The 72,089-nt window shown below is 41.0% G+C and overlaps 2 protein-coding genes across 3 annotated transcripts in view; both read right to left on the bottom strand.

Annotated features, from left to right (window-relative positions):
• The window catches only part of RALA (RAS like proto-oncogene A), a 74,247-nt gene extending 53,417 nt beyond the window's left edge, over positions 1-20,830 (bottom strand). The window contains exon 1 of the mRNA XM_044245653.1: positions 20,586-20,830. The gene's annotated coding sequence lies outside the window, so the exon portion shown is untranslated. The remainder of the gene's footprint in view (positions 1-20,585) is intronic.
• A 41,475-nt stretch (positions 20,831-62,305) lies between these two features.
• YAE1 (YAE1 maturation factor of ABCE1) lies at positions 62,306-67,313 on the bottom strand. Of its 2 annotated transcripts, none has more exons than XM_044245650.1 (3): positions 67,122-67,313; positions 65,487-65,608; positions 62,306-63,277 (listed from the first exon to the last, which is right to left on the bottom strand). In XM_044245650.1, the coding sequence occupies exons 1-3, from the start codon at positions 67,248-67,250 to the stop codon at positions 62,848-62,850; spliced, it is 681 nt and encodes a 226-aa protein (XP_044101585.1). In that variant the 5' UTR covers positions 67,251-67,313; the 3' UTR covers positions 62,306-62,847. The 2 variants fall into 2 exon arrangements, with proteins under 2 accessions (XP_044101585.1, XP_044101586.1); XM_044245651.1 differs by having other exon boundaries at positions 67,105-67,185.
• Positions 67,314-72,089: the final 4,776 nt, after the last annotated feature.

Genomic DNA, 72,089 nt, shown 5'->3' with positions numbered 1-72,089 from the left:
TGGGAATGTAAAATGGAGCAGCTGCTGTAGAAAACAGTATGGCAGTTCCCCCCGCAAAATAAAAAACACACTTACACAGGATCCAGCAATTCCATGTCTTGCTTTGTATCCAAAAGAATTGAAAGCAGGGTCTTGCAGAAATATTTGTATACCCATGTTCAGAGCAGCATTATTCACAATAGCAACCCAAGTGTCTATGGGTAGATGAGTACACATACACACACACACACACGTACTGAAGTATTATTCGGCCTTAAAAAGCAAGTAAGTTCTGACACATTCTACAACATGGATGAACCTTGAGGACATTATGCTAAAGCAAAGTAAGCTAACACAGAAAGGCAAATACTGTAAGATTCCACATATATGAAGTACTTCAAGCAATCAACATCATAAGGGCAGCAAGAATAGTGGTGGTTCAGGAACTTAAAGGAAGGGAGAATGTGAAGTTATTATTTACTGAGTATAGAGTTTCATTTTTATTTTATTTTTTTTATTTTTTAAAGATTTTATTTATTTATTTGAGAGAGAGACAGTGAGAGAGAGCATGAGCGAGGAGAAGGTCAGAGGGAGAAGCAGACTCCCCATGGAGCTGGGAACCTGATGCGGGACTCGATCCTGGGACTCCGGGATCATGACCTGAGCTGAAGGCTGTCGTCCAAACAACGGAGCCACCCAGGCGTCCCAAGAGTTTCATTTTTAGAAGATGAAAAGAGTTATGGGGATGGATGACAGCAGTGATGGTTGCTGAACAATGCGGATGTGAATGTATTTAATACTGCAAAACTGTACACTTAAAATGGTTAAGATGGTAAAGGGCATATGTATTTTACCACAAAAAAGGGAAACAAAACTAGTAATTACATAGAATTTGAGGATGAAAACCTAGAAGTATGTATTAAGACTATTATCTTTCAGTGCACAACAAATTACCCTAAAACTTAGTGACTTAAAATAACATTTATTATCCTACGGTTCAAGCAGCCTAGCCAGGTGCTTCTTCCTCAAAGACTCTCATAAGGCTTCAGTTAGATGCTGTCAAACTGCAGTCATCTAGAGGCTTAAACACTGGAGAATCTGCCTCCAAGATGGCTCACTCACATCACTGTTGTGGCAGAAAGTCTCTGAGCTCTTCACCATGTGGGCCTCTCCACTGGGCTGTTAAATGTTTTCTTAACATGACAGTTGCTTTCTCCAGTTGAGTGATCCAAAACAGCAAGGCAGAAGCCAAAATGTCTTTTATGACTTTGAAGTCACACAGTGTCATTTGGTCAATGTGAAAGGTAACGAAGAGGCAACAATCTTTGGGGGCAATTTGGAGGATGGCGACCACAGAGAACTTCAAACAGACAATTATAAAACACTGATGAGAAAATTTAAGGAAGACCTAAGTAATGCTTTAGTCTATGTTTATGGACTGGAAGACTCATCACTGTAAAAAAATGTCAATTTTCCTCAAATTTATTTATAGATTTAATGCAATCCCAATCAAAATCCCAGCAGGCTTTTTGGTGGAACCTGGCAGTTGGTTTTAAAATTTGTATGCGAACATGAGGCACTGTGGTAGTTAAGTTGGTTGAATAATCTGCCTTCAGCTCAGATCATGGTACTGTGGTCCCGGGATCGAGTCCTGAGTCAGGCTCTATGCTCAGCAATGATTCTAATCCCCACCCCCCAACTCATACCTTCTCTCTCTCCAATAAAGAAATAAAATCTTAAAAAAATTTTTTTTGTATAGAAACAGTTACACCAACAATATCCAAGACCAATTTTTTTTTTTTAAAAGATTTTATTTATTTATTTGAGAGAGAGAGACAGTGAGAGAGAGCATGAGCGAGGAGAAGGTCAGAGCGAAGCAGACTCCCCATGGAGCTGGGAGCCCGATGCGGGACTCGATCCCGGGACTCCAGGATCACGCCCTGAGCCGAAGGCAGTTGTCCAACCAACTGAGCCACCCAGGCGTCCCTCCAAGACCAATTTTGAAGAACACTCATCAAAGTACCCAGTGGTTGGCAAATTAGGCTGCTTGGGGTTTTTTTCTATAATAAACTTATTTTACTTAATTTTAATGATATGTATTTATTAAACGTTGGAACAATCTCAAATTTACAGAAAAGTTACAAGTACAATACAGAAAGTTTGTTTCTGAGCCATTTAAGAGTAAGTTGCTAAGATGCCTGGTGGCTCAGTTGAGTAAGGATCTGACTCCTGATTTCAGCTTAGGTTATGCATGATCTCAGGGTTGTGAGACTGAGGTGTACGTCTGGCTCTGTGCGGGCACTGAACCTGCTTAATGCTCCTTCTCTCTTCTTCTCCCTCTGCCCCTCCCTTGCTCTCTCTCAAGGGGGAAAAAAAAAAAAAAAGAAGAGTAAGTTGCTAATATGATGCTTCATCTCACCTGAACACTTCTGAGTTTATTTCCAACAAACATGGACAATCCCCTACAAACCAAAACACAGTCATCACCCCTGGGTTATGAATGTCAACAAAGTCCTATCACAGAATCCTCAGACCCTATCCAAGGTTCTGCACTGGCTTAGAATCTGATGTTGCGTTGAGTTATTCCATCTCTTTGGCCTCCTTCGGTCTGGAACAATTCTTCATACTTTGACTTTCGTGAACTCAACGATTTTTGAAGATTACTAACCAATTATTTTATATATTGTCTCTTAATTGAGTTTTGTCTGATGATTAGATTCCGGTTATGCATGTTCCATAGGAACACCACAAAAGTGATGATGCTGTTTCTTCTGTCTGCACTTTTTTAAAAAAAAATTTTTTAAAAAGATTATTTATTTATTTGACAGAGAGAGAGAGAGAGAGAGAGATATGACAAGCAGGCAGAGAGGCAGGCAGAGAGAGGGAAGGAAGCAGGCTCCCTGCCGAGCAGAGCCCAATGCGGGGCTCGATCCCACGACCCTGGGATCATGACCGGAGCTGAAGGCAGAGGCTTTAACCCACTGAGCCACCCAGGAACCCCCAACAGGTGCTTATTAATTCAAGAAACATTTTATTAAACAAAATCTACGCTCAGGTCACCACACATGCTGTTTCCCCCAAAGTGTTCTATACTTCTCTTAAAAACATTTCATACTATTGACAAATAAATGCATATCTATCAGCTTCAAATATTAAAGAATAAACAAAACAAATGATAATTTCTAAAGGGAAAAAAAGCCCTCAACTACTATCAATCTTCCCTTTCTTGTTTCCATTTACGAAACATTATTGGCAACATGTCCAAGTTTTGGAATGAAGAAAACACACATTATTAACAACTTTCATCTCAAAATTACTTTCATATGACTGCTTTAAAAGGGAATCCTTCCTGGGATGCCTGAATGGCTTAAATGGTTAAGTGTCCAACTCTTGATTTAAGTTCAGGTCGCGATCTCAGGGTCCTGAGATCCAGCCCTATGTAGGGCTCTGCCCAGGCATGGAGCCTGCTTAAGATTCTCTCTCTCCAGGGGCGCCTGGGTGGCTCAGTGGGTTAAACCTCTGCCTTCGGCTCAGGTCATGATCTCAGGGTTCTGGGATCGAGCCCCACATCGGGCTTTCTGCTCAGCAGGGAGCCTGCTTCCTCCTCTCTCTCTGCCTGCCTCTCTGCCTGCTTGTGATCTCTGTCTGTCAAATAAATAAATAAAATCTTAAAAAAAAAAAAAAAAGATTCTCTCTCTCCATAAACGAAAAAGGTTGGGATCAGGAGGGAGACAAACCTTAAGAGACTCTTAATCTCACAAAACTCTGAGGGTTGCCAGGGGGAGGGGGGGAGGGAGAGGGTGGTGGGGTTATGGACATTGGGGAAGGTATGTGCTACAAAGTATGTAAACCTGGCAATTCACAGACCTGTACACCTGGGGCTAATAATACATTATATGGTAATAGAAAAATAAAAAATTCTCTCTCTCCTGTCCCTACCAACCCCCCACCCACTCCCACGAGTGCATGCACTCTTGAGCTCTCTCCCCAAGAAAACAAAAACAATAAACGGAATGCTTCTTTCTAAACCCTTCTGCCCTAAAACAGAGGTTTACCGACTAACCTAGCAAAAATAAACTACAAAAAGTAAACCTGCTGCTATTTACCCTTGGCCCAAATACTTCAATGTCAGTGAAAATATTTTACACTGACAGTAAGTGAAAAAAATGAGTCCCGAGTTCTGAACCCAAATGATGTTATAATTACAGTCTCGGTACTTTAAGCCAAAGAGCACTTCACACTTTTAAGGAAAATCACTGAAAAGTCTGAATGTATCCTACTTCTTCATCTATCAACATAAAGAAACAGCTCAAAGTAATTTATAAGCAGAGGTTGGGTTTCCCACATTTTTCACAAGTCAGTCAGGTAATTATATACATTCTATAATTCTATATTGCATTACAAGTTGTTCTTACTATGAAATTACTAAAACTTCACAAAGCACAGATAAGATTACTACTTTATAATCGTCAATGGTAGCAATGCTCTGACAAGATTACTGCTAGGTTTTGAGCAACCAAAAAAAAAAAAACCCCAAAAAACAAAAAACCCAACAACAACAATACCAACAACAACCCCAAAAAACAAGACCCATCAATATTCTGGCACTATACACTTTTATCTTTTTTGATTGAAAAAGAAGGTGTCAATATGTACATCAAAGACTTAAAGAGGGGCGCCTGGGTGGCTCAGTGGGTTAAGCCACTGCCTTTGGCTCAGGTCATGATCTCAGGGTCCTGGGATCGAGTCCAGCATTGGGCTCTCTGCTCAGCAGGGAGCCTGCTTCCCTTCCTTTCTCTCTGCCTGCCTCTCTGCCTACTTGTGATCTCTCTCTGTCAAATAAATAAATAAAATCTTAAAAAAAAAAAAGACTTAAAGATGTAATAATATTAGAGACAGTTGAAACTTATAAGAATAAAGGGCGGGACGCCTGGGTGGCTCAGTTGGTTGGACGACTGCCTTCGGCTCCGGTCATGATTCCAGAGTCCTGGGATCGAGTCCCACATCGGGCTCCCAGCTCCATGGGGAGTCTGCTTCTCCCTCTGACCTTCTCCTCGCTCATGCTCTCTCTCAAATAAAAAAAAAAAAAAAAAAAAAAAAAAATCTTAAAAAAAAAAAAAGAATAAAGGGCAACTGACTACTTCTATTGGAAGTTTGGAAGAAAAGGAGAGGAAGGGTAAAATCTAAAGTATTTCTGGAGTAATACAATCTTATTTTACTTTCCAATCCAAAAGAAAGCAACTGCTAATTAGGTAATTTTAAAAGTACTCACATACATTTTTCTATGGAAATTTAAATTGTTTTGCTTAACAGCATTCTCTAAATATTTATCAACTGATGGCAGGGAAAGTGGACCAGAATGTGCCAGCACACAAAGGGAAGACAAGTTGTAACAAACTGTTAACACATCAAAGACGGGAGAACCTTGGTAATTCAGCCAATGTTACAGGAAATGACAAATTCTAACTGTATAGGTCACCGCCCACATCAATCAACAAGTAAACAGCTTATTTTACTTAGTGCTTAACATACATTAAAAACAAAATCATTGTGCTCGCTTCGGCAGCACATATACTAAAAAACAAAATCATTATGGGACTTTAGTAAAGATCTGATAATCAATGAGAAACAAGCGATTTAGCCACCAGCAGTATCCAGGAAGGATAGTATCTAATTTTTGAGGTGCACTCAACAAAGATTTTGAGTTCCGAATCGTTATGTCTCACAAATTCCTCAACTTAACTGAATAGTTTTTTAAAAATTCCTTAATAACCCGGAATCATAACGAGCCACTATTCTTCTGTTCTCAGAAGCTCTTCTGAATCTGGGGCAGGTTTCCCTGGATGCAGTAGCCCTAGACTATGGAACTCTGAATTCTCCTAAAGTTGTGTTTTAGCTTTCTGCCTCCTGCCCTCCCTTCATAGTTGTCCCTCACTGATCACTACTGCCTACGTGCTTGCCTTCAGCAGCATCCCTTCACCCCTAAAAATTGGATGCACACTACCAGGCTTACTGCAACTAGATATAAAGTAAAACTTCGGAAGATGGCGTAATTATTCTCTTGAGCATCAGATGCATAACAACCTGTAGTGCTAGGACCTTGCTTTTCTACTGTGGATGTTCAAAGGTATGTTGTTTTTTTCTGTGTTTTTATACCTGAATTCCTGATTCTTTTTTTTTTTTTTTAAAGATTTTATTTATTTATTTGACAGAGAGAGATCAGAAGTAGGCAGAGAGGCAGGCAGAGAGAGAGGAAGGGAAGCAGGCCCCCTACTGAGCAGAGAGCCAGATGTGGGAATCGATCCCAGGACCCTGAGATCATGACCTGAGCCGAAGGCAGCGGCTTAACCCACTGAGCCACCCAGGCGCCCCTGAATTCCTGATTCTTACAGCCTTTAACGTTTCCTTATCTTCTGCCCCATCTGGCTGAATCTGGACAATTAAATGGAAATAATGAATGTGATATTGTTTAGGATCAGGGCCTGGCCATAGAAGGAAATCTACAAATTCTAGTCTCCTCCTTCCTCTTTGAGTGTGTTTAATATTTTAAGTTGTAAAATTTGACCTCAAAATAAATGAATGTTACTGCATTATTATTGGAAGCCTGTGATCAGGAGAGTCAGGAACTAACTAAAGAAATGAAGGACATCTGGCCTGAATAGGCAGACACTTGGGAAGCTGGCAAAGGAGTTTTATCACTGCCATCTTCAATTATTTGAAGAAAGATATCTGCAAAATGCCTGTTCTCAATTCCTACTGTTTAACAAGGGCTCAGAAATGTTTGTGTACCAAGTGCTTCTTCAGAGAGCAAACCAGGCACAAAGAGAAGTCACAGGATAACACATTTCAGTACAAAACAAGAATGAATTTTAAATGCAAACATCCAAAAATGACCCAGATTCCCACAAGATCACTGCAAGAGCTTAAGCAATGGCTAGTGGCTGGGTAGTTTTGAAGGGATTTTTGTTAACTGTGGAAGAACACACTAGAAAACCTTTCCTCATTCTTCTAACTCAATGAGACATGACACATTTTATACAGACAACCTCAAACCGTAAGTTCTCATTTCTGCCTTTCACTTTCATACTGAAAACAAATCCTAAAGAGTACTGGAAAAGTATGGAAACAACGTAAGAGCCACACAGTATCCAGAGTTATTTGTTCAACTTCAGGGACAGTATTTATACAGCAATTTTATCTATCAATTAAAGGTTTTAGATAAGAAACATTTTAAGTGATAAAAATTATTTCCTTTTCAGAGCCAGAAACTCACAATTACATCAACAGCACCGTCACTATCACCATACACATCATAAACCCAATGTCACGAAAAGGAATTGGGAACTATCCTTACTTTAAAAAAATATCACTTTGAAGATGAATCATGCAACATATGGACACTGACAGAGCTTGAGAATCCAAGTAAATGAAAGAGGAGAGGAAGGAAACTAATCATAAAAAATTGATTTCAGCAATCTGTAGGAATGTAGGAACTCCAAGACAGTTGGATACAACCCCCACTCAGCTAAAGAAAACTACATGAAAGAACAATCAAGACAAGTAGAGAAAAATCAGCTACAATTACCAAGTTGTTACCTTGTTAATGTCAGTTGCTCCTCACCTCCATGGGAGGAGGAAAGAGGTGAGTGGGATGTTTTAGTTTAAATCAAATACTGCATCAGTTTATTTAAGAAAAAGTACTACTGGTAAAGGCTCATTCAGGGTTAAAATTAATCAGATAACAAACGTGATTTTTTCCCCCAAACTCCAGATGTCAACTTTCTATGTATTACTTTCGGTTTAATTTCATAAAAGTGGGCAAAAAAATGACCCAACACCCCTAAAGAAGCAGACATATGGCTTGTCTGCTGAGTATTCCTTCTTCTGGTGGGAACCACCCTCTCCTTACTCACCGCATTACAACAGGCCTGCAAATCTGGATGCTCTGCCTCCCTCCAAAGCAGACTAGAGACCCACCAGACTGGCCGGAGTGCTCCTTTCCCCGAGCTAGTAAAGACTGGCTCTTTCTGCTGAGCTGGGAAGAACTGAATCTGGAGATGAAAGTGGGAACCATGTGAAGAGTTGACCAACAGAATGAGAAAGAATCAGAGCTGAAGAAGGGAGAGAAAAACACCAACATTCTGTCTTGCCCAACACAGTCAAGAGTTGTGGGTGTGGCTCATTTTGCTGAGAGACTGTCTTCAGCTCAAAGTCATGATACGGGGTCCAGGGATGGAGCCCCACGTTGGGCTCCCTGCTCATCAGGGATCATGCTTCTTCCTCTCCCACTCCCCCTGCTTGTGCTCTCTCTTTGTCAAATAAATAAAATCTTAAAACAAAAACAAAAACAAAAAAAACCCACCTCAGTCTAAACAGGATTTCTAGCTGTTATGGTTCAGAAGGGAAGTTTCTCACTGCTTAATTGCAGAATGAAGATGAAGGTAACTATCACTGTCTTTAACTCTGCTTCTGTAGTAGACATGTGGAAGAATTAAGAAAAGATTTAGCTTTTATTCCAATTGTCCAAAAAAGCCCCATGGCAAATGAGAAAAATTAAGCAAAACTCATGGTTAACATCATTACAAAAACAAAACAGTATTCTCTAGGAGAAAATCTTTGCAAATCACATATCTGATGAAGGACTGTATGCAGAACACACAAAGAACTCACAATTCAATAATAAGATAGATAACACATTAAAAAAACAAACAAACAAACAAACAGGAAAAAGATCTAAGTAGACATTCCACCAAAGAAAATTTGTGAATGGTTAGTAAGCACATGAAAAGATGCTCAACACCATTAGTCATTAAAGAAATGCAATTAAATCAAAACGAGATACCAATTTATACCCACCAGAATGGCCATAACAATTACTGAAAAGACTATAACCACTGTTAAAGATGCAGAGATAGGGGAACTCTCAAACACGGCTGGTAGAAATGCAAAATAACACGTAGCCACTTTGGAAAACAGTTTAGCACCTCCTTAAAAGGTTAAACATAAATGTACCATACCACTAAGCATTTCTACTCCTAGGTATATGCCCAGGGGAAATAAAAACATATGTCCACACAAAGCAGAATTATTCATAATAACCAAAAAGGGGAATGTCCATCAACTGGTAAATGGATAAGCAAAATGTGGCATTTCCATAAAATGGAATACATACCTACTGTTCACCAATAAAAAGAATTATGGACGCCTGCCACAACATGAGGAACCAGAAAGCAAACAAACAAACCCAAAGTCGACTTATGGAATGATTCCATTTATAGTAATGCCCAGAAAAGGCAAATCTGTGGAGACAGAATGTACGTTAATGGTTGCCTGGGGCTGGAGGTGCGAATGGGGATTATTGACTACAAATGGGCAAAGGGATTTTATTGAAGTGATAAAAACACTTTAAAACTGCATTTATGGTGATATTTACATAATCAGTTACTAAAAATGACTGTAAATTTAAGCGGGTGAATTTTATGATACGTAAATTGTATCTCAAAAGGGTTAATTAGAAAAAATGAAATAGGAGACTAAAGAAGACGTAATAGGCAAACAGAAATCATGAACCTTGATCAGACCCTGCATCAGAAGAAAAACAGCTACTAAAGACACTGGGTGGCAGCTAGGGAAGGAAATCTGAATTTGGGCTACATATTAAATGATGGTATGGAATTAATACTAATTTCCTTATGCGTTACAATAGCATTAAGGTTATACAGAAGAATGCCTTTATCCTCAGAAGATGCAAGATGAAGTATATAGAGGTCAAGTTTCATGAGGTCTTCAGCTTTCTTCCATAAATAGTACAGAAAAATAAAAACATCTAACTTAGATGAAGCAAATGGGGCTAAATAATAACTGGGAATTGGGAAATACAGGTTTACAATATAATACTCTATTAATTTTTTTTATAAGTTTGGAATATTTCAAAATACAAGGCTGGTGAGGTGGGAAAAGAGTACTCTCATTTTAAAATGTAACCACATGTAAAAGATCACCAATGCAGTTCTCTATGCATTTCAGAAAAAGGCCTATAGTTGAGCTATAGAGATCAGCCTCTCTTTATGAACATACAGATAATAATAGGGAACAATGGGAACTAAAGTATAAGATAATTATGCAGAGACTTAGCAAGTTGGAGCTTTATATGCTAATACTAATCAATACTTTTTGAAATAATCATTGAAGACAAAGCAACATAGTTATTTGTTGGTGGAAATATTTAAGTTATAGGTATATCCAAGAAAATATTGTTGAATGAAGGTCAATTTTCCCACCCCAAAGAGCACCCATCCCACCTATAACTCTTGGCTGACATAAAGATCAAATGAGATCTTGTACACCAAGAGTGCTAAGTTTCAATTTTTAAAAACTTAGGCACTTATACTTGGTACCTTCCAGGTAAGAAGAGGAATACAAACATAGGATCAAACCTAACATCTTTTTTGGTTATTCTTGTGTATAATTGGTGTTTCTCAATTTTGTAGTCAACACTGCACCAGCAAATCTTCAAAACATTGTCAGTGTCCACTATGAATGACTCCCCTTCACTCTCTAACTTAGGCATTTTGTCTTTCTACTTGTTATGCCACAATTTTTAACAGTATGCTTTTAACAATTTAAAGTTATAACAGCTTGAACCTCATCAGACACACTAATATAAAACAGAAATCTTGTTATGAATCAAAAGCAAATTTCACCTGGAAGCTTGAACAAAAAGCCACCTTTATTATAGCTTTTACAATAAAGAAAACATTCTTGGAATTGGGCCTCAAAGTAAAATATCTAAGAAGAAAAAGACATGACATGCTAAGATGTCATTACTTCACATACACAGGGCAGCTTAGACAAAGTATTCTAGCAAATGAAAGAAGACAATCACACCCACTGGGATGGCTGTAATTAAAAAGAAGGATTATACCAAATGTTGGGGAGAAGAAACTGTGAAGGAGGAGGAGAAACTGGGAAGCCTCAGAGACCCATACTGGGCCAGTAAAATGGTACAGGTGTTTTAGAAAACAGTTTGGCAGCTTCTCAAAATGTTAAGCACGGACTTACCACATGAGTGACTAATTCCGTTCCTATCTATGTGCCCAGGAAAAATGAAAACACATGTCCACACAAAAACATGTACATCAATGTTCATGGCAGCATTTTCCACTGTAAGCCAAAAAGTGGAAACACCCAAATCTGTCCCTCAACTGATAAACAAACAAAATGTGGTACATCTATTCAAGGGAACATTATTCAGCCATAAAAAGGCATGTACCAGTGATACATGCTATAACCTGGATGAACACTGAAAACATACTGAGTGAAAGAAGCCATACACAAAAGACCACACATTGTATGATTCCATTTATGGAATCAAGGAATGTCTGGAATGGGAAAATCTGTACAGATGGTAAGTGGATCAGAGCTAGAGGGAATCAGGAGTGACAGCTAACAAGCATGGGGTTTCTTTTTGGGGTCATGAAAATGTTCTTAAATCAGACAGCAGTGATGGCTGCACAACTCTGTGACTGTACTAAAAAACACTGAATTATACTTTAAAAAAGTAAATTTTATGGTATGTGAATTATATCTCAATAAATCTGTTATTTTTTAAGTCTAGCCCCTCCATTCCCCCAAAATAAGCAAATGACATAAAGACAATTCCCAGAATAAAAAACATAAATGACCAGTTGCTGTACAAAGAGTTTAAACAGTAGTATCCAAATAAACTTAAAAATAAATAAATAAATAAAGACAAGAATGAGCTTTATGATCTGAGCCAAGGCAAAGAATAAGAAATAAGCAGAGCAACTGATCAAGTTTTATTTATTCTGAGGGATCAAGAAAGCTACTAAAACCCACAAGCAGCAAACAAGAATAAATGAAGTAATAGACACAGAGAACCATCTCAGTTGTAGCATGCAGACACAGAAACAGGAAGACCCTGGTGACCAACAGGGTAGTGGGAAAGTTACCAATAATCCAAGCATTAAGACTAGGATAACTGAAGACCTCGGGGAATGGGGATTTTCTGTCACAGACAATATGTCTTACGCAGAAGGTTAGGGGAAACAGGGATACGGTCCTCAGCCTTAAAAGGTGGGGGTAGGTGAAGTAAGGGGGAAAAAATATGAAGAGAAAAAAAATCAGCCTCCTCCCCAAACTTTGCCATCAAGGTGCCATCCATGTACCAGAGGGCCGAATGTGAGGGTCTTCAAGGCAGGCAGTCCCCATACCCTGTTAAGGCCGAACTGCAAGCCAAAGAGGCCACATGACCCAAAGAAAAAAAGGCAACGCAGGTCCTTGTGCGAAGGAAAAGTGGAGATGGCCAAATGACCATGACCACTCACCTAGTGAGTGAGAGCTCTTCAACCTAGGGACAAGAAGAGATTATTGGATACCCTACCTATCCGTGTTCCCAGGCCAGTGAAGATGGACAATAGGTCAAGGACTAAGACTTGTAGGGATTTCTGGGGAGGAGCTCCTCAGTACAAGGGGCAAGAAATTAATAAATATCCTGCCACCCAGCACTCTTGTGGAAGGAAATACTTAGAATGACAAAGACAACAGGATGTGGATTGGGAGTTCACAGATGGACCTAGATAATTGTGAAATTATAAGAATCTATAGAAAGTATGTTATTTAAACTTCCTGGGTGACTTAGATGGCAGTGAAATGAAAGTACCCTCTAGAACTTGGGAGACAGCACTGGTGTGTGTCCACAACTGGCATGTGGATGGAGTGCGTGCTGGATGCCCAACACTTGATTCCACACAAACACATCGCTTCCAGCTAGAGGACTAAATCTTTGAAAATGCATTGTGGAGAAAGAACAGATCCAGGCTCTACAAACTTGTCAGGAACCACCCCACATTCTGTGTACTTTAGGTCACCTCCATGGATAAACTCATCTAATTACAAACCTGCCTTGCCATATAACCTAAAGCCCCAAGAACCCAAGCCATAACCACATCAATACAAGGTAAGCCTAATTTATCTGTTTACAATGGAAAGAAACTACTTGAGACTGCGAAAGCCAGGAAAGACATCCTTAGATCATCACAGACCCACGGCAGCTTTAGCCTAGAGGAGAAAAGGAGGTCACCCTGGGGCATCCAAGACTGACTGAGAGAAGATTACAATGAAGTTTGACAAAACTGCGTGGCAACATAAGAAAGAACAAAACTTGGGACCGGATGCGTGAACTGGGAAACTACAGATCAGTCCTTACCTTGCTTATCTTTATACTTTGCCCACTAGGAAAGTCCATTTTTCCTGCCTCTCACCACATGCATCTCCATTTATAATTACAGAGACAGTGAAGGACTGCAATCTTTGAAAGTCACTTCCATATCTACATTAGTATCTAGTACAATGTGTATCTTTGTATATCCACAGGAAAAAAATAATAAAGCAACCAGCATCTCTTATTAAAGACACTGTTAAACTGCAGTTTAATTGTCCTGGAGATATTAACTGATGCGGTTAGATAGGATAAACAACTGGAGGCATAACCATTGAAAAAGAAAAGACTGAAATCTCTGCAGGTGAAAGAATAGTATCTGAGCCTAAAAGAAGCAATGATGAAAGTAACTCAAACACTGAGTTTAGCAAGGTAGCAGGAAAACATGCAAAAACCTGCAATATTCATATACATGAGTAATAACCAGAAGATACAATGTATAAGAAAATTTTATTTATAATAGCAGCAACAACAACACAGCAACAAAGATAAAATGCCTAGGAATAAACCTAACAAGAAACGTTCAAAACTGGTATGAAAAAAACTATAACCATTCTGCAAAGACATAAAAGTAGTTTTAAGAAAATGAAAAGACATTGTTCGTTCTAGGCTAAGATGTCTCCACACCATCAAGAAATTAGTTCTAAGTTAAATCATAGGTTTAGTGCAATCTCAATAAAAATAGCAATAAGGTTTTTAATGAATGGACTTAGATAAACTGATGCTAAAGTTCATATGGAAAAGTAAAACATGCATGAATAGTATGGAAAACAATGAAGAGGACGAACTATAATGGGGACTAGTCCTACATGGTATGAAATCATATACAACACCTCTATGACTAAACAGTTTGATACTGGTACATGAATAGTCAGATAGTCCAATGGAATAAAATACACCCAACTACATAGAGAAATCTAGTATATGATAAAGGAAACAAAGATTTTCTAAAAATAAATAGCACTGGGACAACTGGATAGCCATGTAGAAAATGGTAACATTACATCCATTCCGCACACCATATACAGAAATATCCTCCAAATGGATCAGAAAACTAAATGTGGAAAATGAAACCATACTGAGTATTAGAAGGCATAGGTAAATTTCTCTATAACTGGGGGATAAAGAAAGGCTCTCTGATGATAACTAAAAATCCAGGTGTAATACATTTAAGATTAATATATTTGATGGGACACCTGGGTGGCTAAGTTGGTTGGGCATCTGCCTTCGGCTCAGGTCACTATCCTAGGGTCCTGGGATTGAGCCCCACATCGGGCTCCCTTCTCAGTTCTCCCTCTCCCTCTGCTGCCCTCCTGCCTGTGTGCTTTCTCTCTCTCAGTGAAATAAATAAAATCTTAAGAAAAAAAATTGGGGCACCTGGGTGGCTCAGTGGGTTAAACCTTCTGCCTTCGGCTCCGGTCATGATCTCAGGGTCCTGGGATTGAGCCCCACATTGGGCTCTCTGCTCAGCGGGGAGCCTGCTTCCTCCTCTCTCTCTCTCTCTGCCTGCCTCTCTACCTACTTGTGATCTCTGTCTGTCAAATAAATAAATAAAATCTTTTTTAAAAAATAAAATTGGGCAAATAACATGAACAATTCTTTTTTAAAATGTAAAAAATAGCACTTTAATATACAAAAAAAGTTCAATTCACAAATTAAAACTACACTGAGATACCATTTCTCACCTATTAGATTGGCAGAAATTCAAAAGCTTGGCCATACACTCCATTGGTGAGGCCATGGCACTCTTAAACACTGCTGGTAGGTATTCAAAATAGTATAGCTCCATTAAGGAGCAGAATCTGGCAAAATCTAACAAATCTTATATATGCATTTATCCTGAATATTTACTTCCAACAATACAAAGACACATGTACGTAAAGATTTTCATTATAACGTCATTTGTAATTGAAAAATACTGGAAATTACTTAAATGTCCAAGGACTTCGGTGGCTCAGTTGGTTAAACATCTGCTTTTGGCTCAGGTCATGATCCCAGGGTCCTGGAATTGAGCCCCATGTCAGGCTCCCTTTGTAGCAGAGTGTCTGCTTCTTCTCTCTCTCTGTCTACCACTCTGCCTGCTTGTGCCTCTCCCTCTCTCTCCAAATAAGCAAAATTAAAGAAAAAAAAATGTCCAAGTACAGGAGACTGGTTGAATAAACCATGGAGTACTATGCAGTTAAGAAAGAAATTATTGGGGGGACGCCTGGGTGGCTCAGTTGGTTGGACGACTGCCTTCGGCTCAGGGCGTGATCCTGGAGTCCCGGGATCGAGTCCCGCATCAGGCTCCCAGCTCCATGGGGAGTCTGCTTCGCTCTCTGACCTTCTCCTCGCTCATTCTCTCTCTCACTGTCTCTCTCTCTCAAATAAATAAATAAAATCTTTAAAAAAAAAAAAAAAAAGAAAGAAATTATTGGGGCACCTGGGTGGCAAAGTGGGTTAAAGCCTCTGCCTTCGGCTCGGATCATGATCCCCGGGTCCTCGGATCGAGCCCCACATCAGGCTCTCTGCTTGGCAGGGAGCCTGCTCCCCACCCCCGCCCCTCTGCCTACTTGTGATCTATCAGATAAATAAATTTTAAAAAATCATAAAAAAAAAAAAAAAAGAAAGAAAGAAGATTATTTATTTTAATTCACGTGTATATTTTTTTGATGTAGCTACTGAATTTTTAGGACTTAAATACTTACTAAGTTGCTTAGGCCTATTTAATAAATTAAACCGTTAGGTGTTTTTTTGACCTAGGGATGCTGCGAAACTATTATTGGTATGATAAGGACATCATGAACTAAGAAAGTTTGGGAACTTCTGGTAAAGGCCTGTGAAGACTTTTAAGAGTGTTATTTATGTGTGTAGTTATGAGCTCTGCGTGTAGTTACTATGGATTGTGGTCAACAAAATTTAATGAAGGCACTGCCCATAGTGGTAAAAGTGCTATGCTGGATTTTATGGCAGCCCATAAAAAGAGCAACCAGTCCAGTCTCGAAAGTTGTTGAAGTTTTTATTTGTTGGTTTTTCAGTTTCTTGTTTTTAGATATGGATCAAGAGAAAGAATCTAATCCAGACACAGTTTCTGGAGAGGCATAACCCACAATGAGTGCTGGAAGACAAGCAGGCATACACCTGGTTGGGGTAAAGAGGAATGGCTACAACTACAAGAAGAGGAAATGGGGCACCAAGAAAACGCTAGCATTCTAGAAGTTTGGTCCTGCTGGAACAGAATATCCTAGAAGAGAAGAGATGAGGCTAGAGAGTTAGGGAAAGAGCAGGTCTTCAAAGTTTTGTATGTGAGATTAAGGATTATAGGAGTTTGGGTTTTATTAATAGGCAAGAAGGAGCTACGAAAGGGCTTTAAGCAGGGGAGTGTCACAGGACTGCTCTAACGAAGAGTGGAGAACAGATCCGGGTGGGGTAGGCAACAAAAGGCTAACGAGCTGCTGCAGCAATCCAGAACAGACCTAGACACTAGACAGAGCAGCTGAACTACAGCACTTGCAATCAGTAGTGGGCAGTCTCCATTTTCAACGAGGAATGATGCTAGCTACTCAACTGCATGAGGAAGCAGAGGTCCTATCCTTAGATGACTACAATCATGATCTTTGTGGAAACTGAGGGATCTCTGCCCACCCTTCATGATGCATCTGTGAGTAGAAGTCACTTCATAATCTTGCTATGTTTTATTCTCCAACCTGACATTGTCAAACCTGATACCTAGTTCCAGTAAGTGAATTCAGCAACCCAACTGGATCCCAGACATCAAAGGGATTATGTGTGTCAAGCGTTAGGTCTATTCCATCTAACAGGGAACTCTAACTGTGAAGGACCTGGAGAATAGTATCCTAATAGTTTATGTAAGCTTGCTGGTTTTGGCTTGTACAGACTACCCTCTTGATGCTGAGGAATTGTACCTTAGGTATAATTATATTAAAGATTCAAATTCTCTTCCAAAATTTACTCACATGACTCTTAAAACTCACAGAGCTTTACTTTCACTTTTTCTATATTGTTAACCAAATCCTCTGGAGTGTAATAAGGTAGTAAGAAAGGTGTCTTAGAAAAACAAAGAATAACTGTTCCTAATGGGAGCTGGGGAATGAGCCATTTTTTACTCAGAGCTACATACTTTAAAAAAACAAACAGACAAACAACAACAACAACAAAAAAAAAACCAAGAGATGAACACATCCTTCAAATTAAGCCCATTAAAAGTGCATTTTCCCCCCAAAAAACAAAAAAGCAAAAACAAAAAAACCCCAAAACCACAAAGGCTTGGGAAGAGTAAAGAGAGTTGACCAGCACTGAATAGCAATCAGACCCTTACAAGAACTCTGCCACTTTTAAGCCTCTATATTAAACCCAAAGTGAAAATGATACCTGGTTTGAAATGGTAAAAACAGATCCAGGATACCTTTGCCTCTTCTACATTCTTCCCAATTCCGCCTCCCGCCTCCCAACATTCCCCCACCACCTCCTTTAGTGATAGAACTAAAAAACAAGGTTTCAGGAGAGGTCATCACAAAATGGATTTTCCATGGTCCTCTCCAGTGGGGATTATTCAGGTATTTCAGAGCAAAAAGCAGTAATCGACTGCTTGAGTTCCTGACATTCTACTCCTCCAGGACCCCTATTCCAACAACACCCAACCACTTCTTCACGGCACACCCAGGCAGATGAACACGGCATCTGTAGGCACTCACAACAGAAACAGCCGTAACCCTAGGGCCCACTGGATGGCCAAGAGTGCTGAGATCATTGGATTCATGTTCCTGAAGCTCAGCTCAATCAGAAACTTGTTTTTCCTCAGCCTTTTAGGATTAACTGCAATATGCAATGCTCTCAGAAATCGGTACTTTCAAATCCCAACTCTCCTAAATATTAGCTACCGGCCTCCAGCCAACAGCTTCTCTTAGCCTTAGTAAAGTACAGAAAAGCTACCTATCTTACAGAGGTACTGTGGAGATGAAGAATAATATAACTAAAGGTCTTATCATAGTGTTTGGCGGGCAATCAATGTTATATGGACTGTTAGTACCAAGAGGGTTGCTGAATTAAAAAAGAGATCTCACCTCTGTACAGTGATGTTGCTAAGAAACTGCAGGCCTCCCTCTCCTTAGTGTCTAAGAGTTAAAACATTTTACAAAACAATAAAAATCACAAACTTTCTCCCTACTACTTCCAAATCATAATATTTTTCCTCATCAAGAATTCATACTATTTTAAAAATGCCTGTTCTTGCCACCCATTTATATGGATTTCAAGTGTGTATAACAGTGATACACATATCCAAAAAGTGATTCCGGTCCATTCATGTATATCCTGCAGACACTGAGCTTTGGAAACAAGTGCAGGACCACCACCAGGCATGTGGAGAGGAAAGAAGATAACAGCACTTTTTTGGGGAGACCTCTCGGAAGTGAAAACAACCCAACCATCTATAGACAAAAATTATTCCCCCACACAAATGGAAGAAAAGATCCTTCCCTATAATTAGCCCTTCTTTTCCCCTGAAAGCTCTGCAAAGAAAGGGTTGTATGAAACTACTTTAAAATAAGTGATAAGATGGCTGCACATTCAGCAGACACACTAGAGAACATCAGGATCTTGACAAAGAAATGTGAAAGTGGCTACTGGTAAATCATGCCAAGGTCATATCAGGATGTCAGAGGATTTCCTCTACCCCTGGGAGAAATAAGCCACTAAAAGCAATTCTGCGATGTATCGTGTTTTCCAAACAGTGATGACTTCTAATTTCCTCTTTTGTAATTAAAATTACTGTATGGCTATCAACCCCAAACATAAACTTACTATCACTAGGAAATCTCTTCTTAATAACCCTGGATAAACATGTTTAAGTAGTTAAGTACTGAAGATTGGAATACAAGCTATTATAATGCCCAATCACAATAACCCAAATATAATTTTAACCTTTCAGAGGAGGATAGTTTTGGAAGGACAGCCAAGGATTCTTCTTAAATTGTCCTTTTCATCACGTTAAAAAACATTAACACAAAGCAAAGTCTGTATGTGACAAGCAACTGGGACACAAACAAAAAAACCAACAAAATAAATGATTCCTGAGGCAACTGTGGGGTCAGCTACACGTTCATTCATTCAGTGAAGAAATATGGGAATAACTTCTATGTGCCAGTCATCACTTATGTACACAGGGATGCATAAGACATAGTTCCTGGCCTCAAAAAATGTAGTCTAAAATTAACGTCTCAAGAGTCACAAGAGTCATTTTACAATAATATTGTATTAATAGACACAGAAATACATAAACTAGTAAAATACATTTACATATATTAATAAACAAGCTGAAAAATAAAAAAGACCCTCTACTGCAAATTTACTAACAAATTTTGTTATCCGAGTCTGGAAACATGACTAAAGTTGTAATGTACTTTCAGGACAAAAATTAACTAATGACACACGTTTTACAAAGGCCTCCTCACGCCCCACCCCTCCCCCCAACACACACCAAACACAATTTGTAAATTGGGTGCTTTTCAGCTTGACACGCAGGGCGTGGCACGGGAGTTCTCACACAACCCCAAAGACACCTGGATAAGCTCTCACAAGTCTGGACATTCAGGTTTCTCAAGCAAAGGCCAGTTAACTCCCTAATTCTCCTTAAACCTTGAAACAACACTGCCACCTCTCTGTGCTGTCATCCCTGCCCACTTACACACATATACCCAGACTAAAAGCATACAAATCACATCTTCCACTCCCGCAAAACCGTAAGGAACAAATCCAGAGGAATGACCCTCTCACTCAAAAAATATCTATATTCTCTTCCTCGCTTTAGAGGCTAGATTACCCTAATACGGGTAAAGCTGTGCAGTTCAAAGCTGAGCATCTAATGACTTCAGTCTGAAAAAGCCATTCCTTTAACTGGCACAAAACCCTGGCGGAGATGCTTAAAAAGCAACTGCTCTAGTACAGGCGAGGAGTGGAAGAAAGGGAAGGAGGAGAGAGGGGCGGAGTGAAGCGCGGGGACTGCGGCGGTGGCGACGGGTCCCCCCAGGTCGCGGGCACCGCCCAGGCGGGGACCTAGGCGCGGCGGGCCAGAGATGCAGGGTGACCTTCCGACGAGGCCAACTCAAGGAGGTGCTGGGCTCGGAGGACCGAGCCGCAGCCGCCGGCTCTTGGGGGTGCACTCGCCCGCACAGCAGTGAACACCGCGCCCCGGATTCCAGCCCAGGCTCGTCCAGCAGCTCGTTCCGGGACAGAACGCGGGATGTGCAATCTCGGCGTCCGGGCCCTGAGCCTGGGCCTCGGCCCGCCGCCGCCCGGACACACCCCCGCCGCCGCCGCCCCGGCCGCCCCAACCCCTCCTGGGGCGGCCCGGGCAGGCATCGCTCACCTGCACCGCAAGCCGGTCCTCCGCCCCGCGGGTTCCGGAAGCCGCGGCTGGGCTGGCCTCCGCCGGAGAGAGCTTGGCCCTTGTCGTCTGGGAGGCTCCCCGCCGCGAGCGGCAGAAGGACGAGTCCGACCGGCGGCGGCGGAGCCTGGGCGGCAGGAGGAGGAGGAGGACTTGGGGTGCTCCGCTCTCCGGAGATCCACCCTCCTCCTGGCCGCTCTGCAGCAGCCGCCGCAGATCACTTCCGGGGCGCTGGGGGAGCGGGGCGGGGCCGGCTGGGGAGCAACTTCCTGTCCGTGGGCGGAGAGGAGGTTGTCGGGGGCTGGGGCTGGAGAACAATGGCCAGGAGGGCGCGGACTTGCCGGCGTCTACCCGCTGCGTGCCGAGAGCTGGCTGCGCTGCGCTACGGACGGCCCCACCCCCGGCTCCCCGCGCCCGGCGAGGTGGGCTCGCCTCCGGGGGGCACGGGAGCTGCCGCAGGCCTCGCGGAGGTTCCCGGATCTCGGCGTCGGCGCCGCGACGTCCTTGTCTCTCTTCTGGGGACCAGGAGGGGGTTCTCGGGGAAGGAGGGGAAAGCGGAGGCCGCCATCTTGCTTTCGGGGGCCGCGGCTTCCCCAGGTTGTCCCAGGGTGGAGGCCGCTTGTCCCATGGCCGGGGTTTTTCCGAGTGGGGCTGATGACGTGGCTCTTTGCGGGCGGAATACTTGGAAATGGTTTGGTCGGTTCCCTGCCCTGGCCGGAGGGTTCCGGTAGCCGCCCTGGGCCTCGGGTCTAACTGCTGATCCCTGGAGAGCTCGGACCTTAGGGTGTTTTGTGATCTTTTACTGAGGGGACTCGAGCCCCCGGACACCGCAGGCCTCGTGTCCGGTGCGGCTCTGAGATCAGGCGGCGCCCCATCTTGTGATTTGGTGGCTTGAGTTAGAGGAGTTGCACTAAATCGGCTCCTCTGTTTGACCCTTTCCACAGATCGTTTGCCTAAGATCCGTTAGCGCTCGGAGTCTTCCCTGTTGACATTTATTTATCCCCTTATCTCCTCCCACTGCTGAGTAGCAGTTCCCAGCTTTGCACAACTCGTTCAAGGAATGCCCACTCTGAACGTCTGGCCGACGTGGAAGCAAGTAATAATGGTTGGAAGGATGGTGGACCAAGGTATCCAGAGGGAAGAATGGAGGTCTCATAACTGCGTTAGGTTTTCAAGATAAGGGATTTCCCAGCACAAACTTAAGGGTGGGATGGTAAATCCAGATCCTAGCAAAAAGGACATGCAGCAAAGGGAAAATAATATGTGTTTAGAAGTCTGGGTAATAAAGCCTGAGTTGCTGAAAAGGATGAATCTGGAGAAGCAGATAGGAACCAAATTGTGAACCGTCTTTCACTCCTTGGTGAGGCAATGAATAGAGGAGTGACCCTGGACAGTTTTACAATTTAGGCTGTTGGTAGAGGACATTAGTTGAGAGGAAGAAGAGGGGAAGAGGAATTGTGGACAAGGGGACTTGACAGAAATCAAGAGAAAGGATAAGGACCATTATGGGGTGTGTCTGTGAGCACCGAAAGAAGATGGATTCCTAAAATACCAGGATGCCAAATCAAGTGATTGTAATTGTAATTGATTGCTGGGGGGAAGATTCTGGGTAAGCCAATGGAAGTAGCAACATGATGCCTTGCTTTGCGATGGGGAGAGGGTAAAGGTGTAATTTACCAAATGGAATAGGGAATGGCTGCGATGGGAAAGGGGAGGGGGTGTGGAAACGAATGCCATTTTGGACCTGGCCAGCTTGAGGTGCCAGTGATGCTCTCTCAGGCAGTTGCTACATGGGTCCGGAGTTCTGGGCTGAAGTTAGAAATACCACAGGCTTGTATCACCACATGCAAGCCCACTGCAGGCCCACTTTGTCGAGCAGTTTCAAAACCACTTCTTTCTCCCTACCTTTTGTTGTGAAAATTGCGGAAATACTACATTTTAAAAATCCCGATGTGGTAATTATACATATGCCCATGCTAATACTCAAATGTTTAATGTTTCTATTGGATCGGAAAGGTCAGGCTTACGAAAAACAGTATGACAGTGACAACTAGTATATAAGCATAAACTCAAAGATGAAATATCATTAATTTTAAAAATTGTTAGGTTTAATCATTGACAATAAACAGCTTCTTTAAAGCCAGCCAGAAAGGACTGAGGACAGTAGTTTGCACAAACACCTGTTGACTGGAGAACGAGGAAGATGACTTCAAGAAGAGTGAGCAATGGGAACACAATGATAGACAACCTCAAGTTCATTAGTCAGCCTGTCTCAGTTGCTTCTTCATTGTTGATAGCCGCGCTAACCTAGCCGAAAGCACTCAGAAATAGAATGGATCATTCTGAGCAGAGGCTTTGGAAAGCAACAAATAATAAAAGCCCTATGAATAAAAGCTACAGTGGCAAACCAAAGGGTAATTATTAGTTTTTATTTAACATTTTTGAATATAAAAAATAAAGAATTCTCACCTTTAGTCCGTAGATTATTCAGATACATTATTTGCAGTTTTCCTAGAGTAGAAATGCATGTAGGCATATTAAACAACCCTTTAATGGGTACCATACTGAACTGGAAATGAGAACAATGATCTCGAGGCCCTTTTTCTTTGTTCACCTTATGACCCTAGCACAGTCCCTTAACCTTTCCATGCCCTAGTTTCTTTGTAAAATAAAGATAATAATAACCCTCTACTGGCCTACCTCTCAGAGATATTATAAGAAATAACAAATTAATGCTTTAAAAGCTTTTTGAGGTACTTGGATGAAAGGGTATAATTGTGACTACATATCATTAATAATTAGCACTAATATCCAGTAGAACTCATGAGTGTTCCTAAATTTGCTGCCCAGGCAACTCAAAGAACATGAAGGATTCTGTTTATAAAATAGGCTTAGATTTAAAAAAAAAAAAAGAAAAGAAAAGCTGAGCTTTCTTCTTGTGAGGATAAATTTTTATTATTTATGATCAAACTTTGTGTGTTAAATATGAGTAAGAAGTAAAAGGAATTTTTAGTAACTACAGTTCTTATGTTCACTGCTGTTATAGATAATCTATATTTTAGGGGGGATGTATAGAGTGGTATGCTTTTGTCAGAATTTTGTTTTAGAACTAATGATTAGTTTACTGAAGTTAGTTTACTAGAATTTTCTATGAAAGCATTACACATCCCCAAAGGATAGTAAGAATTTTATCTGCAGTTACATGTTTATCTGAAACCTGAAGCATTCCTGTGAATCTTTTGTCATTCCCATCATTGTTTAATCAGAAATACAAAATTAAATATATAGGTCCCTGGGGTTTTATCCAAAGTCTACCCTACAGTAGATGAAATTTTGCCCATTAGATTCATGGCTTTGGTATTTCTATGTTGAAAGGTATATGCATAAACACATTTAAACATTCATGGCTATATTATTGCATATTTTATATGTATACTTATTACATACCAGTTTATTAAAAATGTTATATGAATGTACATTAACTACACATATAGAAACAACTGTTAACAACAGAAACCTCTTTGGGTGTATTGGCCAGATAAGAAAGCAGTGGTTATTAGCAATTTGTCACTATTGATGGAAAAACAACTCAAAATACGTTATTGTCTATAATACCCATGGTACCTTAACCTTTATATTACTTCATTTTGTTTTCACAACAACTTTGTGAGGCACACATTATTCAGAAAAAGAGGCCCAGAGGGCTTAAAGCTTGCTACAAATTGTCCAGTAGCACAAAGTCAAACTTCGGAGATTCCTGGAGACACTGTTCCCTGTAGTACTTAATACTGTGGTACCAGCTTGATATGACTATTAGACCAGAACGTATTTATAATATGACATTCCTGGCTTATGAGTGATAGATTGCAGGATCTAAAATTCAGCCATTCTTGAATTTTTGAAAATTAAGCTGCTATTCTTATGTTTATGGCAGTATCTTCACCAGAAATTTTGTTTTATTCATCTTTGTATTCTTCATGATGTCAGGCATAAATACTCAAAGTATTTTAGGGATGAAAATAAAAAGTATACTGTGATGATCAGTTGACTAAGGAAAAAAATATATATATATATATAAAGATGAGTGGCTCAGTCGGTTAAGCATCTGCCTTCAGCTCAGGTCATGATCCTGGGGTCCTGGAATCAAGTCCTGCATTGGGCTCCTTGCTTGGCAGGGAGTCTGCTTCTCCCTCTGCCTTACACTCCCTGGCTTGTGCTTCCCCGCCCCCCCCCCCGTGGCAAATAAATAAAATCTTTAAAAAAATTTAAAAACAGGGGCGCCTGGGTGGCTCAGTGGGTTAAGCCGCTGCCTTCAGCTCAGGTCATGATCTCAGGGTCCTGAGATCGAGTCCCGCATCGGGCTCTCTGCTCAGCAGGGAGCCTGCTTTCTCCTCTCTCTCTCTGCCTGCCTCTCTCTCTCTGCCTGCCTCTCTGCCTACTTGTGATCTCTCTCTGTCAAATAAATAAAATCTTAAAAAAAAAAAATTTAAAAACAGGTGGGTGTGTGTGTGCACGTATAACAGCCTCCTAATTCTGATCAATGGTCAAGTCAGGTTTGGGAAGCTCTGGTTTCATTAACTTACCAAAGTCACCCAGAACCATAAATAGAGCCAGAAACAAACAAATCTTGTAAGTCCAAGTTAAAGATCTTTTCACTGGACCTTTACTGTCTACATATGACAGGGTAGGAGAGCAAAATAGTGATTTCATTTTTAAGATTATTTGTTTTACCATATTGTGTTGTACGGTTTTATTTTTACTTTTTAAAGATTTTATTTTTAAGTATCTACACCCAACCTAGGGCTCGAACTCATGACCCCAGGATAAGAGTTGCATTCTCCACAGATGGAGGCAGCCAGGTGCCCCTCTGTTACATGGTTTTAAAGGAGTTTATACCTGTAGAGTGCTTAGAACCTTATCTGGCATGAGGCAAGTATGGTGTTAAATAGTAAGTTTTCCAGCTATATTGCTCCTGTTGCCCAGGATTAAAATTAGTAAGATTATGTTAGATAGAGGCATTTTCTATGTAGAAAAAAATTATGTAAACAATGGTGGAATCCTTTTTTTTTTTTTTTTTTTGGTCATAGAAGCTTTGAATTTGTATAGCTGAAAATATTTCTATGTTGTTTCTTTTAATCTTTCCTGACAGTAAAAGAAATGTGAATAATATACCTATTAAATAAAGTTTTGGACTTGAGGCTGTGTAGTATTTTCATATCATTTTCTTTCTTTCTTTTTTTTTTTAAAGATTTTATTTATTTATTTGACAGAGAGAGAGATCACAAGTAGGCAGAGAGGCAGGCAGAGAGAGAGGAGGAAGCAGGCTCCCTGCTGAGCAGAGAGCCCGATGCGGGACTCGATCTCAGGACCCCGAGATCATGACCTGAGCCGAAGGCAGCGGCTTAACCCACTGAGCCACCCAGGCGCCCCTTCTTTTTTTTTTTTTTAAGATTTTATTTATTCATTTGACAGAGATCACAAGTAGGCAGAGAGGCAGGCAGAGAGAGAGAGAGAAGAAAGCAGGCTCCTCGCCGAGCAGAGAGCCTGATGCGGGACTTGATCCCAGGACCCTGAGATCATGACCCGAGCTAAAGGCAGCGGCTTAACCCACTGAGCCACCCAGGCGTCCCTTTTCATATCATTTTCTTTAGGACATAGTTAAGGTACATGAAATGATGTATTTTATTTATTTTACATTGTCCTCCTATCACTAAACTAGTTCCAGAAATTGATTCTTACTGTTGTGTAATCAAATATTCACTGTTTAGAAGCTATTGGCTGCTCGGATTGACCATTCAAATGAAATATTTCCCTGGAACAAGGTAATAGATAAACTCGGTTCTATTTAATTTCTCTACTTCTCTACGGGTTTCTCTGTAGTCTTTCAGCCTTGAACAAATGTTTGTACTTGTTAACTATAAATAAAATCATACATTTTCATCCCGAGTAAATGAAGAACCCAATTTGATATTTAAGGGCTCTTTGATATATTTGGAGAAAGTCTGGCAAAGTATGCCTTTGGTCATCATCTGTGATTGTGAAAATTGATACTCATCTTAGTGTTTGTTCCATTTTATAAGTTGTATGACTTTTCAGAGGAATTATCACATAGCAGCAATTTCTAGTAGCTCCTGTATTCCTTTGTGTGTGTGGGGGGGGGGCATACACATACACGGGGTGCCTTCACATCTTCATACAGAACATGAATTTAGTCTTTAATATACTTCATTAAGTGAATTATACTATACCCTTTTCCGAAGGTGAGGATAGACCAGAACAAAAGGTATTTACAAAGTCAGGAGAGACCTGGTAGGTATGATTAGACCAGAAGGTACAGATCTGAGAAGCCAGACGGAAGAACTAGATTCCATTAGTGGTAAAACAGCTGGCTACTGGAGTCCAGAGTCAGTCAACAGAAGGGAATTAAATTAGCATTTATTGAATATTTGCTATATTTCAGACTTTGCAGCAGTTAGCTTACAAAAGAAGGAACATTTGGCTAGGCTTCATAAATCTAGGTGGTTTGAGTCTTAGAAGTCAGAGAAAGTAGTATTAATAAGCAACACACTTGAACAAATCCTTTAAATCCTTTTAAAATACTTATACTGGGGGAGCCTGGCTGGCTCAGTTGATAGAGCATGTGACTCTGATCTCGGAGTTGTGAGTTTGAGCCCCACATTGGGTATAGAGATTACTTAAAAATAAACACTTAAAAAATCTTTAGGGGCACCTGAGTGGCTCAGTCGGTTGATTTCAGCTCAGGTCATGATCTCAGGATCATGGGAGCATGGTTGGACTCCCCGCTCAGTGGGGATTCTGCTTGCCTCTCTCTCTGCTCCCACCACAACCTGCTCATGCTCACTTTCTTTTTCAAATAGATGAATGGGTAAAATCTTTAAAAAAAAAAAACTTATACTGTATAGTTTATTATAAGAATTAAAAATTACATGAGATGTTATGTTAGTTACTATAACCAAACACACATCTTTTGAACCGTATCCATCCCTTCTTTGTTCTTTCTACCATAGACAAGCATTGTTCTTTCTGTTCTGAATCTCAACTCCTCCTATCTACTGGAGGACCTATCTTCATCCGTTGTTCTCTTCATTGTGTACTCAGCTCTGACCCTATTGGTTCCTTGTCTTTGGTATTTTTATTGGTACAAGGTATCTCCCTCATATCCTCTCTCCCTCTATCTTCCACCTAGATTCTTCTTCCTTTCAGTAAAGAAAATTTTCCAGAGAATTTTTTGTGCTTATCTCCCCTTCCTCATCTCCAAGTCACTCCACAACCATTTGTAATCAAGCTTGCATCCCCAGCACTACTCTGAAACAACTCTGATAAAGTCACCAATATCACCCCTATTATATGATCTCTCTCTCTCTCTCTGTCTCTCTCTCTCTCTTTGAAGGGGGTGAGGGGCATAGGGAGACAGAGAATCTTAAGCATGCTCCACTCCCACCACAGAGCCGGACATGGGGCTTGATCTCACCACCTGAGATCACAATCTGAGCTGAAACCAAGAGTTGAATCCTTGACCAACTGAGCTACCCAGGCACCCCATGATATCTCTACTTATTAATGTTTCAACAACTTTTGAGTTCATTGATCATTCCTTTCTTTCTGAAACAATCTGTTCTCTTAGCTTCTGTAATACTACACTTCATTGTTTCTTTTCTGGCCATTCCTCATTGTCCTTGGTCCTTCTGTTTTCCTTGGTCCTTCTGTCTTTGCTTAAATTTTACCATTCCAAAGAAGTCTAAAGCTCTTATCACTCTTGTCTGGTCTACATGTTCTCTTGGATTATCTCATCCATGCCCAATGTATGGATAATACATTGATGACTTCTAGCCACGAGCCCACTCCTGAGCTTGACACCCATATATTCAGTTCCTTCCTTATATCTCTTTGGTGTTTCTTAGGCATCCAACTCAAACACAGAATGTCCACACTGCACTGATGCCATCACTCACCCAAAATGCCCCAAACTGGAAATCTAAATGTTTACTTTGCATTTTCCATCTTCTCCCTCAACTTCTACTTTATCACCACAATCTTTTAAACTTTCCCCCTTAGGATATCTCGAAGTCATCCATTCCACTCCGTATCTACTCCTACTCTCCTAATCTGAGCCATTTCTACCTGCTTACCATTACTGCCGTCCAGATCCAGTGGGTTTAGTGTATTCCCCCCTATATCCACTCTTCATGCTGCAACTCTTATGATCTTCCAGAGGCAAGTGGATTCATATAATTCCTCCGCTTCAATACTTTTGGTATTTCCATTAATCTCAGGATGGTTCTGAATTCCTTTATGTGTCCTATGCAGCCTTACACAATCTAATGTCAACTGATGTCTGTAGTCTCATCTCTGGTCACTCATCATTTCCCTCATTACACACACGCAAACACACACATCCAGGTCCAAGAAAACAAGTCTGCTTTTTTATATACTGTGGTCCCCAAAAATGTGTGAAAGTTAAATGAACAAAAGTTAAGATATATTGTATGAGATTTGTAAGATTATAATACAAACCCTAGAATATTTCCAATTATTGTACAAAGTTTTTATTTTTTAACCCCTGCCATATGTATACCTAATGTATTTAGAACGTAGGTTAAACATTGAATATGATAAATTTCTTGTTTTTTTAATTTTTAATTTTTTATAATCATATAATATATTTTTATCCCCCGGGGTACAGGTCTGTGAATCGCGAGGTTTACACACTTCACAGCACTCACCATAGCACATACCCTCAATATGATAAATTTCTTAACACACATTCCGGTTCTCCCACTTATGGTGACATTTAGTAGGCAAAATTCATTTTCACGTTGGAAAGAAGCTGGTGATGTATATTTTGTAGAGTAGTGATCGTTTTTGTTAATGTTGGGAAATTACTGAGAGAAACTTGAATTCCAGCTTTCTCTTGGTAACAGGTTCATTAGTGAGGTGTGTCCCTATTCTGTTTGCACAATGTTCTTTCTGTGTTCAAATCACGGGAATACTTAAGGATGGCAATGAGCAATCCATAATCTTAAGAATTTCTCCATTTCCGTTGTCACTGTATTTTATGTTTTAGACACAACTGTAAAGGGTAAATTTCCAGGATTTTTAAAACATGCTTGAAAAGCATTCTTTTCTTTCACTGAACTCATAGGAAATCCACTTCAACAAGCATCTGATTTGGGCTAAAGATTCACAACATGAGGAAAACCTAATGAATTTTTTTTTTGCCTTTGTCTCAATTACATTGTTAGTAACAACATTTTTAAATTTCTTTCATTAATTTTTATAAAAGATGAAGTTCCAATGCAGTAAAATACAAATAATTGCACAAGCACTGCAGTACAAAGATTATCTGAAAGTCAGTTGTCAGATGGCAATGAACACTACTGTGTCATAAAAACTTCCCATTTTTATCAGTGGATATGTTGTGATCTCAATTCAGCCTAGAAAAAGTAGAGGGTGGGGTGGGAGTGGATTCAGTGAAGTCTAGTACCACTTCATGTGGCGTTCTTGTCACTGCTGTGTCTCCTGCCTGGAGAAAATCTCTCACCTCCCCCTCCAGCCTCCTACCTCCCCTTCGCTTCTCTTTCACACCACATGGCAACTACTCATCACTACATTCTACTCTCCTTTCACGTGGCAACTTAGATATCACTTCAAAAGGACTTTCCACACCTTCCCTGACTACCGCAGGTGACATACGCATGGGCTCCCTTCGTGTCGCTGGGCTTTGCTTAACACCTAGTACAGTATATTAGAATTGCTTGTTTGTATTTCTTTCTTGATAGGGAGGGCAGGAATTACATCTGTTTTGTTTATAGTTATGTCTTAGATTGTTATCAACTTCTTATTTAAAGATTTTATTTATTTGAGAGAGAGAGAAAGAGAGCACGAGCAGAGAGTGGGATGGAGGGAGAGGGACAAGAAAGATCCCCACTGAGCTGAGCACAGAGCCCGAGACAGAGCTCCACGTGGGGCTCAGTCCCAGGAACCTGAGATCATGACACGAGCTGAAGGCAGACGCTTAATTGACTGAGCCACCCAGGTGCCCCAGGGATTTTGAAGTTCTAAGGGACCATTGATGTGGTCTAGACCAGAGAATTTCTCAAAAACCATTTTACCATGACCCGTGGAGGTAGGCCCAAAGATCCTGCAGCCCACCAGTTTCAATTTTCTTTTCTTTTCTATTTTTTCTAAGATTTTATTTTAAAGTAATCCCCACACCCAGTGTGGGCCATCCCTGAGATTGAGTTCCACTGCCTGAGCCAGCCAGGTGCCCCGTTTCCATTTTCTAATGAAAAGAACTCAACAATGATGAATGGATCAATAAAAATTGCAGAACCAGAATTCTAGTTTTTCCTCAGACCAGCAATAAGTAAAAAGAATAATCTACAGAACATGAATCACTCACCTGTAAGAACTGAAGAAAAGGCTTGCCTTGTAAAACGTTCCCAGTTCATATATGTCAGGGTTCTCTAGAGAAAGAGAGCCAACGACAGATTATCTATCTATCTATCTATCTATCATCTATCTATCTATCTATATCTAGGAATTGGCTTACACAATATGGAGGCTGAGAAGCTTCAAGATCTGTGGTCAGCAAGCTGGGGACTTGGTAGGGGGGACAATGCTATAAGTTCCAGTCCAAAGGCCAGTAGGCCAGAGAGTCAAGAAGAGCCAGTGTTTAAGCGTGACTCTGAAGGAAGAAAAAGAGCTGATGTCCCAGTTCAAAGGCAGTAAGGTAGGAGGAGTTCCCTCTTCTCTGCAGGAGGGTCAGCTGCCTTATTTTACTCAGACCTTCAACTGATTAGACATGGCCCATTCATGTTAGGAAGAGCAACCTGCTTTACTTAGTCTACTGATTGAAATGTTATTCTCCTCTAAAAACACTCTCACAGTCACCCTCAGGAAAATGTTTGATCAAATATCTGGGCACCCTGTTGTCCAAAGAAGTTGGCACATAAAATTAGCCATCACAGCCCGTGTGGTAGGACGTCGGCTTATAGTAGGTTATAAAGTCACTTTGACCTGATCTGGTTTCCTACCAAAACAAGAATATCTCCAAAACACCGCTGCAAGCTGGCTATCTTACTTTACTTGAAGGATGTCTCACTATAATTTTAGCCAATTGTCCTACTTCTAACCTGTTGAACTATCCAGGATAGTTCTATACCATATCCCCCATACTAACTTTTCAAATAAATTAAGATGCCTGTTATAGTCTCCCAAGTGTTTTTCTTCCCCTAGCTTAAATAGCCCCAGCTTATTCTTCTAATCCTCATAGTATAGGATTTATTTGATGCACTCTACTTTTGTCAGTTTTCATAAAATATAATGTTTTGAACAGAAAACATTTCCTAAATGGGTTCTAACTCCTTTATGCTGAAAAAAAAAAAAAATCAACTTTGAGTCTCTGTTTATATTCTTACCATAAAACAAAAGGAACTTCCTGTCATGAGAACCATTAAAACCATTATTTATGACTAATAATCACACTAGTCTTAATATAATGTACATTATATTGTGTGTACACACACACACACACACACACACACCCTACAAAGTATATATGTATATATGTATATCTTTTACACATCCAGCAATATATCATTTTCCTTGAGACTCAAATACCTGTGGAAGTCACACTGTGGACCTAAAATCCTGATTTTTTAGGTATCTGCCTATACCTGTTTTGTGACTCAGGTGAAGATGACTCATACCCAACCTAGGAGAAAATCTCGATTGGTTTAAACCAATTAGAGTGTTTCTGAAGGGAAGCAATCTCCCTTGTCAGGAGGTTGGCTTAATAGCAGGCATGTGATATAATTCTGGCCAACTGGGTATGTAGGGAAGTCTGCTGGAGTAGCTTCTTGGAAAGATTTCCACATTCATAAAAAGGAGATTCCAAGAAATGGTCTCTTTCCTGCCTCTGGATATTATATCAGGATGTGTTGCCAGGAACTGCTTTTTGCTGTCAGCCAAAAATGTCAGAGTGAAGATACTGAAAGCACCTAAGTCCTTAACATCAACCAACCCCTCCTCTGTATTTTCTGCCCTTCTTTTATCCTTGCCATTATGTGAGATAATTAACTATCTTATCATTTAAGTCAGATTGAACCAGGGTTCTCTGTTACTTGCATCCAAAGTCATCTTACTTGATAAACTCTGCCCTTGATCTATTTCAGAAACTGAATTAACCCTCATCTTGCCATCGGTGGGAAATCCAAAATCCTCCCGATATTTTTTTTGAAGTTCCTCAGGCTGACATTCTTCAAGTTCAACTTCTTGGTTCTACTGAATTCTTCACCACCCATTTCCTCTGGCAAAGTGTATCCTTATGCACTGTGTTCATTCAACCATTGGAACATGACTTCTTTTCCTCCATATAAAAAAACCCATTCAAATCAGACACACAGAACTATGTATATGCATGTATGTGTGTATGTGTGTGCACCAAACTTTACTGAAGTTTCAGAATAAGAGAATAAAGCCTACGTTACTCTAGTTAGACATCTTAAAATGGATTATTAGACATTAATGTTTCTAGACATCCTCAGGAATTCTGTCTATCGGAAATTTTCACTTCCACAGTAGTCTCTGCTTTCAATCTTCAAGCTAATGTCTTCAGGACGAAGTACTTCATCACAATTCTCAGACCTCGTTTTCAGATTAATTTAGTTTTCCACCTACTTAGGGACTGGGGCTTATGTTTGCATACCAAAACTCATTACCTGCACTGCTAAATTAAGAGCCATTTACTTCAGGTCTTACTTTTTGGGGAATGTGGAAAAGTTGGCAAATACTAGAAAACTTCAGTCCCTGCTATGAGTATCTGCCAAAGGAAGCAACAGGTAGTAATGTTCTCCCTGATAGGAATTCTACCACTTCATCTTAGAAGAAACAGCTGTAGTAACTGTGAGTTTTGTTTGTTTTTTTTCTATTTGTTTATTATTTTAGAGAGAGAGAAAGAGGGAACACACATGAGCAGAGTGGGTGGGGGAGCTGGCAGATGGAGAGGGAGAGAGAGAATCTTAAGTAGGCTCCATGCCCAGTGTGGAGCCAGATGCAGGGCTCGATTCCATGACCTTGAGATCATGACCTGAGCTGAAACCCAGAATTGGACACTCAACCAACTGAGCCATCCAGGCGCCCCAAAGTCACTGTGAGTTTTAAAGAATATCTTTCCTTTGTATATGCATTACATGAATGCTAATACAAGGACTGTGTGAGAACATATGCAAAATGGATCTTCTCAGAAACCTTGAATCTTTTTGTGTGCTAACGACCTCTATGGCATGGGAATCCTCTTTTCATCACCAGTTTCTTTTCACGGTAAAACTCTGAGTAGGGGTGCCTGGGTGGCTCAGTTGGTTAAGTGACTGCTTTTGGCTCAGGTCATGATCCTGGAGTTCTGGGATTGAGTCCCACATGGGCTCCTTGCTCAGCAGGGAGTCTGCTTCTCCCTCTGACATCTCTCCTCTCATGCTCTCTCTCTCTCTCTCAAATAAATAAATAAAAATCTTAAAAAACAACAACAACAACTCTGAGTGAAATAAAACTTGGCTTTTAAAAACTCTTAGAGGGGCAGTTGTGTGGCTGAATGGGTTAAGCCTCTGCCTTCGGCTCGGGTTATGATCTCAGGTTCCTGGGATGGAGCCCCTCATCAGGCTCTCTGCTCAGCGGGGAGCCTGCTTCCCCCCTCTCTCTCTGCCTGCCTCTCTGCTGGTGATCTCTCTCTCTCTGGCAAATAAATAAATAAAATCTTAAAAAAAATAACACCTCTTAGAAATGTGTTGTCTAGGGCGCCTGGGTGGCTCAGGGGGTTAAAGCCTCTGCCTTCGACTCAGGTCATGATCTCAGGGTCCTGGGATCAAGCCCTGCATCAGGCTCTCTGCTCGGCAGGGAGCCTGCTTCCTCCTCTCTCTCTGCCTGCCTCTCTGCCTACTTGCGATCTCTGTCTCTGTCAAATAAATAAATAAAATTAAAAAAAAAAAAAAGAAATGTGTTGTCTACCTACCTCTCTGCAAGTCTCTTCGGTATCAGGAAAACCAACTATGTCACTGATTTGCTTCAGGGGTGTGTTGGTTGGATCGGGCTGGGGTGTGGCAAGTTTCTGGCTGTAGCAGATTGGGGAATTTTCAGGGAGAGACCGGATAGGCTGAGTCCGGGCTAAATTTAACCACATCTCTCTAACCAGATATTCTCTTAGCTCTCCTTTCTGACTGGCTGTCTTTTTGAGTCCCTCTGATCTGCTTCTAGAAAGGATGGAGGTAGCAAACATGATCCCAAGACAGTCACTACTCCACAAAAATTCCCATTAATTACTCTTTTGGGGTTCCATTTTCAAAAGTAATCTGCTCTCGGGCACCTGGGTGGCTCAGTGGGTTGAGCCGCTGCCTTCGGCTCGGGTCATAATCTCAGGGTCCTGGAATCGAGTCCCGCATCGGGCTCTCTGCTCGGCGGAGAGCCTGCTTCCTCCTCTCTCTCTCTGCCTGCCTCTCTGCCTACTTGTGATCCCTCTCTCTGTCAAATAAATAAATTAAAAAAAAAGTAATCTGCTCTCTTAATCCACTCATTTTTTCATTCATTCCTTCATTTAATATTCATTGTTTTCTATATGCTGAGTATGTCTCGTCATTAACTCTCCTTGAGGTTAGAATATTCATGAATATACTTCAAACTCTTCTGTTATTTCATATCAGTGTCAAATCAATATAATGCTCTTCCTAAGAATCTAAATGGGATTCAACACAAGGACCAGTTAGGTCAAGGAAAGCTGGGCTGTTGTTCTTCATAGTTTATCATTACACTTATTGTCAGTTATTCTTGAGAATTCAAAAAACATAGTGCCATAAACAGATTTGCTTACTAGTGTTACTTGACCCTGTAAACATTTTACAGTGTTTTCATAAAATAGAGGTAATTGCACAACTTCGACTTGAATAAAATTAAACAATGAGATTTCTTCTGCTGCTGATCTCAGTCTGCTTACTGTAGCTACCGACTTAGTCAGCTCTAATGTCAGATACTGAGCATGCTCTTGGCATAGGGTTTAGGAATATGACGGCATTTCCGAAAAAACTTAGATAACTTCTTAGAATTGTGCCTCCCAGAAAACGATTTCATTTTGCTCTTGATTATGTTTGGTTTGTATAAATTTTGCTTATGCAAAATACTACCAACCAAAGCATCTCTTTCAGAACAGATTCAAACCATCAAGAACTACACTTATAGGGCGCCTGGGTGGCTCAGTGTGTTAAGCCGCTGCCTTCGGCTCGGGTCATGATCTCAGGGTCCTGGGATCGAGTCCCGCATCGGGCTCTCTGCTCAGCAGGGAGCCTGCTTCCTCCTATGTCTCTCTGCCTGCCTCTCTGCCTACTTGTAATCTCTCTCTGTCAAATAAATAAATAAAATCTTAAAAAAAAAAAAAAGAGTTTCTTAAGAACTACACTTATAAATAAACATACCCAGTTTTTTAAAGACGATGATGTCACTAGCTTAGTGAATTCATTTCCTGAGGCTGGCATAACAAAGTAGCACAGACTTGGGGGGCTGAAACAAGGGAGCCTCACAGTCCTGGAGGCTAGATGTTGAAGTTCAAGGTATGGTCGGTGGTTTCTTATGCCAAGATGGGGTTGTGAGGGAGAATCTGTTCCGTCCTCCCCTGCGGCTTTTGGTCTTCTGTTGACAATCATGGGTTGTCTGTGGCTTGCGGAAGCATTCCCCCCATAGTGTCATCATCTCCACGTGGTGTTCTCCCTGATGTATGTGTCTGTCCCCAAATCTGCCCCTTTTTAAAAATTTTTTTTTCAAGATTTTATTTATTTGACAGAGATCACGAGTAGGCAGAGAGGCAGGCAGAGAGAGGGGGAAGCAGGCTCCCCGCTGAGCAGAGAGCTCGATGCGGATCATGACCTGAGCCGAAGGCAGAGGCTTTAACCCACTGAGCCACCCAGGTGTCCCCAAATCCCTTTTAATAAGGACATCAATAATCCTGGATTAGGGTCTGCACATCTCTGGTATGACCTCCGTCTTAATTATACCTGCAAAGACCCTATTTCCAAATGAAATCACATCTAAAGTACTGGGGATTAGGACTTCAACATAAGAATTTGGTGGGGGGGGCGGTGGGCACCTGGGTGGCTCAGTCAGTTAAGCATCCAACTCTTGGTTTCAGCTCAGGTCATGAGCTCAGGGTCCTGGGACCAAGTCCCGTGTCAGGCTCCTCACTCTATCTTCTTGAGATTCTCTCTCTCCCTTTCTCTCTGGCCTTCCCCCATCCTCTCTCTCTCTCAAAATAAACAAATAAAATCTTTAAAAAAAAGAATTTGAGAGAGACACAATTCAACCCTTAATATGAAACATATTAAGAATTATTCTTCCTTCAACAAATATTTACCGTTTGTGTGCCAAGCACTGTGCTAGATACTGGGAATAACAGAATAAATAAGATATACACCTTGACCTCAAAAAACTTTAGTTCATGGGTTTGTGCCCCTTTTCACTTCTGAAGAAATGAAATAAAACACAAAGGGACTATAAAGATCATAAACCGTATGGCAGGACAGCTAAAGACAATAATAATGGCCAACTTTTGTTGGACACCATGTAGTGTTATCCTGTAAATTACCTCACTGAACGCTTAAAACAACACTACGAAGAGGAACTATCGTCACTTCTATTTGTAGATAAGGAAACTGAAGCTCTGGGAAGGCTAACAGATGGCCATGGGAGAATTTAACCCGATGGTCTGGTACTTGAGCGGGAGTCCCCTGTTACCTACTCCCTACATTTGCATACATCTAATAATGGCAGGAAGAATTGAAACATGTCTTTATGTCTGCCTGCCTGACTGCCTTTCTTCCCTCTTTCCCTCTCATCCTCCTCCCTCCCTCCCTCTTTCTTTCTTGGTCTTTCTTTCTTTTTTTTTTTTTTAAAGATTTTATTTATTTATTTGACAGAAATCACAAGTAGGCAGAGAGGCAGGCAGAGAGAGAGAGAGGGAAGCAGGCTCCCTGCTGAGCAGAGAGCCCGATGCGGGACTCAATCCCAGGACCCTGAGATCATGACCTGAGCCGAAGGCAGCGGATTAACCCACTGAGCCACCCAGGCACCCTCTTGGTCTTTCTTTCTTTAAGATTTTATTTATTTATTTTAGAGAGAGAGAGAGAGCGATCAAGAAAAGAGCAGAAGGGAGAGGGAGAAGCAGGTTCCCTGTGGAGCAGGGATCCCAAGGCAGGACTTGATCCCAGGACTCTGAGACCATGACCTGAGCTGAAGGCAGACGCTTAACCAACTGAGCCACCCAGGTGCCCCTGAAAACATGTCTTTCCAACATCTTCAAAGGATGTGTAAAGTAATACTATGGTTAACCCAGGGAAGGGTTATAATTTCTTCTCTTGCTCTGTTGCTTTCTTTCTGATTTGTCAACATTCACAATCATTTGTTCCTTTTGTCAGCATTTCTTCCTGTGTATCTTATTTCACCTTTCTTCCCCCTTCCCATAGAAGGGCTCCTCTTTCCGTGAATGTGCACCACAGACTATGTTAAATCCAGTTATGTAAAATCCAGACTATGTTAAAAACTAAGTTGAATGGCATGGTAGTAGGCATACTATTCTAGGACAAAGTACAGAAAACATCTTACCTCTTAGAAATAAACCGCATGGAAAGCGGAGGGGTGGGGTTCAGCTCTTTCCAGAATTGAAAACAATCCTGTTTTCAGCTATATCTAGTGATTCTACCCCTTCCTCTATCAAAAGTCCAGGATTTCAGTGCTACTGCTGATACTGGTTTCTTCTAGACCAGGTGATGTAGATAAGGGTTGCTGGCTGATCAGAGGGGTATCTTTTCCCCAGGATTTAAGGCAAAACCATAATTCGGCAATGGCGTCTTTGTGGGGAAAAAATGCAATAAACTGAGGCCAGCTTGTTCTTTGAGCTAATAAGTCTCTGAAATTAAACAGTAAATTAATAGGTAGGTGCTCATTCATATGTTCCACTGTCTCTTTTCTAATAAGTGACATGATTCTGAGGGTGAAACTATTCTGTTTGATTATGTAGAACATCATGAATAATACAAATGTATCATGAGTAACACAAAAAGGGTATCTAGACTAAATGTGTGTGTATATTTGTGTGTGTATACTTTTTTAATGCATTCCCTAAAGACTTTAACAGGATCCTTTCTATTGTGAAGAAGACACAGTTAAAAAATAACTCCATTTTAGAGACAAGTCTTGCATTTCCAATCTTACATGATGGCAAATCCCACAGTTACTGTGACTTATTCGAGGAATGTCTTTAAAGTTTAGGTGTTAATTGTCACTGGAAGCACAAACGGAAAGAAGGTCAATTCCAGTGATATAGAATCATGTTTGTTTCTAAAATCTTTCCCTTGAGATTTGTATAGACATGACCTGTTTACTTCTTGTAATGTTAATTAATTTCCCTATATCAGTTGTGTCTTGGGCACAGTCATTCATTTATCCAACAAACATGTATTGAAGGTTTTTTTGTTTTTACTTACTTATTTATTTATTTATTTATTATAAACTATATAATATATTTTTATCGCCCGGGGTACAGGTATGTGAATCGCCAGGTTTAAACACTTCACAGCACTCACCATAGCACATACCCTCCCCAATGTCCATAACCCCACCCCCCTACATGTATTGAAGGTTTACTTTATTCCAGGTACTGACCTAAAAGCCAAGGATTCAGAGTGAGGTGAGAGATAAAAGCATATCGTCATAGAGCAGATGGCCTAATGGGGAGGAGACAGGGAGGTAAATCGGGCATTTCATTGCAGTGTGGTAAGTAATGGGTCGCAAGTCGGTATAGAGGGCATGCCGGCCACAGCAAAAGCCAGGCTGTGAGGTGAGTGGAGTCAGAAAAGTGGGTCAGGAGACGGAAACATTTAAGCTACCTCATGGGAAATATCTATTGTTACAGGTGACTTACAGATTGTGAGATTAGGTAAAACTCAGTTTTGTCAGTTCCCAACTGTTCCAAATAATAAGTGGCTTCCTTTTGCAGACTCTAAAAAAAAAAAAAAAAAAAAAAAAAAAATTTAATGACAGAGAATTCAGCCATGTGTGACTTCCTTTGTCTTTTCTACTTCAAATCATTAAGGCCAGAGAGACATTAAGAAAAAGATGTATTCAATAGAGAAAATGAACAATTGGGCCGAACCTTAACTGCTTGAGTTAGAGAAAGAAATACCCCATATGCAGCCTTAACCAGGAAAAAGCAAGAAAAATTCCTTCTCATCTCAGGAGGGCTTGAAGTGAAGCAGTTTCCAAATGCATTCCTTAGATACCGAATCTCAGTTCTTTCCATCTTTAAGCCCAATCATTCTAGTCTTGAAAGGTAGCCAGGTATCTGCTTATGGCCACCACACACAGCTTTGAGTAAGTGTGATGGTAGCAACACTAATTGTACTTGAGAGCTGGAGGTTAGGGGCCCATTTCCCCCTCCTTTTGTAATACAGTAGTTACTGAAAAAGTTGTCTAGGAACTTTGTATTCATTTATTCCGATAGTATTCATCCTTAAAAAATTATTGTATGGGTGGGGCACCTGGGTGGCTCAGTGGGTTAAGCCTCTGCCTTCGGCTTGGGTCATGGTCTCAGGGTCCTGGGATCGAGCCCCACATGGGGCTCTCTGCTCAGCAAGGAGCCTGCTTCCTCCCTCTCTGCCTACTTGTTCTCTCTCTATGTCCAATAAAATAAATAAAATCTTTAAAAAAATTATTGTATGGGATATAAATTATATCTTAATGAAGGTGTTTTATTATTTTCAAAATGTTTATTTATTTATTTGAGAGAGAGAGAGAGAGAGCCAGGGGAGGGGCAGAAGGAGAGAGAGAGGGAGAGAAGCAGACTCCCTGCTGGGCTTAATCTCACAACCCTGAGATCCTGACCTGAGCTGAAATGAAGAGTTAGACACTTAACCTACTAAGCCACCCAGGCACCCCCAAAACACTGTTTTAAAAAGATACTTATAGTGTGCTCCAATGTCATCTTCTACTCCCAGCCCCAGTGAGATCAGCAGCATAATCTGGCACATAAAGATCTTTCTTCTTCTTCTTCTTTGTTCTCTTCCTCCTCCTCTTCTCCTCCTCTTCCTCCTCCTCATCCTTTCCTTCCTACTTCTCCTCCTTCTTCTCTAAGGTTTCTTGAATTGAGTAGACCATGCAGCCTGGTTGTGTCTCCATCTTCTTTGGTACATTGTGACAATCTTTCCTCCTTTCATGGTTATGCCATTAGATATGAACTAAAAATCCCTTTTATTCAGAAATTGACTGTACAATCCTCAAAAAACTCTAGATAAATACTTTTATCAATAAAAAGAGAACAATTGAATGGAATGCTTGGAAATGTTCCCAGGCACTTCCTCAACCTTGGGAAAATAATCCCCCATCTATATTGTTTCTATTCACTAATCCACAGGAATAGAATTGGAAAGATAAATCAGGACAAGTAAAAATCCTATTAGTAGAGAGGTTCTGGGCAAAAAAAAGTAGCCTGACAGCTTTTTTTCAGCAAAGAAATGAAATACAAGCACCAGAAGATGAATGGAGAGGTTGTCCTCTTTCCAAATATTTTATCTCTAAAAGGTGAAAAAACAAATCAAAGCATGTTTTGGTAGGAAGCAACAGGGTTGGTATAAGTAAATGCAATATATATTGTATTTATGTCTATAAATATGTAGGCATAAATATATAGACATAATATCTGTATTATGTCTATATATGGAGCAGATTTTTCTTGGTTAAAGGAAGAAAATGAGGTTCCATTTCTATGAATGGTTGAGTAGCTTGTACCAGATCAACCATTTCATAGGTAACACTTTGAAGCTCTGTGTAAGATATAAGAAAACAACTATATGAAAGCACTGAAAAGTAACCAAAGCAGGCCGAAAGTGGAGAGAGTGGACACTTGGAAGAATGGAAGGACATTAGATGAGTTTTCCATTTTTTAATGACTCTACCCGAGGGCCAACTCTCGTCAGCATCACGCAGGCTAGCTAAGGCTCAGGAACCTATAATCTCACAGGTTAAATATTCAACTACAGCAGAAACATGAAGGAGAATAATCCAGAAAGGATAGAGCCATAGAGGGGGGTCTCCAATTTAGGAGTATAAACTCTGCATGAACTTCTGGTGGACCCTGCACTATGTGTGTGTGTGCAGGGCAGAATCTAAGCAGCTTCTATAATACTAAAAGAACTGAGCAGAGATTTCAGCTGCCGCCCAACAAAGAAGAGTCAGAGTTTGGAGCCCATGTTCTGCCAAGTTAACTGTCTTCTGTAAAAAAAAATTGATACTCTTGAGAACATAATGGAGGTCAGTCTCTACAATGGAGTTCAGTCTCTACAACTGAACATGTTCAGCACAAGATCCAAAATCATTAGAGTGAAGAAGACACAGTAAAGTGTGACCAATACTCAAAGAAAAAGATAATGAATAGACACCAACCCTAGGATGTCTCTGATTATAATCAGCAGACAAGGATTTTAAAGACAGTTACTATAACATACTTAAGGATATAAAAGAAAATATAATTGTAATGAACAAACATTAGGACATCCCAGCAGAGAAACAGAAATTAAAAAGAAATAGCCAAATGGGGGCACTTAGGTGGCTCAGTTGGTTGAGCATCTCACTCTTTTTTTTTTTTTAAAGACTGTATTTATTTATTTGAGAGAGAGCATGTGCTCGTGAGTGTTCACGAGTGGGGGGCGGGGAGCTGAGGGGGAGGGAGAAAGAAACTCAAGGAGACTCTGCACTGAATGCGGAGTCCTACATGAGGCTCGGTCTCATGACCCTGAGATCATGACCTGACTGGAAACCGAGAGTTGGACACTCAACCATCCAGGTGCCCCAAGTATCTGACTCTTGATTTCAGCTCAGGTCTTGGTGTAGGGGAGTGAGTTCAAGCCTGGTGTTGGGCTCCATACTGGGTGTGGAGTGTACTAAAAAAAAAAAAAGAAGAAGAAGAAGAACAAAAAACCACACACACAGAGAAAGAAAAGAAAGAAATAGCTAAATGGAAATTCTAGAACTAGATATTAAAATACCTGATATAAAAAAATCCACTGGATAGCTTTAACTTCAGATTGGAGATAACAGAAGAAAAGAATTAGTATCCTTAAAAATAGGTCAGTAAAATTATCTAATCTGAACAAACAGAAGAAAACCTGGGGAAAAAAATAAGCAGAGTTCCAGTGACTTGTTGAACAATATCAAGAAGTCTAACATTGTGTGTAAATGGAGTCCTATAAGAGACTGAATAGAGAGAGAGAGATGTTTCCAGATTTGGTGAACTATCCAAGACTCTTGGCAAGCTCCCAAGCACATTAAGTGCAAAGATAACCACACCTAGGCACATCCTCCCTGAACTACGGAAATCCACAATTAAAGAGAAAATCTTTAAAGCAGCCAGAAAAAAAGAGCACATTGTAAACAGGGCAAGCAATGATACACAATGGCAGCTGACTTCTTACCAGAAGCCAGAAGGCAATTAAATGGCCTATTTAAGGTACTGAAAGAACAAAACAAAAGAAAACCAAAAAACAAAACAAAACAAAACAAAAACCAACTTGGAACTTTGTATCTAGTAAAAGTATCTACAATTTAACAGCTGGCAAAGATACCTTCAAGAATAAAAATGAAATAAGGTGTTTTGTTTTGTTTTCAAGATTTTATTTATTTATTTGACAGAGAGAAATCACAAGTAGATGGAGAGGCAGGCAGGGAGAGAGAGAGGGAAGCAGGCTCCCTGCTGAGCAGAGAGCCCGATGCGGGACTCGATCCCAGAACCCTGAGATCATGACCTAAGCCGAAGGCAGCGGCTTAACCCACTGAGCCACCCAGGCTCCCCGAAATAAGGTGTTTTAATGTCCATGAAAACTAAGAGACCCCATTGCTGGTACAACAGCTTTTTACAAAAAACATTAAATAAATATTTAGGACTGTGTGCCAAACAGCACCCTTCTTGTTTGATGTAGTTGTTTGTGTTCCCAAGAAGCCAAGTCTGGAACAAAGTTCAGCTGAAGTAGTGTATTTAGTAGAGGTTATGGGCCGAATGGGGTCCCTCCCCAGTTTATATGTTGAAGTCCTAATCCCCAGTACCTCCAAATGTGACCGTATTTTGAGACAAAGACTTTGAAGAGCTGATTAAGCTAAAAAGAGGTCTTCAGGGCAGGCCCTAACCCAGTAGGACTGCTGTTTTTATAAGAAGAGTAGACAGGAACACGGGGAGAGATAGCAGGGCTGTGAGTGCACGGAGAGACAACCCGGAGAGGACACAGGGAGGAGGTGACCATGTGAAGTTCTATTATGAAGCTGTGTGGGCGATGGCCAAGACGGGCCATCCAGTGGGGAGGCCCGAGGGGATGTAGCCAAAGATCATACCGTTTAGGGGCACAGGGTTTGCTGCCAGGTGGGTAGGGGTTCAATCTTACTGGCTCTTAATTTATCTGTAAAGTAGTTATAACACTAACACTTACTGAGAATAACAGTTTCTCTACGAAACCTGAAACCAGTGTTCGACACAATCGAAGTGCTCAGTAAGTGTCATGATTTTATCATTTAACAACTAGGTGATAAATAAATAAATACTAAATAAATAAATCGTTGCATGACAACTCTGTGAGATTAGTGTAAGTGATGATAATTACACCTAAATATGTCTCCACTAACTGAAAATGATTAAAATTTAAGTTATGTTGGGAATCGTAGCCCTATTATTATTATTATTATTTTTAAAGATTTATTTATTTATTTATTTATTTGACACAGAGAGAGAGATCACAAGCAGACAGAGGCAGGCAGAGAGAGAGGAGGAAGCAGGCTCCCCGCTGAGCAGAGAGCCCGATGCGGGACTCGATCCCAGGACCCTGAGATCATGACCTGAGCCGAAGGCAGCGGCTTAACCCACTGAGCCACCCAGGCGCCCCAATCGTAGCCCTATTATTGTAGTTTATAAGTGTTAGCATAGTGTCTTAGTATATATTTAATATACTTAATACTTAAATATGTAGTATATACTCGGTCATAATCCATTTGTACACACATGCGGTTTTCACGTTGATGGGCTGGGCTGTACTGAAAGGATACTCCCTCGTGTTCTGACTTTCCTGCTTCTACAATCACAAACTGACAAGTATAACACATATTTTATTGGTGACACATGTCAGGTGTTTACTTCCTCTAAGGCCCAAGGTTTGGAAAGGGACTTTTGGTGAGTCATCGTCGCCGTGTCTCATGATGTGTGACCTCATTGTCTGCCTGCTGCCTCCAAGCATGGCTTCCTGAAATAAGGCTGCATTTCCCTAAATTTTAGGTACCTTTTTAACTGTTCTTGTTGCTGGGGCCAGATTCCTGGAATCATCCTTATGGGCTCATGGTGCCTCCTGGCAAACACAAGTGTATTTTGTGACAGAGGTATCAGTAAATCTTACTTACAGAGGTAAGTAAATCACCTTCAGTTATGGAAAACACAAAGTTTCATAACAGTGTTAGTGATCAAAACAGATTATCCTTTCTTAAGTGGCAGCTAAGAGATATAAAAATTTAAATACAGAAGTTCTACTTTCACATTTTATTTTTCTAAATTGTTTCAGATTTTATTTATTTATTTGACAGAGAGATAGAGAGCACAAGTAGGCAGAGCAGCAGGCAGAAGGAGAGAGAGAAGCAGGCCACCTGCTGAGCAGGGAGCCCGACACAGGACTGGATCCCAGGACCCCAGGATCATGACCTGAGCCAAAGGCAGAAGCCCAACGAACTTAGCCACCCAGGCGCAGGTGCCCCTATTTTCAAATTTTAAAAAACAATTTTCAGGTCATACAACTGAAACTGAAAGAGCCAATTCACTTTAATTTAATTTATTTATTTGTCAGAGAGTGTTAGAGCACAAGCAGGGAGAGAGGCAGGCAGAGGGACCACCAGTCTCCCCACTGAGCAGGGAGCCCGACATGGGACTCGATCCCAGGACCCCGAGATCATGACCTGAGCCGGAGTCAGACACTTTACCGTCTGACCCACCCAGGCATCCTGAGCCAAGTCACTTAAAAAAAAATTCTTTAAAAGAATGTTGAAAACACATTTTTAATAATTTTGTTTCTATTAAAAGCATAAGCATTTTATTGATGTCAATAACAGGGAAAAAAATCAATCTGTGTCTTACAACCAGTATTACGAATTGAGAGATTAAAAAAAAGGAATTGATTTAAAATGTTCACTCATTTTATTTATTTATGTATTTATTTAGTAAGATTTTTATTTATTTGACAGAGAGAGAGACATGGAGAGAGGGAACACAAGCAGGGGGAGTGGGAGAGGGAGAAGCAGGCTTCCTGCTGAGCAGGAAGCCCAATGTGGGGCTCCAGCCCAGGACCCTGACATCATGAGCTGAGCCCAAGGCAGACACCCAACAACTGAGCCACCCAAGTGCCCCCTGCTCATTCATTTAAGATATTTACTAAGCACCACACATTACCGAGCACTAGTCTAGGTGGGGTATTCACAACTGTGAATAACATACAATTGTTTCTTGAACAACACAGGTTTGAACTGCGTAGATCCACTTACACACTTTTTTTTTTTACAGTAAAGTATGTAAATGTATTTTTGTTACGATTTTTTAAATAACATTTTCTTTTCTCTGGCTTATTTTATTGTAAGAATACAGTATACAATACCCATAACATACAAAATATGTGTTGATTGACTCTATGTAAATCAGTAAGTCTTCCAGCCAAAAGCAGGCTATTAGCAGTTAAGTTTTGGGGGAGTCAAAATTAAACATTTCGATTTTCAGCTGTGTTGGAGATGAGCATCCCTAATCCCTGCATGGCTCAAGGATCAACTGTACATTTAAAAAAATTACTCTCAGGGTGCCTGGCTAGTTCAGTGGCATAGAGCATGGGACTCTTGATCTTGGAATCATGAGTTCAAGCCCCATGGTGGGTGGAGAAATTGCTTAAAAATAAAATCTTAAAAAAAATTACTACTTTCACATTTGAAAGAATTATTTCAATAAACAAAAATATCTGGAATAAGGAAAAAAAAAACAATTCCTGGCATTTAGCAAATGTCAAAGACACAGTCAAATCCCAAATGAGGAGTCAGGGATAGGCAAATTATTTCCAATTTGGAAGGTAATCGACCAAAAACAAAAGAAAAACAAAAATAGAAACAGTAACACATTACACATAATAAAAAAAACTACCATGAAAATGGTTGGGTAATAATGGCACAAAACAGTCAAGGAATCTTGTTGGCCATTTTAAGTTTTGAACCCATGCACCAACAAGCAATCCCAAAGGGATCTTAGCCATCAGATCCAATAAGACAAAATTCTCGGGATGGAATAAAATAAAAGAGGAAAATCCAACAGTCATCTGAATGTTCCCACAAGGTCTGTGTCTTGGTGGGCTCTCTTGGATGCTTGAAAGACTTTTAAGCTGTGTTCAGCAATTCTATTTCTTCTGTTCAGAGCCATCAAGTTCTGTCAAATTAAGTCATATAGACGAAATCCAAAAGACCTAAACGAACCAGGGCAATTACGTCACTTTATGCATTAATACCTTTCTAATGGACAAAATCTTCATAGACATCCAAGATGCCCTTCTCCGGAAAACAAAGTGACTTGTATGCATTTAAGGAAGTGTTGTCTAGACTGTGGGAGAGAAAAGGATCGTTCTGCGGAATGTTATTTGTCTAATACATGTATACTGTATTAGACTTACTGGATGTCTAGTAGTGTACTAAACGCCAAGGATCCAGATTTTAATAAAATCTGTTTAATCTTTGTAAGAGCTCACAGACCAATGGGGCAACCCTGAGGACTAATTATACCGTGTGATGTGGCAAGGAAGGAGGTCCCAGGGAGGCAGGGAGGAAAACATTATTACTTTAGCCCTGGCAGAATGAGTAATGGCTTCCAGAGATGGTACTTTAGTTGGATGTAAAGGAGAAGACAGTGGAAAAAATTTATTCCAGGCACAGCAGTAAATACTTAGAAGAACACAGAGTACTTACAGAACAGCATGTGTTACTCTCACTGGTGGGTGAGGCTCTGTTGTACTAACAGGAGATGACACTGAAAACAAGGCTGGGTGGGGTATCTGGCGGGCTCAGTCAGAGGAGCATTGGACTCTTGATCTTGGGGTTGGAGTTCGAGCCCCATGTAAGGTGTGGAGATTACTTCAACAATTAAATGAATTAAGAAAAAAAAAAACCACAAACAATAGGAAGGCTGGGACCAGTTGTTTCAGTCATGGAGACACATAGAAGAGAACAATATGACCAAATGTGGGTTTTTAAAAAGATCCTCCTTGGCAATATTGCACAGGACAGGGGAGCTACAGGAAGTAAGGAGGGAATTTGAGAGGGTATTCCAATGGCTCAGGTAAAAATGGTAAGGCAGTGGAAGTTAGAGTCAATGCGTTAACATTTGTCCCTGAGCATGACTGGTGCTTAGCTAAAGAAAAGAATTTTTTTCCTTAGGGCAGTGTTCGATACATACCATACATACATACATATATTTCTTCATGGATTCTCCTTTTTCTCAAATCCATCCAAACAATCAGCGAACAATTAACTCGATAGGTTTATCTCTTATTAGACCTTAGACTTCTGTCTCCCCCTGGAGTTCAGGAGATAGTCTAAATCACTCACAAGATTTTAAGAGAGGGTAGCCTATTGCGAGTTGAAGTTTAACAGTTGCCTTAACAGATAGAAATGGGCCTTTTGTTAACACCAGAACTCCTCAGATGTTTGGGAGTCAAAAGGGAATACTATATTGGGGGGGTGAGGGAGGGTGGGTGGAATTTAGACTCTGCTGGTGAAACACCAGCTTGAAGAAAATCGGGTTTCCTGCATAGCTAAGAACCAAGTTTGAGCAATTTCAGACTTGATCAAAAAGAATATGGGGACTTCTACTAAAACTCAGCAGGATTTGGGGTCCTCTATTATATAAGAAAAGATAACTTATGTATAAATATTTTATACACATTAGTAAGTTTGAACACTACTGTATTCTAATTAAACAATTTAGATGCTGCAAAATTGGCTGCCATCACAAGGAGCCATTTCAGTTTTGGAACATCAGCAGAGCACCAGTAAGTACTTCTTTGTATATGTTTAAGGACGTTTCGTTCCTCTCAAACAATCAAAAAATAGCTTCAATTTCAGATTTCAGATCCTAAAATCCATGTGCTCTTAAGGCCACTGAGCTAGCTATACAGAAAGCTACACAGTAGGGATGTTTATCTCGGACAACCACTTTTCAAAATCCATCAATTTCCAAGGTAAATTAGTTTCTATTGTTTCTAAAATGACTGCAAGTGGCTTACTTTATAACTTTTTAATTTTACACTAAACTAAAACTAAAATTGCTCAGTGTATTCATTTTTAAGGTAAATTCTAAACACCGAGGGTGATGTCTTTAGAAATCAAAAGCAAGCAAGAAAATAAACAGGAATCCTGGCTTGTTGCAAGTAGATGTAATCAGCAAACAGCTTCTGACCAAATAGCCACATACTTGGGTAGGAGTGGGGAAGCTTTCTCCTTCGAGGGGAGACTTATTGCCAGAAAAGAAACACTGGAAATTCCTGTCCCTGCTGAGCAGTGTAGGGGGTAGATATGAAGTTTCCTTCTTCCAAGTTTTGCCAAGTTTACAAGCTCCCTACATGTACACAAAGGACTAAGTGTCACTAGCTTTTCAAGACCAGAAAGCCCACAGTAACATATTAACTAAATCTAGGCTGGAGCAAAAGAAAGACTGGAGAAAATGTAACATCTCTCAGAGACAGATATAGTTTGGGAGCTTTAAAAAGACCTGGGGAAAAAAAAGAAGAAGAAGAAAAAAACAAAAAAAAAAACCCAAAAAACCCTGGAAACCAGTAGAGACTAAGAATAAATCGGAGCCAATTAAACCAAGAAGAGGAAACAACGTAACTAAACAGAATTTTAAAAAAGTAAAAGGTAGTCAGGAAGGTACATACAAAATTTTGTTTTCCAGAATCTCTCCTGAGTTGCTACCCTTAAAGCAGTGGTTTTTAAACCCACATTGACCCATGTGTCTACTCACTTTTCCATGGATAATAGGTTGTAATGAATCCTTGACTCCCTTGAAGTGAGATTTATAATAACTTTACCTCCAGACATAATTTAAAAAGTTGTGATGGAGCTCAGTTGGTTGGGCTTCTGACTCTTGACTTCCACTGAGCTCATGATCATGGGGTCGTGGAATCGAGCCCCACATTCTGCTTGGGATTCTCTCTCTCCCTCTGCCCCTCCCCCTTCAAATAAATAAATAAAATCTTTTTTTTTAAAGGGCTATAATTGTAATATAAGGGAGAAGTAAAAGGAAGATAATTATCAGCCAAAGCATCGGTATTTTAAGACGTGAATGTGTGAACATTACCTCACCAAGGCAGGACAGAGTCTGCAGCTGACAGGGGTCGTGTGACAGAGAGGTTAGCAGCCTTGGTGACTTGATACCAGGAGCTGTTTTTTGTCAGTTTGACAAGATTCCAAACACAACCTATTACAATGTTCTTTCTTTTTAGGTAGTAGTTGTATCCCCAGAAAATTTCTGTGTGTACTGAACTGTACCAAAAAAATAAATTAAATTAAATTAAAAAAGATATCTCATGTTTAAAAAACAAACAAACAGACCATGGTATCAGGGTGGGAAGGGGGCTGTAGAACAAAAGATTGACCTGAAAGTCAGGACATTTGGTCCTGAGCCCGAATCTCCCCTTGGTGGTAGACATGGGCTGCTGTGTGCCCACCATCTGAGTCTCCTTCTGTGACTGGGGAATCCTCCCACCATCTGAGACTTGCTGGTAGACACAGCTCTCCCCCAACACTGTGAGGTACCACACAAAGTCCTTCTGCCTTTGACAGAAAAATTAACTGAACACTCTTCCCTAGAACTTAGAATCTGAAGGGAGAGGATGAAAACCTTGGAGTAGTTCTGGATTGTTTCTGGTGGCAGTGGCGTTGCTGAGTCCAATGGCAGACTCTGGAGCCCACGCTGCCTGGAGGCTCACAGTGGCTCAGTGAGCTGTGGACCCCCTTCCTTAACCTCCTGAGCTTGGTTCTTCCATGGTTACCCGATATCCTGCAAGAAATTATTTTTTGGGCTTCTGTTGACCAGAATTACGGATCCCAGCCACAAGCTCTGGCAGGCCCCATTTCTCCTGGGTCTCAGTTTCCTCCCATGTTTGGTGAATAAAAACTCCTTCCAGGTTTGATGGTTTCCAGTCAGTGAATCCATGAAGACCACTGGTGGGGAGTGGTCTTCTTTGCATGTAGTTTAAGCTTTAGAGTTTCCAAAGGGCTCTCAAGTCTATTATCTTTTCTGGCTTCGAGGAATAGGGGGTAAGACATTGCCAGCAAAGTGTTTATTCCAGTGCCTGGAACATAGGAAGCCCTCAGTAAACGACAGAGGCTGATACCTAGGATATGTTATAAAGTGAAGGGATCAAACTGCTTTTTGTATATTTGGTATGATTTCATTTTAGTAGAGAATTTGTTCTGCACCGCAAAGTATCCTCTCTGAAAATACTACATATTCAATATGTATCAGTTGAAGCAATGAATTTCTATGAAATAAAATTGTGCCATTTGCTAGTATGTACCTAGAAAGATTTTGGAAGAATCTGGAAGGGGGGGCAGTGGTTATCAGTTTGCACAGGCTGACATAACAAGGTAGCAGAGACTGGGTGGCTTAAACAATGGAGATTTATTTCCTCGGAGTTCTGGATCAAGGTCAGGACATCAGCAGGTATGTTTCCTTCTGGAGTCTCTCTCCTTGGCTTACAGACGACTGTCTTCTCCAGTGTCCTCACATGGTCTTTCTTCTGCATCTCCGTGGACGTCCAAATTTCCTCTTCTTTTCAGGGTTAGGGCCCTACTGGCCTCCAACCTCATTTTAAGCTAATCACTGCCCTAAAGACCCTGTCTCCAAATACAGTCACGTTCAGAGGTACTAGGGAATAAGATTCCAATGTGAATTTCCGGGGGTGGGGTGGGGAACACAATTCAGTCCATAACAGGTAGCAATATAAAAGGCTTACTTTCCCTAAATACAATTTTCTACCTTTTTTCTATAATGTTGAAAATACTTCATGAAGAACCTAATTAATTAAAACTTGGAAAAGCAATAATGTTTGAACAGAGAAAACCCATTTGTGTTCATATTTAATACGTAGTTAGATTCTAGGCTTAGATCATCGTAAGCAGATTTTCCAGTGACACGAATGTCTCCGGGGGCATTTGGGTGACGTGAGCAACACAGGACAGCTCTGTGTTGTGAAGGGCCAACCGGGGCATTACAGCTTGGATGGCAGCGCTTCCCCTAATACTGCCAGAGACACCCTCCTCTATCCCTCTGACAACCAAAAAAAGGTCCCCATCGTTTCCAAAAACTCCCCCATCGATCATCACTTTAAAGTATAATTTGATACTAATATCTGTAAATCTTTAAAGCATTTTCTCCTTTTCTCTCCGTAACCATCCTTCCTCCCAACCCCTGCGAAACAAAAAAAGTAAGAGAGGAAGAAATCACGCTAATTACCTTTAGGCAGGGCAGTGGTCCAGGCAGAACTGTGGGATAGCTCAAGTTGTCTAAAGGCAGCCATTTACCCAAATAGCAGGCAGAAGCTCTAAAGAGCAGAAAATAAACAGCTGCTGGGGAGTGAGCATCGCAGATGTACCCGGCATTGTCCGGAAGGCTCCACCTGTAGGAATTCGTTTATTCTTCTCGACAACCCCATGAGGTAGACACTATTATTTGAGAGATGAAGGAACAGGCAGGGGAAGGTGATGGGACTTACCAATGACGGAGCTTCAGAGCGGACGATCTGCCACCAGGGGTATCAGCTGTCGGTACTGAGCATCTCCTGGGTATCCCACATACGTTAGGGCAGGTGGGCCTCAGAGAAACAGTGAAATTGCTACCGTTACCTCCATTTTACAGATGTGGGAATGAACAGGCTCCAAGAGTCATACAGTTTATTGACATGCATGGAATAATGGCCGGTTTGACCAGTTACTGCCCTTGTCCAGTCTACACGGAGAACCAAAGAAATGAGAGGGACATATATGTTCTCTTCCGAAGATACTTAACTTAGCAGTCTATCACTTCTTGTTGAATTTTTGGGGGTTCTGGGTATCTTATTATTGGGTAAGATGTATTGTGTACAAATGATTCATAGAGATGATATTGGTTTTCCCTGGGAGTCAATGAGAAATAACTAAATTGGGCTAAGAGGTATTCCAATTTTGTGAATGATCTTTCTCTTTTAAAATGGAAGCAGTATTGTGGACAAATCCAATAAAACACTTTTTTAATTTTAATTTTTGTTTTTTTTTTTTTTAGTTTGTTAAGGCCAGTCTACTCAGGCAACTGAGAATGTACCCTTGTCCTGGGGCACTCCTCTGCCAGCTGGTATAATTGTTAGTATCTTACTATTGTTAGTATCTTACAAGGGCTGTTAGTGCGCTGAAAGCAGGTAGAAATGGCTTCTAGCATACCCCCCTTTCTCTTCCATTGGAGTTTAAAGTTGACTATGTATACTTCAAGGGATAAATTTCAGGTTTTGATATAATTGAAAAAATAGTAAGCCATAAATATATTTTGATTTATTGTTGTATGCCCCCTCACCAGACCGTAGCCAGGGATGTTTTTCTGATCCACTGTTTTGAATTAAGTGCAGTTGCTTTTTTTCCAGAGTCTGATTTTCAGGATAAAGCACACATGGTTCCTTTTCTTAAAAATGAATAGTTTTCCAAATATTTTTCTTATTGTAAAACAGTTCAACATAAAAGAAAATTCTGAAAAAGAAAAAACTTCTCTAATTCTATCACATTAATACATTACCATATCTGAGCATAATCTTTCAGTTTTTAATCTGTAAAATACACATTTTTTAACATAATTTGTCCAGGGGCGCCTGGGTGGCTCAGTGGGTTAAGGCCTCTGCCTTCGGCTCGGGTCATGATCCCAGGGTCCTGGGATTGAGCCCCACGTCGGGCTCTCTGCTCAGCGGGGAGCCTGCTTCCCCCTCTCTCTCTGCCTGCCTCTCTGCCTATTTGTGATCTCTGTCTGTCAAATAAATAAATAAAATCTTTAAAAAAATTTATTAAAAAAACCCCATAATTTGTCCACATAGGTATGTAACATATCACTGTGGCTTTCACTTAAAGATACCCCTAAGTACCTCCCGTTTCTCATAATGATAATCTGTAACGGGTGTGTGTCCTTGCTGTGAATAGATGGGTTATAATTTACGTAGATATTCTTTTTTTTTTGAAGACATATTTATTTGAAAGAAAAATTGTGCCCAGGGGGAAGGGCAGAGGAAGAGAATCTTCAAGCAGACTTCCTGCTGAGCACGGAGCCCCAATCCTATGACCCCGAGATCATGCCCTGAGTCATGACCAAGAGTTGGATGTTTAACCACTTGAGCCACCCAGGTGCTGGTTATTTAAGTTGTTTCTAATTCTTCATTACTTTAGATAGAATGTGGCAATGAGTATCTTTGTGCAGAGTTTTCATAACCTGTTCAATCATTTCCTTGGATCAGTCCTAGAAGTAGGGCATCTTTGATTTGATACAGACCCTACTGTAGCAGACAAAAAGCTGTCGACCTTCAGTATTCTTCTTTGTCAGCCTCTCTACTCACTTTCTCCGTCAACTGAACAGTATCTGTCAATGGCCACTTACTCTGCCTGACCTTTAATTCCCATCGTCCCTTGGTTGCTTCCCTTGAGACAGCTGTAACCTGGGATGAGGTCAGGAGTGTCATGTTCACACTACAGGGATAGAGCCAGCGAGCAGCTGAGTGAACCTGGATCACATCTCTGACCCCGTTCTGCTGCTACCTTCACGAAGGCAGTCCTTTGTTCTAACATATGGACAGAAATAAAAACTGTCTCTGAGCCGAAAAATGGGGTCATAATGAACACCACCAGATTGCCGATTTTGTGGGAACCTCATACATTCCTTTAAGAAGATTAAAACACAGATTAATAATATATCATTTGGTATCTTGAATAGCAAAGCAAAGTGATTTCATGTGACAATAGTTTAATTGACTCCTGCTTGGGATTTAAATGTGTAAGTGCATTAAATGAATTTTCCTTCTGTAATCAACTCTGTGACCATAATTTATAGTAGTGATGAAAAATTTGTGCTTAGTTCTTAACAAGTAAATGAATTCATCACTGAAGTTTCCTAAAGTATGTTTTTTTTTTTAATTATTTATTTATTTATTTGAGAGAGAGAGACAGTGAGAGAGAGCATGAGTGAGGAGAAGGTCAGAGAGCGAAGCAGACTCCCCATGGAGCTGGGAGCCTGATGTGGGACTCGATCCCGGGACTCCAGGATCACGCCCTGAGCCGAAGGCAGTCGTCCAACCAACTGAGCCACCCAGGCGTCCCCTAAAGTATGTTTTGATGTTTTACAGGATAAGTTTATAATCACAAATGAGAGTCCCTGGTTATTTTAGGATCTGAATTTGAAAGAAATGTCTTGTAGTGTTTCCAAAGAAGAAAAAGGAAGGTCTTTAATTTTCAGGTTATTTATGTTATACCCTCATTTCAGTCCAGTTTCGCTTTATTGATAAGGACTGTCAAATCACTCTTATTGTTGTCAAATCACTCATATTATTACAAAAGATTTGGCAAGTTATTTATATTTTATGTTAAAATTTTTCTTATAGAACGTATATGCTTATTTTATAACTAATTTTACATAATGGTGACTATACAACTCCTAAGGAAACAGATTTAAAGAGTAGCTGGAAAGAGATGTATTTGAGAGGAGGAAAACCTCTGGCTGTTGACTTGTTGGTGAAAAAAAAAGAAGGGTTGTGACGTATTGGAGAGGTTAACAGAGTAAGTTGTCTCTCCCTAAGTTTGAATCCTGAGAAGTTGTGCTTGTGCATGTGTATGAGAGAAAAAGAGAGACACAGATAGAGATGAGATAGAGGGAGAGAGGAAGAGAGGGAGAGAGGGAGGGAACGTGGAGAGTCGGAGAGAAGAGAGAGCTAGAGAGGGAGGGAGAGAGGGATGAGGGAGAGATTAAGATTGTTTAAAACACGTTAGAGACAGTCCCGGCTGACAAAATAGAGATGCTTCAAGCATGTGAAATTATAATTTTTTATCACTTCTGATTTAAATCCCTATACTTTGCGTTCTAGGTGTTTATCTTTAGGCCACAGGGATTTGGAGAATAAAACGTGCTTTTTTTTGCGAACATGTTTCCTTAAGATTGGTTATTTTGATTTGGAACAATTCTCAGCCTAGAATTGAAAAAGGCGGGGCGGGGGGTTGCTTCTCATTTCGTGATTTTCTTCACTCGCAACCTTCCCAACATTACGCGTGACCCAATCTGTCTGACAGAGCTACAGCATCATCGCGGGCTTGTCCTTGCGACACTGAAGACGAAGCAAAGAGCACGTCACATTTCGGGGTGCCGCAGCGCCACCCAGTGGCCAAGGAATTCCCCAGCTCCCGGGAAACAAACAGGATCCAGACCATCCCCGCCTCCGTCCCGCCGCAAATCGCAGGCGCAGGCCTTAAAAGAACAGGAGCTCAACTTCTCAACCTCCGCAGCGTTGAGTCCATCATAGGTAGATCTCATTGTACTTCGCTAACCTTCTTTCTTGAAAAATCACACTACTTACAGGGCAATGAAATGGAACTTGGCGTAGGTTAAGGACTCGTAGCTCCTTTGGGCAGATCGGTAGCAATGCACGTATTTTGTAAGCCCTGAGCTAATTCCTGCTTGTGAAAGTTGAGTAGAAATTTATGAAAGCTAAAGGAACATTATCACAGAGTAGATGGCACAAATATCCTCTTCATGAGCAGTGTAGAAAGTCTAAGGAGTCCGCGGAGAATTTAATTTCGGAATATGCTAAATGCACCTTGCTGTACCACTCCCTATGGAGAGATTCTCTCCCCCTTCCCCCCAAGAAGGGAATGGTATTTTTCTTTTTCTAGGTACATGGCAAACAAATTTCTGATAAAGTTATTGTTATTCGTCACTCTGATTATTATTTTTTAAAGATTTTATTTGTGAGAGAGAACGTGCACAGGAGTGGGGGAGGGGCAGAGGGAGACGCAGACTCCTCACTGAACAGGGAGCCCCATGCAGGACTGGATCCCAGAACCCCAAGATCATGACCTGAGCTGAGGGCAGATGCTTAACCCACTGACCCACCCAGGTGTCCTGTAGCTGCTGATTATTATTAACCTTTTATTAAAAAATAATACTTGAGATGGTTTAAAAAATGCAGAAAAGTAGAAATGAATAATGAAGACAAAATACAGTTCATAGACCCTCTACTGAACACAATCCCAGCTACTGGAACTATTACTCAGTGCACATCTATCCTGAGCACAGAATCTGGAGCTAGATTTTCCTTGCTTTACGTCTCATCTGAGCCATATACTTAATGGCGAATTGGAAGAATTACTTGGGCTTCTCAGTGTCCTGGTTCCACATTGTTGGGATGGGGACAATTAATAGCTCGGTCACATGGGGTTGTTGTGAGAAATGAGTGAATTAATACATGCAAAGTTTTCAGAATGGTGCTTGTGTGTCATGAACACTGTATTTTTAGCTATTCCCCGCCCCCCACTCCTGCATTTCCTTCAGCTCCTTACTGCTATCAGAGATTAGGCACCAGGCATCCTGCTAGAAACAAGTATTTTTCTTTCTTTCCAGTTTTTTCACTTGCAGTGTCCTTCTGTCCTTTCTTGCTTAATAGCTGAAACTGAACTCCAAACATAATTTTGTATCTTTAAAAATTACGCTGTAATTTTATTCATTAGTGCAATTTCAAATGATTGGTGAGTAGTATTGCTTTTTTTTCCCCAAAGATTTACTTACTTTGTTGGGAGGGGAGGCAGAAGGAGAGAGAATCCCAAGCAGACTCCCCACTGAGTGTGGAGCCCGTGAGGGGCCTGATCTCACCACGCTGAGATCATGACCCTGAGATCTTGACCCTGAGATCACGACCGGAGCCAAAATCAAGAGTTGGACGCTCAGCTGACTGAGCCACCCAGGTGCCCCGGTGAGTAGTAGTGTCTAATGCTACTGTTTAGCCTGGTATAAGAGGATGACACAATCTGGGTATGTGGATTTTATTAACATGCAAAATGAAAGCAATTTTTTTTTCTTCAAGTTAAATACAAAGGTTCCTTTTCCCTTTTAAAGACGAAAGAACATGATGTATTTTTAATCCTAAATTTCTGGGTTTATTTTCATTTTTTCTAGTTGATTCACTTGTTCTCTAATCAGGCACAACCTAAGTATGGGCACTGGTGGGACGTAACAATGAATAAGGTGATTTCCTGAATAAATCTGAAGACTGAGACACTCAAAATGATGCAGAGGGAATACTGGGAAGAACAACTAACTCTGCTTGACGAAGTTGAAATTTGAGGCGGTACTGAGGGTAAGTGGGAATTTGCTGGGAAGGAAGGATGTGGAATAACATATTCTGGGAAGAAGAGTCAGCAAGGAACAAAATTAGAAGCTGGGAACTGTCCATAAAGCATGGAGTATTTTTTTTTTAAAGATTTTATTTATTTATTTGACAGACAGAGATCACAAGAGGGCAGAGAGGCAGGCAGAGAGAGAGGGGGAAGCAGGCTCCCCACCGAGCAGAGAGCCTGATGCAGGGCTCAATCCCAGAACCCTGGGATCATGACCTGAGCTGAAGGCAGAGGCTTAACCCAATGAGCCACTCAGGTTCCCCTCAAGGCACGTTTTAAAGTAAGATGGATAAACTCCCCAGTGGAAGTAGGGTCCGATAGCAAAGGAAAAGCAGAGAAAGACTTAAATGTTTCTAGCTTTTACAAACTATAAAATAAATGTCATGGGGATGTAATATGCTGCATGGTGACTACAGTTAATAATTCTGCATTATATATTTGAAAGTTGCTAAGATTAGATTTCCAAAGTTCTCATGATAAGAAAAAAAATCATAACTGTTTGTGGTGATGGATGTTAATTAGCTCGTTGTGGTGACCACTTTGCAACATACACAAATATCGAATAATTATACTGGCCATCTGAAACTAATATAGTGTTTATGTTCAATTATATCTTTTTTTTTTTTTTAAGATTTTATTTATTTATTTGACAGAGAGAGAACACAAGTAGGCAGAGAGGCAGGCAGAGAGAGAGAGAGAGGAGGAAGCAGGCTCCCCGCGGAGCAGAGAGCCCAATGCGGGACTCGATCCCAGGACCCTGAGATCATGACCTGAGCCGAAGGCAGTGGCTTAACCCACTGAGCCACCCAGGCGCCCCTGTATCAATTATATCTTAATTAAAAGAAAAGGTTCCTGGCTTTGAGTGAACAGAGATGACAGGAGAAGATTGCCAGTGCAAAAGGCACAGCAGTTTTGGCGGGCGGGAGGGGAGAAGATGGAAATGAGGTCATTGGAAATATGGGTCTAGAGCTTGGGAGAGGTAGAGGGGTGGGAACATCAGCTTTGGGATAGTCAGTGTATTTGAAACTGTGGGAGCAAGTGAGACGATCTGGTTAGAGTATAAAAACATAACGAGGTCCAAGGATAAAAGTATCATAGCCTCCCACAGGCAGAGAAGGGGAGACTTGGCAGAATGTTAGGAAAGAGTGAGAGACCAGGGTAAGCAGGACAAGACGACGTGCCGCTGATATAGGCAAGCGGAGGGACCGTAAAAAGTCGGGGATGGTCACCATGTCCAGTGACAAGGGAGACAAGTCAGGGAGGGGCCGCTGTGGGACCTCAGCCACAGGTGACCTTAACAAGAAGCAGTTTGACGCTGAGGAGTGAATGAGCAGAAAGCAATCTGAGAGTGACAGCAGACTTCTCTTGTGGGGCGTTTGTCAGGAAGAGGCGATGACAGCCGAAGCAAGAAAGGTCGACTGTGGGTCAAGTACCGCCAGGATGGCGAGTTGAGAAGTTCTTTCCAGCCAGAAGTCTGACCGGTAGTCTATTAGCATGACATATTACATTTACTTCATTCATTGGTCTGGAATTAGTAAGATTTTCATTTTTATTTGATTGAAATTAGAAAGATTATTAAAATAAGGCCTTTGCCTATATTATCTCTATACCTCTCTATCTTGGACTGGAACACAAAGCTTCGACTTTAGTTTGAAGGTGGGTGAGGATCCCAACTTGGACTTGGTTCAAGACTCTTATTTGGGTTTACCGCAAAAGCAGTTCATAAGCAGGGCTAAGGATATAAATGAGATAAGGTTGCAGGTAGGGTAAATTCAGCTGCCCACTTCCTGTTGTCTTTCACACACATTTTCCTGGCCTCAGCAGCTCTCGCAACTGAGATATCCGAAAAGTAGGGTATTGTGGACTCTTTCTCCCATTAAAACAAAAATACTCTAGGGATTTCAGCAATTAGAAATTACTTAAGGTGAAAATTCTGTTTGTAAGGAAGCCATACCACTCGGGCCTCGTGTATGGGTTCTGGGCCTTAAAACTCTGGCTGTGCCTGCTTTGGGACAGTCTTGCTTTACCTTCTGTTCTAGAACCAGCAGAAGTGAGGAAAAGAAACCGTGCTTGCCACGTGGTTTTGTTTTTGTTTTAAAGATTTTATCTATTTATTTGACACACACAGAGATCACAAGTAGGCAGAGAGGCAGGCAGCGAGAGAGAGGAGGAAGCAGGCTTCCCACTGAGCAGAGAGCCCGATGTGGGACTCCATCCCAGGATCCTGAGATCATGACCTGAGCTGAAGGCAGAGGTTTAACCCACTGAGCCACCCAGGAGCCCTGCCACGTGTTTTTTGTCCTGACTCATGCTATAGACCTGCTGGCTGTTACCATGAAAAGGCCCTAGATGACCATAAAGGTAAAACAGAGTCTCTGTTCATTTGACACAGGTGTGATGGGCATACCATTAACATTCCTCTGCATCCATAGACTTCTTTAAAAGGCAAAGCAAGTTTAAAAGATGTTTTTGACCAAATTGCTTCATCAGCTCGGCTAATTCTCTTTGATTTACTTCCCTATGAACATCTGCACAAAAACACCATATTATCAGTGGTGGCAAGGGGTATTACCTTCGGAGAACCTTAGCAGGGTGAGCCCAAATAAAATCTCAAGGTTTACTGCACTGGTGAAATTTCCACTCAGGGTATGACTTTTTCGAGATGCATCATTAGAGATGGAGATTTCATATCTGATATGCAGGGCAGAACAACACTTTAAGATTTTAGAGTCTGTGTATAATATCCATATGTGTATATATATATATATAGAGAGAGAGAGAGAGATTAGTAAATATCTGAAATAGTGTTTACACCTAGAGAGATATAAACACTTAAAAAGATTTATTAGTTTTTAAAATGTTATTTGAGAGACAGAGAGGGAGAGCACAGAAGCAGTGTGAGAGGGAGAAGCAGACTCCCCGTTGAGCAGGGAGCCCAACGTGGGACTTGATCCCAGGATCCTGGAGATCATGACCTGAGCTGAAACCAAGAGACGCTCAAACTGTCTGAGTCATCCAGGTGCCCCTAAGAACTTCTTAAAAGTAGCTGTCAAATGTCACTTGATATCTTCAACATGTTTCAGAAATCCTCAAACAGTATATGGTCTTATTTTTTAAAGCTTTTAAGTAATCTCTAAATCCAGTGCGGGGCTTAAAGATCAAGAACCACATGCTTTTCTGACTGAGTCAGCCAGGTGCCCCAGGATATGATCTCTGACTTTAAATTTGTTGCTTAATTTCTTAATGTTCTGTTAACTTTTTAAAAAATATTTTATTTTTAAACAATCTCTATATCCAATGTGGGGCCAGAACTCACAACCCTGAGATCCAGAGTTGGATGTTCCAACAGAGCCAGCCAGGCTTACCTTTTGATGAACTTGAAGGAGGTTGTGAGATCACAGAATATTTTATCAATCTCTGGAAAGACTTATCTTCTATTCTCTGAGTATGTCTATCTTTTAGAGAAAAGGCGGCACCTCATACAACTTTGTATTTTAGCCAACAAAGTGCTGAGAAATCCTTTCCTGTTCTCATATGCTTAGATGCTGGAGCAAAAGCTTGAATCTTAATCTTGTCTGTGCTAGACTAAGAATATTGCTACAAGGTAGTAGAGAAGTCAGTGGTTCCAGTGTTTATTCCTATTTGAATATGTGAAACAAAACTGGTTTAGAAATAACCTGGCAGGGGCGCCTGGGTGGCTCAGTGGGTTAAGCCACTGCCTTCAGCTCAGGTCATGATCTCAGGGTCCTGGGATCGAGTCCCGCATCGGGCTCTCTGCTCAGCAGGGAGCCTGCTTCCTCCTCTCTCTCTGCCTACTTGTGATCTGTGTCAAATAAATAAATAAATAAATAAATAAAAAAGAAATAACCTGGCACATGGTTAGACACCACTACTGACTCCTTACTATGTGGAAAAACCAGGCACTTGAGCATGAAATGTATTTTTTATTTTCCATGTATTTTTATTTCCATGGAATACTTTCCATGGAAAGGCAAGGACATTGTATGTCCTTGCCTTTAACATAAAACTAAAATTAATTTTATGGGGTGCCTGGTTGGCTCAGTTGGAGAAGAATGTGGCTCTTGATCTGGGGGCTGTGAGCTCCAGCGCATGCTGGGTGTGGAGATTATGTGAGAATAAAACAAAAACAAAAACAAAAATGAATTTTATTATTTTGTTTTTAATCATCAGTATAAACATTTCTTCAGTTTCTTACACTTATAGCCTCTTAATTTCAGTATATATTTCTATATACTTACGTGTGTCTATTTACAATGTTATCTACTACATTATTTATGTTAACTTTGGTCTGATTAGTTGGTGGTAAGGCCCTAACCACTTGATGGTGACAAAAGCAGGAAAGCAGGGTTAGGTCCTTACAAAATGTGTTTGATTCTTTTTCACTTTTGCTAAGGAGTCTGAAAAATGCTTGATTTTGATCAGAAACTTGAAAATGACAATGGCAACTCGAGTCTCTGAGCATATCTTAAATGACATAAAAATTACCAGTGACAAAGAAAAAAGCTCTTATTACATTTAATAGTGTTAATTTTGAAGATATTGCACATTTCCATGAAGGATAACCTACAAATGATGTGTTCAGTGTAGAAACTGGTACAAATTTTGGTTAGTTTGTTAAAAAAACAAAATGTTCTAAGACATGTTATGAACATTACTTTCATCAAAAAAGTGAAGAGAATTTTTACAGTTGTTTGAGGTGCTGTAATATGTCGAGTGATATTCCCAGCTGTTTTACTAAACTGGCTGTCTGTTCTAAAATCCAAGTGAGGCTTGGGTTTTCAGTATGTTCACGCTCCCGTATTCCACAACATTCTAAAGATGAACAATCTGCCTCTCTCAGGCTCTTGCTGCAGTTTTTGTGAAGCTCAGCGTTATTTTCACAGAGTCTTTTATCTTTAGCTTCATCCATCTTTTTCTCGGCTGGAGCTACGTGACAAAGGTCCATATCCTCAATAGAGTCCAATAAATCTACAACGTGGGGCGGAGAAGTGATTGATTTTAGATGTTTGAGCACATACTCTTCACACTGGCCAACTGCATCCAGAAGATTGTTTATTTTACTGATCAGAGCTGAACCATTATCATGAAGGTGACACCAGGAGAGCAAGGCACTGAATGAAAATATAAACAAGAGTTAAATAGGAAAAAAATGAAACAATCCAGGCTTTTCAAATTTTGATGCTAAACCCTACACGTTTCTTTTCCAGGTAACACAATGCAAAAATGATTCAATAATAATGCAAGTCAAAATCAGGAAAGTAATGATGCTAAAACAGCTTTTAATATATATTAAAGATTTATCTTTTGATAAAAATTAAACTGGAAGTAATCATATAAACTGCTTATAATTCCTAACACCACCTTCACAACTCCACATCCGCTTTTCTTGATTTTAGATTTTTTCTTTATGACTGTGTTGCTTCCGCTGAAGAGGGATGCAACTCAGAGGAAGAGATAACAAAAATCAGTTTCTCCTTGAAGGACATTACATGGCTTCCAGACTAGTGACTCTCAGACTTGGATGTACATTGGATTCACCTGGGCGGCTCTTAAAACTGTCAAGGCCTAGGTCACATCCCAGACCAATGAAATCAGAATCTCTGGGGGTATTATTTTTTTAAAGCTTCCCAGCTGATATCAAGGTGCAGCCAACATTGAAAACAACTCCTCTAAGCATATAGTTACTTGCCATCAAAACTAAAGGGTAGAAAAAAAAGTTCTGAGGCAACTTCTCTTTCCTGACTTTGTTATAATCACTGTTGAATTAACTAATCATCTTCTTGGAGAAGGTTAAGAATTTGGGACGCCTGGATGGCTCAGTCCGTTGAGCATATGACTTTGGCCTGGGTCGTGATCCCAGGGTCCCGGGATCAAGTCCCACATCATTGTCCATCTGCCTGCTGTTCCCTGCTTGTGCACGTGCTCTGACAAATAAGTAAAATCTTAAACACTTTTGTATTCTGACATTTCAGATTGTTCAGGTAACCAAGACATAAAATAATGGTTACTGAGAAAAGTAATCCTGTCTTTTTTTTTTTTTTTTTTTTCAAAGAGAGGGAGAGAGAGGTGGGGGGAGAGGCAGAGAGAGAGAGGGAGAGTGAGAATCCTAAGCAGGCTCCATGCCCAAGGCCCACCCTGACTTGGGGCTTAGTCTCACAACCCTGAGATCATGACCTGAGCAGAAATCAAGAGTTGGACACCTAACTGACCCAGCAACCCAGCCACGTCAGGCACGCTGAAGAATAATCATGTTTTAAAAATGGGATCAAGGGCGCCTGGGTGGCTCAGTGGGTTAAGCCGATGCCTTTGGCTCAGGTCATGATCTCGGGGTCCTGGGATTGAGTCCCGCATTGGGCTCTTTGCTCAGCAGGGAGCCTGCTTCCCTCTACCTCTCTCTCTGCCTGCCTCTCTGTCTACTTGTGATCTCTCTCTGTCAAATAAATAAATAAAATCTTAAAAAAAAAATAAAAAAATAAAAATGGGATCAAGTGATATACAAGATTTAGTAATAAACTTTCTGAGCTTGGAAAAGATTTAACTTGATGTAAAATGAATACTTGATCATTTTCCTACTGGAGACTTATAAATTCCGATTTCTGACAGCTGAATTTTCTAAAACCTCAAACAATGAATTTTTTTGTTTTGATAACTTTATTTCCTACCCTTTTTAAAATCAGTAATTCTTTAAACCATTTTGCTTTTTTGTTTTCTACGGAGGACAATTTAAAAGGTATGTGTCATACCTTCTAGTGTCAAAGTGTCAAAGATGACAAGTCTGTCATGCTCCTAGCTCTTTCTGTCATTTGACCACTTGGCTCTGATATATGCTGTTATTACTATGGAATCTTGACAAGTGTTCAGTGTTCAGCACTAAAGTAAATGGAATCATTTTCCTCTCTATTACCAGTTACAATTTCCATCACTTCTAGTCTAGAAGTCTGTTATACTGTGTTCTGCCACATGTGCAAGATTCAAAACCTGAAAATCTTTTAAGTTACTTTGAGATACAAATTAGTGGTAGTTCAGGCAGCAAAAGACATACACCTTCCTAGCATTTCTTTGCAATAAAGGACAATACCTTTATTGTTGTCCTTTATTAAAGTGGATGGACTTGTTAAAGTTCACATATTAAAGTGGATGAACTTATGATTTTGACTTTTTGAAGGCAATATTATTCTATGCTCTGCAGTACTCTTTTGTGGATTTAACACTAGAAAAAGTACTTCAGTCTAACTGCTTTATTTTTATGTACTACTTTTATAAACGTCCTCCGGTTGTACTGGGGTTGAAATGACTCAGCATTTAAGTTTTAAAAATTACCTCAATGTTCCTCGGAGTTGTCCATAGTTTATAATGATTTTGGCACCTTCCTTGTAACCTTGGTTGAAGCCTTGTTGAAGAGTAACTGCTTTGCCGGCATCGATTCCATCTCTATAGCCTTCCTAAAAATAAGTAATGAAGAGCTGCAGCTGTCATTCACACCAAGGAAACCACTGTAGGTTTTTCTAGAAAGTCACAGAACCAACTTGGAAAGTTGATGAAACAGGCCTTTGCTACTTACTATTTAACATAATGGCTCTACAGCTGATGACACAGCCACACAACCAAAGCAGGCTACGCCTCTCGTAAAGGTTTATTACTGGCATATCCCACTTTTGAAGTCGACTTATTTGGCACACTTAAAACTACTGATTCTTACACAGCTTTAAAAGCCTTGTGCTAATAACGCCTTCACGGAAAGGATACAGAGGGAGCTGCCTGTCTGGCCCTGGGCAACACTGACTGCGGGGGGGGGGGGGGGGGGGGGAGGGTGCGGGGGGGGGGGGGCGAGAAGGCAGGGCAGTGAATAGGTTAACCAAGGTCTTCAATAATCAGCTCAAGCAGGGAAAGAGGAACTGTGTTAGCAAAAAAGATGGGAAGTGTGGTTTTAGAAATTTTGCTTGATACCTAAACTCAAATAAACTGCGCATTTTCTGTTGGCAGGGATTGTGTCCTGCATCACCGGTGGCGCCACAGCACTGCGAGATGATCGCGGCTTACTGGTCTAACTACCCCATAAAGCACTTCTGAAACTGAGGGCGCGGTTGTCGGGCCGAAGCAAACAAGCGCGGATCAGGGGCAGCAGAAGGCTGCCCAGGAGGGCGCCTGGGTGGCTCAGTGGGTTAAGCCGCTGCCTTCGGCTCAGGTCATGATCTCCGGGTCCTGGGATCGAGTCCCGCATCGGGCTCCCTGCTTGGCGGGGAGCCTGCTTCCTCCTCTCTCTCTCTCTGCCTGCCTCTCTGCCTTGTGATCTCTGTCTGTCAAATAAATGAATAAAATCTTAAAAAAAAAAAAAAAAAAAGGCTAGCCAGGATTCCAGGTGGGAGCGGGCCTCACCCTGCGCACTCAGCTCGGAGCGCTCCAGCGGGAACTGAGTATGTGGTATTGCGCTTCGTTTCACTGAACGGTGAGACCGAGTAGATATGGGTAGCTCACACCCAGCGAATAAAAATCTGACTCCGGATCCCTTCCCCCAGCTGCCAGTATTCCCCAGAGGCTTTCCTTTATTGCTCTTCGACTTTCCTAAGTTCATTTCTCCCATAAGTCTCGGTTAAGGCCATTCCTAACCTCAGGGTCTTCACTCACTCGAGCACCATGCGCACACGTCCTTCCACAGCCAGCGTTAGTCTAGTCAGTACAGTCAGGGTCTGTGTTTCTCCCCCAACCTCTCCGCGATCCTCGTCAACGTCTACACCTGCTTCATTCTGTCTGTTCCCGCGTCTAGCGCGCCCGCGGTTTCGCACGCTTTAGAGCGGAACATTCCAGCAGGATCGGGGTGGCAGAGGATCGGAGGGCAGCGCCGTACCAGGCTGGGACCTCGCCGGCCTCTCCTCTCGCGACACTGCCTCCCTACAGCTCCGTGCCCCTCTCCCCGCAATCCGGCATAGGTCCCCCGCACCCGCCGCGCAGCTTTACTTTGACGCGTCTCTGCATGTGGCTCCGCCATTCCCGCTGCACCAGGAGCGACTCGTCCGCTTCCTCGTCAAACACGTCCCCCTCCTCTCCGGGACCCCCGACCAAGCGAGCCCTTTGAACCCACGACATCACCGAGGCAACCACAGGGCTGCCGGGCGCCGGAAGCGTCAGCAACTTCTTCCGGTCCGAGGGGCGGGGCGAAGCCTGCGAGTCGGGCTCGCCCGGTGTCTGCTACTGCGCATGCGTGTGTGATGCCGGTGAGGCCGGTGTTACCGGCTGAGGCTCGGCCGCGGCTCTTCCTCGCTGGTGTGTGGGGCTCCCTCCGTGGACCCGGTGTGTCGCCGAGTGCCTGTTGTGGGCGAGGCGGGTGGCTTCCTCGCCGGGTCCGTCCGAGCTTGAGCTCTGCGGAGGGCAACCGGAACGCTAGTGAAACACTTTGCATCCCCGCCGCGGAGTTGCGGGGTTTGGAGACCCGCGCCTTGGGAAGGCCGTTCCAGGTCGTTCGGGGGATGGGCGGTTACCGGCCCAGGTCGCGGTCTCTCTTAGAAGGCCCCCTCAGTACAGTTTAGGGATTTGACAGCCGATGCTTTCTCACTGTGAGAAGCAGAGGACAAGGAGAGGCGAGAAGTGGCCCCTGCGGCCATTTTGAGATCCGCACACACGAGGAGCACACGTACGGGAGGGCTCGTTCCCCGTGGGTTCGCGGGGTCCTCCCCGGTTCCCGTTGTTTCCGGATGCCCTGTGGGCTGGGTGAGGGCGGGGACTGACTGTCTGCATACACGGAGCGCTGCGTGGTTCCGACAGGCGGCAGATGTAGAAACAGATGGCCCTGAACGGACGGACGCTAGTCGTATCGCTGTTTGGGTTTTTGTGTGATCGCGGTGGTTTGTGTATTTTCGGTTCTGTGCCGGGCTCCGTCGTAGCTTCTGGGACACGTCCGTGAGCGGCAGCTAGAGCTCAGCGGCTCTGCGCCGTCTTACAGTCCCGTAGAGCTGCCAGGATGAACAGTAAGCGCTGTACACGTAAAGTACATAGTTCGTACGAGAGCATGAAGGACACATGCTATGAAAAATAAAGCAAGGGGACCCATGATCGTGTGTGTGTGCGGGTGGGTGGGCGATTTTGTTGAAATTTTATAAATGCTTAGAATTTTGCATCATATATATAGTAATTACAACACATAGTACATATGTAGTATATATATTATATACATGAGTGTGTGTGTGTGTGTGTGTACCTACAAGTACGTGGACTATGTATAAAAACACTTATACTTAGCCACATAAAATAATCTTAATAAACTTAAAAACTCAGACATCTTACAAGTTATAATCTCTGATCATAATCCAACAAAATTAGTAATAAATAATAGTAAAAGACTCCAATAATTTAAACTATTACACGGGGCATTAGAATCACTTTATTTCCTTTATTTCCTCAAAAAGGAAATAAAAATTAAAATGATATACAATAAACAATTAAAATATGAACACTTCCTACCAGAAAACATGGGACCAAATGAAAGTTGTACTGAGGCAATACTATAGGCTTAAATGTCATTATAATTTAAGAAAAAAGAAAAAATACATAAACTTATCATATATTTTAATTGGCAACGAAATGGTAGCAAGAGAAGCAATAAAAATATCATTGAAATTAATAAAATAGAAAAATCCCCGAACTCATATAAATAAATCCTAAAGCTAGTTCTTTGAAGAGACCAGTAAGATAGATGATTCCTTTCTTCTTCTTTTTTTTTTTTTAAGATTTTATTTATTTATTTGACAGAGATCACAAGTAGGCAGAGAGGCAGGCAGAGAGAGGGGGAAGCAGACTCTCCTCAGAGTGGAGAACCCAACACAGGGCTCAATCCCAGGACCCCGAGATAATGACCCGAGCTGAAGGCAGAGGCTTAACCCACTGAGCCACCCAGGTGCCCCTTCTTCTTTTTTTTTGAAGTATGCTCTACACCCAGCATGGGACTTGAACTCACTACCCTGAGATCAGGAGTCACATGCTTCAGCAACTGAGCCAGCCAGAGGCCCCATATGTGTGTGAGTGTATTATTATTTTTTTTTAAAAGATTTTATTTATTTATTCGACAGAGAGAGATCACAAGTAGGCAGAGAGGAAGGCAGAGAGAGAGAGAGAGAGAGAGAGGAGGAAGCAGGCTCCCTGCTGAGTAGAGAGCCCGATGCGGGACTCGATCCCAGGACTCTGAGATCGTGACCTGAGCCGAAGGCAGCGACTTAACCCACTGAGCCACCCAGGCGCCCCGAGTGTATTATTTTTTACTTTTTATTTTTTAAGACGTATGCCCAACGTGGGGCTCAGACTCCTGACTTTGAGATTAGGGCTCACATGCCTTTGCCAGATGAGGCCAGCCAGGTGTCCTAGGTAATCCTCTTTTGACCTTGATTAAAAAAAAGAACAAAATTATACAAGGTAGAAATGAGAAAGAAGGTAATATAGAGAAATAAATTCAAGTACTATAGTAAAATTCAAAAGCCACACATTTGAAAACCTAGGAGATGTGAATGACTTTCTAATAAAACTGACTCAATAAGCAGAAAACACTAAGAAACGAATTGCCCTAGAAAAATTAAAGATTAAATATCCATTATAAAAAATAGCATGAAGACTTGACACACAAGTAAATCCTTTAAATCCTTTTTAATCTTTAAAGAACAATGGATGGGACACCTGGATGGCTCAGTTGGTTAAGCCTCTGACTTTGGCTGAGGTCATGATCTCAGGGTCTTGAAGTGGAGCCCCAAGATGGGCTCCACACTCTGGGGAGTCTGCTTAAGATTCTCCCTCTGCCCTTCCCTCCCCTACTTTCTCTGAAATAAACAAATCTTTAACAAAAAGAACAATACATAATTAAATATTTTTTAGGGTAAAGACAATCTCCGTAAATCACTTTACGAAGCCAGCCTTAGAGTAACCTGATAAAGATAGTATAAAAAAATTCCCAAGTTCAAGTTAGCTTATGAATATGTATTTAAAAGAGAATCCAGTACCACAGCAAAAGAGTAATTCAAGATGTTTTATTCAAGGGACTCAAACGATTGCAATATTAGGAAATCTATAAGTATATTTAATTGGAATCAAGTTTTTTTTTTGTTTAAAGGAGAAAAGCTGTATGTTATCTAAGCTGCAAAGTCATTTGAAAAAATTTAACCAAATAAAATGAAATGGAAAGAAACTGCAAATTGATAAACACTTTACGAAAAATCCAATGACAAGTAGTAGTGTAAACATTCAGATATCTCCTTGAAGGTAGAGAAAAGAAAGGCCATCTGGTGATGCCCGTTATTATCAACATTATTTTGAAGACTCGCAAATGCAATAAGAGAGGTAAAGTAATCTATAAAATGTTGGACAATAAGAGATGAAGTTATTTCTTTTTGCTGTTTATATGGTTACATGCCTATAAAACCCAAAAGAATTCTGTTAAAAAACAGAATAAGGCCACTGGCTTTAAGAAAAATAAACAGACCAATAGCCTCTTTATTTTGTAGCAATAACCATCTAAATGTAAATGAGATAAATACTCCATTTGCAATACCAACAAATACTCTTAGATATAGTATTTATATATTTGCTTAGTATTTATTTAATAAAGGATTTATACATGCCAGGAATATATTTTAAAAAATCAATTTTATTGAGGTTTAATTTACTTGTAGCAATATGCATACATTTTGTATCTAGAGTTTGATGAGTTTTGACAGATATATATACCTGCGTAAGCACCACTGAATCAAGGTATAGAAATTTCCATCACCCTAGGAAATTTCCTCTTACTTCTTTGCAGTCTGTCCCTCCCTCCTTGAGGCACCTCTGATTCAATTTCTGTCACCCAAGATTAGTTTTGCCAGTGTTAGAACCTCATAGAAATGGAATCATAAATGTCCTTTTAAGTATTTGACTTCTTTGATGCAGAAGCCACTTTGACTCAGTGTTTTTGAGATTCAGTCACGTGGTTGGACTTACATTGTTCTTCTTAAGTGCTAGGTGCTCTTCCTGGAATGGACATACTGTAATTCACTTATTGTTTGGGTTCGTTCCCATTTTGGCTATTGCCAATAAAGCTTCTGTGAACATTTACATACAAGTTGTTCTGTGTGCAAGTTTTTTTTTTTTTTCTTTTTCCAATTTATTTATTTTCAGAAAAACAGTATTCATTATTTTTTCACCACACCCAGTGCTCCATGCAAGATGTGCCCTCTATAATACCCACCACCTGGTACCCCAACCTCCCACCCCCCCGCCACTTCAAACCCCTCAGACTGTTTTTCAGAGTCCATAGTCTCTCATGGTTCATCTCCCCTTCCAATTTACCCAAAAGCACATACCCTCCCCAATGTCCATAACCCTACCCCCCTTCTCCCAACCCCCCTCCCCCCAGCAACCCACAGTTTGTTTCGTGAGATTAAGAGTCACTTATGGTTTGTCTCCCTCCCTTGTGTGCAAGTTTTCATTTCTCTGGAGTAAATGTCTACAAGTGTAAATGTTGAGTCATGTGGTAAATACAAATTTAACTTTATAAGAAACTGCCGAGCAGGTTTCCAAAGTGATCATACCATTTTACACTCCCACCAGCAATGGACGCAAATGTCAGTTGTCGCACATCCTCTTTAGCACTTGGAATTGTCAGTCTGTTCAATATTAGCTGTTCTGGCAGGTGTGTTGTGCTATCTGACTGTACTTTTATTTTGCATTTTTCAGCTGGCTTTTGATATTGGCCGTCTTTTCCTGGGCTTGTTTGCCATTTGCATATCTTTGTCAATGAAGTCTTTGGTCCATCTAAAAAAAATTGGGTTGTCTTACTGTATTTCGAAGATTCTTTGTATACTCTGTCCTTTGTCAGATATGTGAATTGTAAGTATGTTCTTTGCATTAGTTGTATCCATCAGGAGACAGCCGTGGAAGTAGAGTTAGGAGTTCATGAAATTTCCTGGG

This window comes from Neovison vison, chromosome 4 (assembly GCF_020171115.1).
Source record: "Neovison vison isolate M4711 chromosome 4, ASM_NN_V1, whole genome shotgun sequence".
NCBI classification, from domain to species: Eukaryota; Metazoa; Chordata; class Mammalia; order Carnivora; family Mustelidae; genus Neogale; species Neogale vison.
The sequence above is the reverse complement of the archived record's forward strand: the minus strand, read 5'-3'. Positions and strand labels throughout refer to the sequence as shown.

Excerpts from the sequence above, each read along its gene's own strand:
- YAE1 (XM_044245650.1), bottom strand. The coding sequence starts at position 67,250 with ATGTCGTGGGTTCAAAGGGCTCGCTTGGTCGGGGGTCCCGGAGAGGAG. Across the intron at positions 65,609-67,121 it reads ACATGCAGAGACGCGTCAAA|GAAGGCTATAGAGATGGAAT; the intron begins GTAAAGCTGCGC and ends ACTTATTTTTAG. Across the intron at positions 63,278-65,486 it reads CAACTCCGAGGAACATTGAG|TGCCTTGCTCTCCTGGTGTC; the intron begins GTAATTTTTAAA and ends ATTTTCATTCAG.